We start from the raw sequence: 66022 nt of genomic DNA on the forward strand, positions 1-66022 counted from the left end.
TTGCCGAAAATTGTAAAATGACACCTGAAAAAACTTTAAGTAGTTTAATAAATGTCACACAGATGTTTAAAAAAATAGTTATTGTTGTTATCGTTGAAGATATTAAACAGTAACAGAGAGATTATAATTGTTTTGTCCTTTTTCATAGATACATAATATGTACAATTATTTGGTTAAATTGTAATATATTTATATTTGTGCGTACAAAATATAGACAGCCTAGTTTATTGTAAACATATAGATATTTTGGTTTTTTAGTGGAACCATAGAGAAAGTACAGTTTTTAATTGAGTAAACATTGCATGCAAAATTTGAAGCGATAAGGATTTTATTTGTTATAGATCAAAATTTTTTATCATAATTTCTGTACGAATCAATTCATACGATCCTTTTTAGATTAATTATGCTATCTAGCTGTAATGTACTTTTGGAATTTTTTTTATTTTTCAACGATAATTGTTAGAATTATATAATTTAATTTACTGTAATATTAATTATGCTGTATATTATTAATTATTTGTATTTAAGATTATAGTTGGTTTTGGTTTCTTGTAACAATGGTGTTATATGATTTTTTGAATAAGGTGAAAATTACAAAACCAGTGTGGATATGATAACACGAAGATAAGATAAGCGCTGTCTTTGTTTTATGACATTGCATAAAGTTGTCGCGAATATATCCATACATCACGTATTTCTGCTGTTTGGTAATATGTGAATAACATTGTACTGATAGTAGTATTTTATAAAACAAGATGTGCGATATGAAGAAATGACATGATATGAGAAAAACACCAAGTCGTTTTCTCTCCTGTTTGTCGTTTGTATAGTAGGATTAATTTAAAACTAAAATTTCAAAATATCAAAATAAGATTTTGGAACAAAAATAAAATAAAATGACAAGATAATCATTCACTTATTAAAAGAAAACTAGTACGAGAAATGTAATAGTAATTTTATAACATTTCATATTTTTTACGCATTTCACTTAAACTATAGAACATGTTTTAAAGTTTAATACAAAAGATACAGTTAATAAAAGTTTGAGATTTATATTTTTTGAGCTGAAACCAACTCAAAATATCAAATATTTATAGTTTAGAAGCAATAAAGTTTGTTTTATATGCTTTTAGTTTTAAAATTGACAATTTCTTCGTAAAATGTTCAAATTAAAATATTTATACTTTATTTTAATGCACTATGTTGAAACATATCTTAGGATATGGAGTGACAAAACTATCTGGTCCTTCAAAACTGCAATATATGTAAAACAAAGCACACAGTAAGATAAACGCATTCGGAACCTCATTTGTTACTAATGGCTTGCAAACTGAGAAAGCATATTTTGTATGGTTAAATTGGAAAAATATTTTTTCTTGTTTTAAAACCGAATTTGTTTTCAATATATTATGGTAAGGATTAACTAAACCTTGCACGCTATCAAAAGGCATAAAAGGTACCGAGTCCCAAAAAAAGGCAAAAAGTTTGATATAATACAATTGATTGGAAAATAATACCAAGAAAAACAGATCATTAATTAATTGTGTATAGCAGTGTTTAGCTGAATGCATAATAGATGATGATAATGATTATATAGATAATCTGATAATGATTATATAGATTTCTATATAATAGATTATGATTTTCAAGCTACTGTTATGTAAAACGTTAGGTTCTACTTTATCCGAAGTCAAAATATCTACAAGGTGACTAGATTATTCGTAACATTTCTGTATAAAGTTGTGATCAATATTAAAATTACTTTAATTTGCAAGGCAGTTCAAAGCACTCATACTAGTTTGCTTATTAAATTTTGATTAATTATAGTTCTAATAATGACATGAGGCTTTTACATTAAATAACATTAACGTAAATTTCAGTTTTGTTTTAATAAATTGAATGACAACCTAATTTATCAGGATTAAGAGAAAAGTCTTAAATTACTTCTCTGTTGTTATTGGTCAAATTTCTCTCTTTAGGTACAGAATATTTAATATAAAAATAAGGTTTTGGAATATTTAATATAAAAATTGAACATGTTTTGAAACGTATTCACTTTTTACTACAAAATCTTATATTACTTTTAAAAACTTTGTCTATGGAATATTTCATACAATTTCATAAACCACAATCATATCTAAAAATACGATCATGGTGTGATCTTCCAATTTTTTTGTTTTAAAGAAAAAGTTTCAAAAATAACATAAGAATACATGTGCAGTATTTGTATTAAAGATAAATTTAGACTTTGCTTTATTCAATAACTTTGGCTTCCTTCAGAACGTATGCACCGTACAAGGATACACACAGTTTTGGAGAAGTCAGAGAGTTTGATATTTTGGGTTTTGCGAGTAAAACCATAAATTAAAATAGTGCCTATATTCATGTGTACTTTCTCCCTCGCAATGTACTGGATCGTTCATTTATTTAATTTTTATTAATTAAATACATAATATAACCTACCCAAATAAAAAATAATTTTAATCTCCCTCCGTATCTATTGCACAGCATCTTTCTTTACATGAAGGAACAACATTCTTGAGCTGGTGTTCCAGGATCTGGACAAGTACCTGAATGAGTCCACAGAGGGTGCTATCCTGTTCTCGATGGGTTCGGTGATCCAGTCCTCCTCCTTTCCTCCCGCCAAGAGACAGGCTATCATGGACGTCTTCGCAGAGTTGCCAGTCCGTGTCGTCATGAAGTGGGAGGACGACACCCTGCTGGGGAAACCTGACAATGTACGGCTCAGCAAATGGTTGCCCCAACGAGACATCCTGGGTAAGGCAAGACATTACAGAGGTACGTTCAAATAATAAGCATATAGGATAATACAGATTTCCAGTAGGCCTACTAGGTTGTGATTATAGATTGCGACTGTATCACAGACAAAGAGGTAAAAAATTCCTGTGACCACGTGGCCTAAAACCCCAAAATATGTCTGTATGTGTTTTTATAATACGTAATACATTTTATAGCATCATATGTTTCAACTACACAATTGGCATATGATGACTAATAGGACCTACTTATTAGTCCTAAGAAATTATACTAATACGTACAAAGTATTTTTTGTGGAGTGTTAATACCATACTACCTCAAAATTGTGGTTTTAAAAAAATTCTTCATATTTTTAAATTGTTTCAATTAAAATTTGATTAACTGGATTAAAAAAAAAATAACTGTAAGCAAATATTATTGTTACCATTGAAAATTAGTAATATTTTAAAAGTTCACAAAAAATATCCAAAACCTGAATGCTTTTCTGTTAAATATACAAATATGTAACCAAAGTACACAGAAGTCAAATATAAAATTGGTGTTGTAATTTTTCTACCTTTTAATTTGTTACCTACTATAGTCACAATATTCTGAAATATTGTTTCGTGTTGTCCGTTCCCGAGTTCGTGCTTAGATTGCTATCAGGATCTAATAATACTTAAAATACAGAGTTAGATAATAGATAAAGGGTAACAAGATGTAAAATCTGATTTTTATCTCAATATAAAAGCATTTTTACAATTCTGCCATTAGTCCTACAATAACGAATACGTCACAAAATGCATTCAGTGTTTGCATTTCAACAATACCGCACACACTTGTACACGAACGACGCCATTCCGCAGCACTGCCGGATAATGTACTATGATTATCACTGTGCCATAGACCGATTGTTTCATCACAATTAATTACTGCGCATATCAAATCCAACACAAATCAGCAGGAAACGGATGGTAAGCCAATGATCACTGGTTGTACGTTTACCACGTAATTCTGTTTAGCGCGAACCAAACTCACTAGACTACAGGTTCAGGATCAACATTTCAAGTAACGAAAACCGCAAACCGGGATTGGTAGTTGTTACGGTAAGCACTTCAATGGGCGGTGTTGCCACAGCGAGTGTACAAGAGGGTTTACAAGAGCGACTGATGAGAAATCCACTTCGAACCACTAAACCTTGCAGAACGAACAGATCTGTTTTTTGCTTTAAGGATTGCTTTTAAAATAACTTCTGCGCGGGTAGCAAATTATGACTTAACATTAGAAATGACCAGTAACTTGTATAAGATAATTTAATAGTGTTTTTTATGTCAAAAAAGTAATTAAATTCTAAAAGAATACTCGTATACGGCAATATTCAAAATCTTTAAATTAAAATTATTGGTATAATTTTGTTATGATTGCAAATAGAACATCTAATGAAACGAATAAAAATAGTGAAACTAGGCCATGGTAAACTTAACAGCATAAGATGGCTCAGCCTGTAAATCTAGATTTTTATACATAACAAATTCCACTTTTGAATTTTGAAATAATCTTAGAAAAGGGCAATACAACACGATGTACTACCGTGGGGGGAGCATTCCCTTATTATAAAACATAAGATATTAGAAACAAACTAAACAATTTAAAAATATATATATATATATATATACATACATATATATATATATATATTTTAGATTTTTTAATATATATATATATATATATATATAAAGTCTAAAATAATTAAAATTGTATTCTCAAACCTATGACCTAAGACTATTTTGAATGGAAGATTATTTTTTTACGATCCAGGAACTAATTTAAATTGCACAAACATACAGCCTAATTCTTTATGAAATCGATCGAAGAATACGCACTATTAACTACAACTGACACAACACTCTGCAAAATATCTAACAATAGGTTAATGGTTTCTCAGATCAATATTTGTCTAAATTGACAGATGATAAATCAAACATCACATATGTTCACCGGCTTCAGACAACGAGGTAAAGAGATTTGGAGTCGTCACGTCACGTTCAGTCAAAAAGTACGTCTTTATATGGTTTGCTAATACCGATTAAGGGCATCGAGCTAAAAAATATAATCAGAGAAAAAGAATGATCCATTCATGTTTTAGAGCTTTCGACCCCCCCCCCCCAACTACGACCCCCGTCAAAAACTATTGCGGTTTACAATCGATACTTTTTCATAGGGGAAATTAGTCTACCAATTTCACGAAAAACTGTTGTTTATTTATTTATACAATGCTAATTGGCTCTCAGCACTTCAGCTAATAGTATCAAACAATTTAACTAGTTCATGATGATGAAAAAATTTCACGAAATATCGGATTTGTAAACGTACTAAAAGAAACCAACTCGTGATTAGAGATGCGAGAGGCTTGCACTTAAATAGAGCTTAATCTGCAATAAGTGGACAGTTTGAATGTAATAGTTGAGGGATATGAGGGAACGATATCCCGAATTTACTTTCCACTTAAAATGAATATAAATTATACAAATTTACATCAAGTTTCATTCCTTTACACGGTTTGACTAATACGTAGTAAACTTGTTTTACACTGTTTTATTAAAAAAATGAAATTAAAGAATATCGACATTGATGCAAAACAATTATGCACATACACTCTGTAGTTTTAAACATAATCCCTAAATTTTTGTTCTAAATCTATTAATTATACAACAAAAATCCGTTTAAACTTCCTTCCTAACCAGGGATCTATTTAAATAAAAAAACCTAATTAGGGACTCAATATGAAAGAAAATGTTAGAATATTATTATTAATAGGTAACAAACTAATGAAAAATCGTAATCTGATAATGCGCAGTGTTAACCTTCGATTTGACTTTAAAAGTCTTGATAGCCTAAGAGTCCAATTGGAATTATAATTTATCCTTGTTTAAACAGAACGCGATTGGGACAAATTGCTATTTTGGCACATCAAGTCATTTAATTTGAGACATCAAGTTTATTTTGGGAAAGCGTGCGTAAGAGGTGGGAGAGTAAATTTGATAAAATAGAAACATCATCCTCTGCGTATATTATTACATACTGTATAACTAACCATGATTTGTCTCATCATTAAAAATTTTAGTTTTAGTTGAGGGGGTTTTACTTTTGAGTTCTCTGGCATAATTTTCTTATCTTATCTTGAGACATAATTGAAGCAATGAATAATTTTTACTTAGCTTATTAAATTGATTATTATTGTAAATTCTGAAGTTTACATATATATATATATATATATAATTTCAATAAACATTGAATCACAAAAAGTAATGGTAGCACATTCACCCGGCAAGTGAGAGATCCGGGTTCGACTCCCGGCGGAGCAAGTACTTTTTGTGATTCAATGTTTATTGAAATTAAATAAGGCTATTGCCCATTTATACAATTTAACGTATTATATATATATATATTAAAATATATATATATATATATATATATATATATATTATAAACACTTTTGGCGCAGCTCATCCGAAAATCGTTGCATTCATGGGACACGGCGGCCTGCTGTCCACCAGTGAGGCGGTGTACTGCGGGATCCCCATGGTGTTGATCCCCATGTTCGGCGACCAGCCCAATAACGTGGCCCAACTCGCTGCCTCTGGGGTAGCCGTGAAGCTGGCATATAACGAGATTACGAAGGAAACAGTGTTGAAGGCTCTGCGTGCAGTTTTGTATGATTCAAGGTTTGCTTGGTTTTCCATATGTTTTTGTTTGCTCACTTTGTATTCACGAGAAACCGCAGGCTCGTTAATCCAGACTCTTGCAAATCCAAATTATCTAATGATGGTCTTAAACTGATTTGGTACATTCTGATATGTATCACCAATAAAGTTTCAACAATAGACGACATTTCCATAATCATTTTGATAGAATAAATTTGATTTTCAGTGACTTGAAATAACTATACAATTGATTTAATCCACTAATCATTGTACTGAATAAGTACATGTCTATACTAAAATAAAACTTAACAGATGTATTTATAAACACTTCTATTATCTTTTGCTTTATGGACTAACGTTTGACATGAATATAATTTTAGCTATTAAATGCAGACAGTTGCTAAAAAGGAACGATATCACTAAGTAATAAAACAATCTCAGTATCAGTTTAGTCTTTGCAAAAACTCGGCCTTTTGACAGACGCAAAGACAGAGTTGTTTTTATTTCATCTTTTTTGCGTGTTACTAGGCAATCTTGTTCACCGTGTGTAATTATTAATCGTTAGATAATTGTTCACTTTAAATTGTTCAATTAAAGTTAAACCAGTTTAAAGAGTTGTAAAGAGATCTCAGTTTTGTCAGTGTGTTTATTATTAACATTTAAATATCTTTCGTGAAAGGTTTCATGTTTAAAAAAATGCTCGATAAGCATTTTACAATCCCGCCTCGCAATACTTCTCTTTCGAGACTAGTAATGAACTACACTTTCATCACGATGCAAAAAGCATAAGAATCCATTAAAATATGATCTGATATTTAATAATCTAGTATTTATTCTTCCATAAGTAAACGAGACACTATTTTATAGGTAGTTAATTTTGATGTTAAAATCAGATGTTTAAACATAGGACTGTATACCAAATAACAGAATCACACTGATATGTTTCACATTTACAACAAAAATCATTAGTTCTCCTGTTGGCTAAACTGGAATTTCAATTGTGTACACAAGAAAGAGATGTTTCTATAGGGAAAAGAGATGTTTGGGAGAAAATCAGCTGACCTAGCTACGAGGAAAACGACTTTTTTCAAATCTCAGCTGTATTGGAAATTACCTCATTACCATTCAGAGTGATAAAAAATACATTATAGCAGAAAAACGATAAAACAAAGAAGCAGATTCTGTCTCAGTCACTAGTTTACGTAAGACGTAGTATTGCATACGTTAGTACCTGTTAGAAAATTTAGAAAATTTACATACTTATTATAGGATATTGATTTGAGTGAGAATGAGATGAGTTTACGATGTACTGAGAATTGTGCTAATGCCTTGACACAGGTCTAGTGTCCTAGCCTTGATCTGTCTTTTAGAACACAATGACAACCACATTATGGAATTTAAATTTGTATTTTTGTATAGGTACAGAGAAAGTGTAAAACTTCTGTCAGAGCGATTCAGGGGCAGACCAATGTCTCCACTGGACACGGCGGTTTAGTGGACAGAGTATGTTCTGAGACACAAGGGTACCCGCCATCTCCGCTCTGCAGGTTTGTTTGTAATAGAATCTTATTCTGGTGCTACAATATAACCAGGTCCGGGAATGTATAGATGCAATATTTCCACTTTAAGCCAAATTGTAATATCCCTCTAACAAAGTATAACTTTTCACTCTAAACCCTTCAACTTGAGGTTTTAACCACATAGCTTTAGAGCCAATGTGTTTTTCATTTGCTCCCAATGTTTTGATGTTGAAAACTACTCAGTTCGGATGAGAAAAAAATATTGAAATATTTTATAGTATATGTTATATTTATATAATAAGGTAAAATCCATGGACACCCAAAAAGCATTGTTATAACATTTCAACATTCATTCTTGGAGTATAGATCTATGAAACTCTGCACGAAAGTAGACGAAAAGTAGATTGGGACACAGTGTCCACGAAACCCCATGGATGAATAGACGCTCCATCTCGTCATCATCGCTTGTAGGCTAAAGAGTCTGTAGCAAAGGACTTGATGTGTACTGTTTAGGTGTGATAGTTAACTTTAGAAACATTTTAGAATCAAAGCTCTGATTTTGTCCTAACGACAAAAGGAATGATAAGTATTTTAATTTTAACATCACACCTAAAAAAGTGTGATATATATATATATATATATATATATATATATGCGATATGAATGAATGATACACATTAAAATTAGTTATAACTTAATAAAGTTAGATGTTAAATATTATATATATCTTAAGCAAGAACATTATTTTTAATGTTAAAACTTTTAATGTATGAAATTAAATATTATATCAGTGAATGTTGTTCTACTAGCTGTGGACATGCCATGGTACCAACTTTGGCTGCTAGATGTCGCGTTAGTGCTGTTGGCTGGCCTAGCCTCTGTACTGTTTTTGGTGTTCTGGCTCGCTCGCCGAGTCGCAAAATTTCATCAGCCGTCGGCTCTACCCACACCAGCCTCGACAGAAGCCGAAGAGAGAGTAGCTATAGCGATAGACATGTTGTAATATGTATTCACTATAAATATTGTTTATATTTTATAAACATGCTCTTGTGTTTTATAAAACCTATTGCCCCAAGATCCAATACGACTTATTACAAAATTGTTGTTTTGTTTCTCGAAATGGCCTGCTCCTCCACAACGGTGCAGTTTATTAACACTGTCTCAATAGGTCAACTTGTGTAAATTTATCGAATATAATTTCTCTCAATTTAAAGCATATTATAAACAGCTTGTTACATAAAAAATTGTTGTATTAATTTGTTTTATATGTTGTAAACACTGCATTGTGCTGGTCAAATCATAGGAAGAATTACAAGTATGTGAAACAGGATCTACCAATGCGGCGAAACATAGTTTATAATGTACGTTAATTTTGGTGTGTAATCACTCATTAGATATTTTTTATTTCTATTTCTATATAAACTTTAAACTTAATTATTTTTTGAGATTAGGGAAAACAAAATTTGGAGATAGGAATAATGTTGATTGAAAATTGTTAGTTTCTGAGAATAAGCCTTTCAGTCTGAATTGCTATATTTTAAAACGAGCTAATTATGAACTTTATATCTCAAAATAAAACGGAGGATACTTTTGTTATCTTTTAGAACAGGAGTTTTTTCCGAGAATAGACCTTTTAAACCAAATACACATACACGCTGAAGAAAAATGCTGTTTTATTAGGTCCCTTCAAAATATGAAATGCTTGTACCGGTCGTTGCTGACTGTTATTTGCTGTCCAGTAATAGCAGGCGGTGAGTTCTTGGCCCATCAGTGAATGGATATCGGAGACGTGTCGGCAAGAAGGATGATAAACCATTTTGTTGTAATAATAATATGTTATGTAGATAGTATTGATTTATTAAGAAAAAAAGTAATCTTAATATACGGTAATCATATTTAATCCACAAACGTATATGCAAGAGATACATAAAAACCGAATTTAAACTGTGTAAGCGACATTTTTCGTTACGGAACAGCGAGGGAGGAAAATATATTTACCTTGATGGGGTAATTTACCGTGATAGATTTTCTCTACATGTGACAACACCGATCAGATGTTAAGGGTCAAGTTCCGGAATCCTGTTTATGAAAGTTTTTTGCAGTTAGAGTTGTTTTGTCATCATATTTAACAATGAGAAATGGGCGTTTTATCATATTATAGCCTGCACTGTTATCCAGACTTGGAACAGTGCTGTGGTTTTGGGCAGTGTTTTTAAACAAACGTTTAAATCAAAGTTAAGTAATAAAAATATAATACAAAGGGAGTACGTTATTTAGGTTAAAATGATTCGGAAATAAAAAATATATAATTTTCTAGCAGTATAGCCACGGAATAGGTCATTATTTGCCAAAATATGTATATATTTTTTGTTTTATGATAATAATATTTGTTGAATAAAACATTTATTACAATTTTAAAACATTTTGGATGTATACATTTTTGATAACCAAACAATAATCACTATTCCTTTAGCTATACATCTAAAAAAAAGAATACTGTCTTTATTTTTACTGCACGTGTGAAGAAAAAAAAAAAGGCATGTTCACACTTCCTTTCAAGTGGAATGCGTCATCGGTCATCGGTTTATATGTATCCTGTCGATATTAGGTTTTAATAGGAGAGAAACAATAATGTCAATATTAGTTCTATACAATAAACGTCAAATTATAAATTTAATTCTTTCATCATCTTTTAACAAACAATCATACAATTCCTTTGAAACTTTACTCGAATTCTTGGATTTATTCATTACACACTGTGCTGTTAAGTGTATTTTCCATTCTTGAAGGCGTTCTTTAGCGTTGATTTTCCTACAGAAGAGTAACCATTAGTCACAACCCATCGATTATAATGTGCATTTTTTTATTAGTGTGTTTTGTAGAATATAGTGACATAAAAAACTGATTCAACAGTGTCGAAGCCACCACCAGAATGTAATATATGGGGTCTTACCAACCAATCCAACAATGTATTGTGTTGTGTTACATGATATAATGTCGTATGCCTATACTCTGTTTACTAATTTCTTTATTGGATGTATAATTTTTTTATCATTGTTACTCATAAGACGAGCATAAAAATGTTTTCGGAAATGCATTTTATTTTATATGCAATTTTTCCTTTATGTGCATAATTAATAGTTTTTTCTTATAACACTTATAACAAGAGGAATCTATGTACCAAGTTTCAAATCTGTAGGACATTTATATAAAGAGTGATCTCACAGACAGACAGACATATGTACATAGAACGTCACGATTTAAAGAATTACATGTTGGGTCATAATAATGGGTAAGAATAATTATTAATGATACCGACCGACCATATGTATATGTATATACAAATAAAAATGCATATCTTTGTGCGTGCGTTTTTATTATATATAGTGTGATTTCTAAAATTTGAGTGAAAATGCTTTTATTATGCATTACAGTTTTAGCTCTAGTTCATTGAATCTCCATTTCACAAGTTTTTTTAACTCTAACCAATAGTGGCCAAACGATGCTCAACATTTTCTTCATTTCTATTATCAAACACTTCGTGCTCATACCTCATCAAAAAATTACCTACACAATGGACTTTATCAGATACTTTGGATTCCCTGTGGACAAATTGTTAAACCGAAACTGCCAATCCACAGCGGGGCCGCAGTATCTGTAGAAGATAATTGTGTAAGCATACTTTTGACGCGGTACTTTTTAAACTAGCATACAGGAATGTCCATAAATTATTATATCAATTCCATAACTTGATTTTCAGCCCTATCTTATTTTATGATTAAACCCCAGAGTAATTTAAGGGCACCCTGTATATTTAGTGTGAATAGGTATTACAAATAACAGGTTTTATTACAATCTGATTATTGTGTTTATCAATACTCAGAATCTAAAAAAAAAAAAATACATTCCAGGATAGTCGCAATAAAGGGAGGTTTTACTTGCAGCTGTCATTTCCATGTTGTCAACACACAGAAAAATATATGAAAAACTTTCAATAACAAAATTCTGAAAGAAATATGGAACACATTGTTTTGTACAAAGTTATTCTTATCTATCCTCTACTGTAAATAAACACTTTTCATCTTTTTTAAACCTCTCAAAAATAAAATATAGTATTACAGAAGTAACCGAATCCATATGGATTCCATAGGACATTAATTCTTTAAAAATGGAAGTCAGTAAAACGTGAATATTACCACTATCACCCTGCATTTTTCACATAATTCACTATTTAAAATTATAACAGCAATTCTTCAGATCCATAATTGTTAAAAACTATACAGTTCTGCATGTAGAGAAACTCCTCGTTAGATACGTAACTACTTTGGTGTAAGTAACCACACCAAATCATATCACTCGTACTACTGAGTTTGGGGGTAAACCCTTTCCTCGTACTACCGTATCATCTTGATAATCAATTTGAAAACATATGAGCATAATACAGTACTTGTCATAACAGCATACGAGTAGATTTGGTTGTGGAGAATTAAAATATTGAGTCTGTAATTAGTTTAGAAAAAATTTGAACTATGCAAAGATTGAAAAAAAACTATGATAGATCAGGAGCTACAAAATGATCAATATAGCATATGTTAAATGACTTATTCTGAATAAAATGAATGAACCATACCTGTGATAATGTAATTAACGCTAAGATAATTTCCCAAAACAACAGCAATAAATCTCATTTGTGAAAACCTCCAATTTAGTTTGGTTGCAGCAGCTGTGAATTCCCAACAGAGTTTGAATGGCGATCAAAACATTTATTTCTTATCAAGAATAGACAGGGCTACCAACATGGAAAAATATAATTACCTTCCAAAATAAACCTTTTTTACCCGCCCATAGAGAATAAAATCAGTTAGACGGTAAACCTCAACACTGTAAAATCAGAAAATTACAAATGGAGCTTGTGAAAATAATTAAAACTATTGCTTTATATAACTTTAATAAAAATTGGTTTGCTAGTTTGTTAACAAACAATTTTAAAAAACCATCACCGTGCAAACATAAGATATACTGTATATGGTTTCATGGACAAAAGTAAACTTCTAAAAAGGTAGTAATTTACCCTATTTATAAAAATAACTCTGAAATGGGTTTTTCATCACTACACGTTTGTTCTACATAGGGTCATAAAATAAAGAAATATCCTGTAACTATACACACTCCCATTTTTAATAATATGGCTGAATAACCTATTTTATAAATTGAAATAAGGAGCTGCACAGTCTTTTAGCCTGAATTAGGTCATGTTTTGATGGCTGGAATTCTTATGCTATACCGACTTATATAGAAATACAAAGCTTTATAATTATGACAAGGATGCGGCACTAAATTGAACAGATTTTGTTGGTCATAAACATAAGAGGATGGGTACAACACGGGAGACTAAATGTAGGAAATATAATTGGAGGGTACCAAAATATACAACTGATAAAACTATTAACACCAATACCCAAGAGGAATGAACCAAGGCTTTACGGTCATGTAGGCATAAAGTATACGCGTAATGCTCACAGTCTTAGACCCTACGGTAGATCCTAGAATGTTTCCGTCAGGTAGCGTCCAAACAAGCTCATAGTTATATACTATAATTAGCCAATTTCATAAACAAGGGGAATAAGTGTTTGGATGTAAGTTTTCAACGTTAATGCTTTTAACATGGCGCTATTGTGTGATCAGTACTTTGTGAAAATGTTCGGGGAAATCCCCACGGTGAATCGTTCGCAAGAATAAGTAACCAATTGTTACGGTTTCTGATTATTAACTAAAAAAAAAAGAAATTCTAGCTAGGAATAGTAAGAGAGAATGAAACAGTTGTGTTACTTTGAAAATTTATATAAGTGTTACTTATATAAATATCATGTAGTAATGGCTACAACGATTTTCTCTATGTAATAGAAAATGTTTTTAACTTATGAGTACTCATCTAAATTAAATATGAAATTGGACAGTGAAGCATACCTATCGTATCTAATAACCAGAAGTAACTGTCCACTCATTGTTGTCTCATTTGTTCTTCAGGATAAGTATGTGTAAATACAGTCCTGAGAACATAATAAGTGGAGGATTCTTTACACGGATAGATCTACTACATGTTATATTTTTAGTAAGAAATAGGTTGTTTCTAATTACTCTCTAATATATTAAAACAAAATATTATTACTGTATATAATTTTCTCCGCAATAAGATTTAAATGATTACACCACACAGTTTAAAATCTGTATACCTGCCAGGTATCTATTTCGTGTTTCACTTACACTTGAGTTTTTTCCTCCATGTGGGTAAAAATGTCCAGTGATTATTGTCATACAGCTAAAAGAAACTGAAAAAGTCTTAAATTGTAAAAGTTCAACAGGTCAATAAAGTTATATGATACGATTGAGATTTTGACGTTTTTTCTAACAATATTTTCAAAAATGTTAGTTGATGCCTCACGTTACACTACACTCAATGCAATATTAGTTGTACCTGTTGACTTTACTTTATTAGCCACGCATATATTTTCCATAAAAATAATGTCTTGTATCTCTAACTTATCATGGATTTATGTGCTGTAATATTTTACACGTGGCACGTGAACAGACTAAGGTCGTTCTCAAACCTGTTTTCAAGGCCCACTTCTACACGTCTTCCTCGGGTGTGCAAAGTGCAATTAAAACTTTTATTTTTCCTTTAACCTCGTTTTATTACTATATTTATCTGTTTCAGAAACCTTCCAAGAACACAAATTGTAGCTGATTTTGAATAATCAAAATAAAATTCCGTAACTTATAATATTGTAAACGAAGATATTGCTGTTACTTTATCGACCAACATAATACTCTTAATACTTACTCTTAATACTCTTAATAATCGTAATACTCTTAATGGCCTTATTAAGATTATTAGTGATAAATATCTGTTATATCAAAATTTAGGTTTTCCTTATACAACGTGTAACTAATACCACAAAATTTATTCTATGGTTTTGTTTTAGTGTTTAAATAAGGAGATACAACAACTAATTTTACGCCAGACACGCCAGTTAGTTGGTTTAACCAGTTTACATGCTTAAAAACGAATAAGTTATCTAGCTGTAAACAAGAGCATTGGCGTACATGCAGGAGCAATCGTATTATATCCAAATAAGAATTCAAGTCTATAGAATTAATACAAAAACTGTCAATCAAAGGTAGGCAGTATATTGTTCTTAATAGTGATGGTACAAGTAATTATCGGTTTCCCTAATAATTCAAACGCGATACTTTATAATACTTAATATTTGCTTGAGAATTTATTAGGGTTTTAACAAGATAAACTTGATACATTTTCAATTTAACAACTTATAATTACATTATAATGTTTTATCAATAATCCTCTGTGAAATGCAATCGTGCATAACAATAAAAAAGTATTAGTCAAAATTATATTAACGAGAAAGTTAGACACCTCCGTGCCAAGCTAATCTATCAACAATGTAACACCAGTGTGGTTTGAAGCCAGTGCAGTCAGCTCCAAGGTCTGATAAAAAAAATTAAAAGTCGGTGCTTACATTAGAAATGTATTCTTAGGAAAATTTTTAAAATTTTAAGTTTTACGGAACTTTTAATTTAAAATTCTTGAAATAAATGTTAACCAGAAACTTGTTAGATATTTAAAATCTATTTGTTCTCTATTACGACAAAGTAAAATTTCAACTAAAATTGGTTTTTTTCTCTTTTACGATAACTAAAACTTAATTAAAGTGCAAGAAATGCAAAGAATTGAATTTTTGTTAATTCCTTTAGAGACTTATTGCCCTAACGGGAATTTGCCAAATAGAATTATTTCAGATAATTGAGAACATAAGATTTTGCTAAAACAAAATCGTGGAGAAAAAAAAGAGTGTGTACATACTTGTGTGTAAGTATCTATATACATTATCGTATACGAATTGCTGTATAAGAATGCGCTCATGTAAGAAATAAAATTCCTTACCTTAATTAAAAATTACCTTAAATATTGTGTTTATACTTTTTTCAATACTTATTTGCTTATAAATTAACTTACTTTTTCGTTACCGCGCTGTATAAATTTCTAACACGTACACAGTATAAACGTATATAATTATTATGTTTTGAAGTTAACTACTCTGTAAACATTTATATTTAAATATTCAAATTACAAGCGTTAGGTTCTTATGTTTACTTTTAAAGATTTTAAAACATTTATTTACATTCATTTAGTACATAAGTTTAAGCAAAAATAACACTGAAATACTGATATAGATGAAACTGTCCCATAGTACCTTTAAAATCTATAAATATCACGTTTAATTAAGAAACAGTTTAATTAAAATTTAATAAAATTATATTATTAAGTAGTACATACGTATATCGGAAATATACGCATTCGAGATATTTAAACTATTACTTTCACTTGAACAGTATTCATTTTACCTCTAGATATTTGCAATTGTTATTAATTCATTTGCGTTTATTACGTGTTGCAAACAACATCTTCTTCATTGTTTTCCATAACTATTTCCAGAATGCACCCCTAAAGTTATATATTGATGAAGCCCTCCCACAAGGAAAAACTGAATGCCAATCTTGTACAACTGTATAAGAGAGTGTGGAGACCGGTTCCGCATCAGTCAGTCTCAGCAGGACTGGGCGGCACATCGCGACGTGAGACCTGCCGTACCTTAGTAGCTTGTCGTAGTTCATCCCAACATTGTCATATATAGTGGGAGAATTTGGCGAGTGTTTCCCAACACTGATGTTACTATCGGAGATTACACATTGATCGCAGTCAAGTTCTATTAAAAACAATGTATTCCTTCCTAGTTTTCGGTTGCTTCTTGGGTTCCGCTCTGTCTGCGAATATCCTCGCTGTGTTCCCCCATCCCGGCAAGAGCCACTTCGATGTCTTCGAGCCTCTCGTCCTGGAGCTGGCCGCCAGAGGACATCAAATGACCGTCATGAGTTTCTACCCCCAGAAGACCCCGGTGGCCAACTACACCGACATCAGTTTGGTGGGGACCTCTCCCTTGAGGCTGAACAGGGTTAAGATCGGAGGAGGGGATGATACGGTGCCAGACACCTTCTCTGTGTCCAACGTCGGGCTTCACCTGTGTTCTAAGATCTTTAAGTCTAAACCTGTCCTCGATCTGCTGGAGTCGGACGCCCGCTTTGATCTGATCATTTTAGAAATGTTTGACTCGGACTGTTTCCTTGGCCTCGTGCATAAGTATAAAGTGCCCCATATAGGGTTCAACTCCGCCAAGACGAGCCCGGATCAGGACAGGACTGTCGGGACGCCGAATTATCCCGCGTACGTGTCCCACATCAACCTGCCATTTACTAACCGCATGGGCCTCTTCCACAGAGTGATCAATGTCGCCTACACACTCATGATTGCTGTTGAGAGGTTCTTCGTGCTCCTGTGGGAACAAAGAGGGTTCTATCAGTTGATGGGTGAGGGGGTTCCGCCTCTGGAGCAGTTGGTACACAACGCTAGTTTAATACTCGTCAACACTCACTTCTCACTGCTGGGGAGCCGCCCTCTTGTTCCCGCGCACATCGAGGTTGGAGGGATACACATAAAACCCGTCAAACCTCTCAGTAAGGTAAGCCTTTTTGTGGTACAAGCCAAATCCTTAAATTAATCACTTATAAAATAACAATATTACACGTCCGTGCCAAAACATTTAAAACATAGAATATATCTTTATATCTTACATTCTATTCAAGCAAAGTGTTCTGTAATATATTCTACAAATTGTCGATAAGTCACATTAGGATCCTTTAATACCACCTCTTTCTTTTTGAACAAATATGATTTATAGTGGTTGTGATTTTTATGGTTACCTTATACGCGTGTTTTTAAGAAAGCAAACCTAGTATTAGGTGGATTTGCTCATATTTGCCACTCACTTTTACTAATCTTCTAACACAATAAAAACCTAGTTTATATTCTGAAAACTTAAAACAATATCGATCATAGTATAGTATACCTGTACATGAGTGCTTGTATGTATGTAAGTATAGGTATTGACAAATATAACGACCGAGTACATCTGTTAGATATTTATTTAGCGTGCAATTGTATTAGGTAAATGTCTAAATATATATTAAAAATATTATTTTTCAGGTCCTTAGCTTCAAAAAATTGATTTTTATTAAACAAAAAATAATTTAGAGACCACTATAAAAAGCTTGATTTCATTTGTACTGCCACTATTGCATCCCATTCAGTGCTTAACAAAATCACAGACACTACACATTTGAAAACATAACATACAATGAAAGAAGTAATAATTAGATTTTATTAATTTAAAACTCAATAAATACCAATTTCAATATTGATAAGTTGGGAGTTTTGATTTAAATTTTGTAAACTGTAGGCCATAAATATATCCATAAAATAGTTTTATTTTAACAATTTTTGACGTTTGGGATTATAAATTACAGTAACTAATATTTTTGGCAATGAAGCTACACTTTTGCTACAAGAAAGCTTTTTTCAAAAGTTCTCTGGATTTTGATTATGTTTTAACTATTTATAGCTCATTAAATAATGAAAAATGTACTAACCATGTTTGCATACAAATTAATTTACATTAATATACAACTACAAGTTTCAAACTAGACATTCCTGAATTAACGTATTCCAATTAATTGTGAATGAAGTATGTAGTGACAAGGAAACAGGCGTTTTGCCATTTTCTGATATGATTTATTTTACTGCAAAGAAAAGAACCTTTTTATTTCAACATTATTTAGTTTTTTAAAGTTTCCAGACAATTTATAGTACCGTTTATTCCATATTTTAATAATTTCGGTCGGTTAATTTTGTCTCCAGTACTTGTCAGAATATTGTCTTGAAACCACCTGGAGCCATGCAAAAACTGTGAACAGATAAGTCGTGTTTCTAATACTTTTTTCTGTAAACAACTTAAAAAATTTAACATAACGAAATTAAGTACAATTTGTAAATAAAGCGTCTCGAGTTGGTTGTATAAAATTACGCCAGCTGGTTTATAACAGTGCTGACCGTTAGTGAAGGTCATCATTTATAATGATTGCTGTGATTATGGAGAAACCTTGAAATTCCAACCTGAGCTTAAGTTTCTGTTTCTAAACTGCTCCTTATTCCACTTTCCGGTAGTCAATTCGTATTGCATATATCTAATTTACTGTCATAAAGAATTTAGTTAAGATTATGTTCCAATCGAAATTTTAATGAAGCTTAGGAACACATAAATTTAAAATAAAATAAAATAAAAATAAATTGAAATAAATATATTTAACATGCTGAAAAGATAATGGATGAGATCTCTTCTCTGTCTGTATACATTAGGCAAGACATATTTGAATTATATATATATATATATATATATATATATATATAATATATATATATATACATACATACATAATTGGACACAATACAAACTAAACGTTGGACTTTTTCATCTTTATACGATACAATAACGAAATAGGCCAATAATGCCGTATTTCAGTAGTTTTTAATTTAATTTAAATATTATTTGACAAAATAGAAAAAAACCTTGCAATTGTCGTATTAAGTTTGCATTATGGGTTTAATCAATTTCACAGCAGTATTAAAGGAAAACAAATGAAAAAAATCCAAATAGGTACAAGATCAAAATTGTATCAGGTTAAAATTATCTCCATTTGAATAGCAGTTCAGTTTGGTAAGTTGTTATACTACATATTGTATGTCACTTTTTAAAAGGTCCATTATAAACACACAAGTCCATTTTTAGGGCCGTAACGAGAACTTTTGAGCCCCCGATGTACCAATAGTAAATAGTTTGGTGAAACTGTGATAGATTTATAAATTTTAATAATAAACCCTAATAAATTTGATACAAAAATAATTCTTGATAAATGTTATTTAGATTTGTTCTATTTACAAAATTAAGACGGCAGGAAAGAATAGGACGAATAGCAATATTTTAACCAAGTTATAGTCTGAAGAAATTATCCTTAACCTCTTTATACGCTTACCTCTGAATTATGTTCTGAGCCTAAGCGCGGGTCTCGGATATTTGACTAGCGGATATTAACTATTCCCCTTACTTCTTACAGGACTTGAACAACTTTCTAAACGAGTCACCGGAAGGGGCCATCATCTTTTCCATGGGATCGGTGCTAAAGTCATCTTCATTTCCGGTGAACAAAAGACAGGCCATCATGGAGGCTTTCGCCGAGTTACCGGTCCGTGTTGTCATGAAGTGGGAGAACGACAGTCTGCCTGGCAAACCTGACAACGTGATGATCAGCAACTGGTTGCCTCAGCGAGACGTGCTGGGTAAGTTTTAAACAATCAACACGTTTCACAGTGTTTCCAGTAAATTATACGGAATCTTTTTGTTGGTTTGCTTTCAAAACTTTGAATGGTATTAGACTCTGATACACGACTGTACCATGACGGAATGGAATGACGGAGCAGTGAATCGACAAAAAGCAGTAGTAAATGTCACAATGACGCTGCCTACCTTCGTTAACCAGACGTGATCCCGCAGTAAGCAGTGTCATGTTTGTCTATTGTTCATTATTATAATAAAGAGTAGATTTTTATTCATCAAAATAAGAGAGATTCCTACCGTTTCAGTTTATTTCTAAATTCTGTACTGTTAATTGCTTCTTCTTACTATGAAATGGTTCCATAAAGAGCTAGTTGTAGTTCTGTCATATAAGATCAGTGTTGAATTTCAAGAACTTTAGCGCACTTATATATTACGTTTTTTATTGTTAGGAGTATACTTTTTAATTATTCAAACAATAAAGTGTAGAAGTTATCGATTTTTCAGAATCACCGATAAAAAAAAAAAAAATAGATGAGAGTTAGTGATATCTTTAAAACGAGACATCTACCATAATTCTATCACTAGTTTACGATCTTAAAAGTGTCTGAAGTTTAACATTGTTTTTATCGGGTAACATCCAGAAGATGTATTGCAGTCGGCTGTACATTGGCCCCTAAACCTCCACTATAAGGTTTAAAGTCTGTTATAAAAGCCATATCAGTAAAGTTGTCTTGACAGTAGGCATTTCAGATCTGAGTACGTCAAAACAATGAAAAATCAACTATGAACAAAAAAATACCGAACCGGAGTAAAGGCCATAAATATACACTTTGGACATTGGCTATTGATCGTAGCAACAAGACAAACTAACGTTGGCGTCGGAAATACAATTCACTCGAACCTGAAGTGCCATACACGTCCAAAACCTACGTGATTGCGCTCGAAGCCGCTATTATAGTAAGTCTAGTAAGTTTATACGCTAAATTTGTACACAATATATCAACATAAGATGCTTCTCAAAACAAGATTAACAGCAAGGCAACTCAAAATTGAAGGTAGCAAAGCCCCATATATACGATGCAGACCTTACCTGCGGTTTGTTATCTGCCATTTCATACAGTAGTGCCTTGACACGGCCTCTGCAACCGTCTACTAAAACGTTAGCAATAACATCAAAGGGCACTTTTTAATCACGTTACCAATGATTACCATAAGTTTGTGGCCTTTAAAATGCAGAGTGTAGCTAATGTAGCTTCAACCATGCTTATTACAAGAAAGCACTTAGTATTCGCTCACTTTCATGTAGACTCATCACAGCAACTATTACAAAAGTCAGGTGTAGCAGAGTGTTAGTTATTTTCCATTCGAATAGTCTTACAGAAAACACATTTCCAGTGAAAGCTCTAAAGCTAAGAATGAGGGTGAATAAAAGTGCAGCAATGAAATACACGAACTACATGAAAAATATGTTTAGTACATAACTGCCAATCTTCGTCCTCCGTAAATACTCCTGACAATTTTCTCTCTATATTTTAACTGGTTCGCCGATGTATCATCATACACTATCAGAAAGTCATTCTTACAATTAATAACAAGTAAGCAAATACATTGAAGTATAACCATATTGAGATTATTTTTGTACTTAATCAAATTTGAAATTTTTTTCTCTCTAATTAACATTGAGTCGTACATACTACGCTCCTATACGAATTGTCGATATACGTTAATAATGTGGCTTTTCATTTCATTCCTTTTAAAGTCAAAACTTTCACTACACTATTCAGTATGGAATGTTTTAAACATTCGCTTGTAAGCATAGATGCTTCTGAAATAGTTGAAATTTGAAACATGTTTTGAAATTTCAGTAATATGTTGTAGGAAGGATGGTGGTTATGTATACTATATATCAATTCCACGTAGTCATTTGATTGCGATATAAATAAATCATAAACCACTACTCAGTGGTAAATACCACTCCTAGGTATGTTAAGATATTAATTATTACAATTATTTACTCGTTAAATTAAGATTATAATTTTAAAATTATCGTGTGAATATGAAGAAGGGATGAAAGGCAAATTACTTTATAACTATTGTAATTAGTCTGATAGTTCCTCCTTAGTGCGTATAAACTATTATTACTTTTACAGTGGTCGGGTATTAAGATTGTACGATACATGAATATACAATTACCTCTAATTGGACAGTTAACATTTTACTGCTTGCTTGATGATGAGAAATAGTTTTAATATCCCAGTAAAAAAATACACGGAATACTTTCATATTAACCAGAAATGAAAAAATTTAAAACAAGTCAAAGTACCATAATTTCAAAAATTGTTTAGTTGCGTTACTGTTGATTTAAAAACCGCATCAATTTCTACCAACTCCAATGCGATAAGTAGCTTACTGGACACGATGTCAAGCCGATTGATCGCAACATGCGTCATGAATCAGTTGGAAAAGGTCTCTTTGGTTTCCTCATAAACCGTTGAAACCTTTGATGCATTGGACGGTCAATTGTGTATCAATCTGTTCAGTTACCAAAGTCAGTTAAGGGAGATGTCTTTTTATTATTATTAATAGTCGTAATGATAGCAAAGAAGTTTTTTATAATACATAATATGATATATATATATATATATATAAGTAGATATGAATATGCCGATTCTGGCGCACTTTTGGGACAGTCAGAAAATCAATGTAAAATACTGTCCATTGAACCATAAACAAATCTAAGAAATCTAACAGGAAACCACGAATGTAAAATACTGTCCATTGAACCATAAACAAATCTAAGAAATCTAACAGGAAACCACGAATGTTAAATAACCGAATCTATAGCTGTTTTACTGTTCATTGTAGGCTTCTAATTTCTTAAGCTGTTTTAATGAAAAAAATCCAGAAATCTTCGAAATATTTATTCCACGAAGTTAATTGTAACACAGTCTTTATCTTTAATAGTCTTCTTTCCAGTAACAACCAAGTGTAATTTTTCATTTTTGTTCAATTCTTTAATCTTTTTTTCATCCAAAACAGTCAAAAATCTGTTCGGTAAGTGTACTTTATAATCTTCCAACTCGGCAATTATTGTAAACCCGAATTTATCTTTCATTTTCTCCAGATTCAAAATTTTGTATTTCTTATTTTCTTCTAATTCTATTAATTTCTTGTATTCTTTGAATGTTAAATCACCAACCTTATTCAACTCTTGTAACAGTGCCATTTACATAGAAAAAAATTAATACTTCTACACTTTTAAGGTGAAAAATCAACACTATACTTCCAAAATACACAAAAAAACCGGGGTTTTGACCCTAAAAACGTGTTTTTAGGGTCAAAACCACAGCTCTTAAGGTGCATACATACTAGAGTTTTTTGAAAAATCCTGAAAATCTACTGAATTTCTCTAATTATTGCGAATTTTTAGCTTTAAAGTTGATAATGTGAACGATATTTCTCGAAAAATTCTGTTGTAAATATATTAAAATCTTAATGAAAAATCTTGGAAAAGTTAAAGAAAAAAATATTGAAAAAATAGTATTATAGAATTTAAATTACCCCCTACAAACCAATATAGTAATAAAAGTACTTTTATTACTATAACTATACTATTTTTTCAATAATTTTAAGTCTTAGTTTACAGATTTTTCTATAATAAATAGAAGAATCTACAGCTGTTTTACTACAATTTGTGCTGATTTGTGTAAAATTCTCCACTTTTCAAAGTGTTAGTTAAACAAATTTTTCTTCTTTAAATAGAAGAATCAAAGGCTGTTTAACCATAAATTGTGCTGATTTTTATCAAATTTTGATAAAAATCCTTAGAAATCTACTGAATTATTGCTATTTTTCAGCTTAATAAAAAGATATTTTACTAAATAGTAAAACTTGGCACATTCAAATTTTCCCTATTTAAATGGAGCGGAAAAAGATAGAGTGCCCGTACTGCAAAAAAGACATTTTCGAACATCATTTTACCCGACATTATAAGTCAAAGAATCATCTGAAAAATAAAGATATTTATGAAAAAGAATTAAATTATTTGAAGACTTGGGCTAAAGAAAATCAAATTGCCGATCACCAAAACATGTATAATATAGAAAAATTGCGTGAACTAAAGAAAAATTTTAAGGAAAGTAAAAAAGATCTCAATCTATTTAAAGATGAAAAAATTCAATCAATCGCTGAGAAATTGTCCATTGAAACAAACGATAAAACTAAGTCTGAAATGATCGAAGAAATTGACAAAACTCTTAATGAGAAACCTGAAAATATCATTGATGTAGAAGTTTTATCCTCAATACACGGTCTTTTCAAGCAATACATTTTAACAAATTTAAATGAAAATTTCATGTCAATTTACAAATATTTTTCTATTTTGCGTCCAGAAATTAAAAGTTTAATCGAAAAATTTCAAGAAACCGTTAAAAATATGAAGGGCTATCTCTCTTTAGAATGCGAATACGAACGTACTTTAGTGAACGGTGAAACACAAACTTGCCCAATGTATTTTACTATAAAAGCAGACGAGATCTTTGACATAAACGACTTTATTACTAAGCAATTTAATAAATTAACACATCGAGAACAAACGAATCATCCAAATAAAGGTTCTGGATGGACATTAAAACGCTGCAAACAACTAGTTTTGAGCCTTAATAAACACGAATTTATGAACGCAGGATCATATATCGATTTACCAAAGAAAATCAAAGATAAAAAAGCTTGTATAAATATCAAAAATAAAGATGATTATTGCTTTATTTATTCTATCCGATGCGCTATTGAAAAAACCCGAAAGAGACTGCGAAAGATCAAAACAATATGAAAAATTTGTAAATGACGAGATATTTTCAGGTTTCGAGTATCCAATGTCCTTAAAAGATATACAATTATTTGAAAAACGAAGTTACAATTCCAAGTACAAATATCCAAAAATGTCTATCAATGTCTACAGTTTTGATGAAAGTATTAAGGTTGTTCCGTTACAAATTTCTGAAAAATATGATGCAGAATTAAATATTGATCTACTGTATGTAAAACAAGAAGACAAATCTCATTTTGTTTTGATAACCGATTTAAGTAGGTTAGTGAGTTCTCAAACATCCAAACATGGACATAAAAATTTTCTATGTAGGAGATGTTTAAGCCATTTCTACAAATCTAGAGATTTAGCAGACCATTTAGAAATTTGTAAAAATCACGAAGTTTGTAAGCCAATTATGCCGTTTCCGGGTCAAACAACTAAATTTACTAATTATCAAAAGAAGTTTAGCCATCCGTACGTAATTTATATGGACTTTGAAAGCATATTAGAGAAGATTCCCACATGCAAAAACAATCCGCAAAAATCGACTACAACCAAGATTCAGAAGCACATTCCATATGGTTTTACTCTATACTTAGTGTCTAATGTGACCAATCGTATGTACAAGCCGATATGTTATCGAGCCAAAAATGAAGAAGATTTGCCAAATGTTCCTGCAAAATTGTTTGAAGAACTTAATAAATTATCGAAATACATAGCTAAAAAGTATAATTCTAAGAATAAAATACCTATGAAATTGACCGAAGAAGAAGAAATTGCATATCAAAATTCAAATCTTTGCCATATTTGTGAATGTGAGGGTTTTGATAATCAAACAAGAAAAAAAGTACGAGATCATTGTCATTTAACAGGTAAATTTAGAGGTTCAGCTCATTTATCTTGTAACTTGAATCTCAAATTTCCTCAGAATATTCCAGTTTTCTGTCACAATATGTCATGTTACGACACTCATTTGTACATAAAAGAATTGGCTAAACAATATGGAAACGTTGATTTGATCGCAAACACCGATGAAAAATACATAAATTATTCAGTAAATTCAGGATATGGGTATGAGTTTGAAGATGATAAACCAAGAAAGTTCATCAAGTTTTCTTTCGTAGACACGTTCAGATTTATGGCATCGTCTATAGAAAAGTTAGCTAAAAATCTAAAGAGAGAAGACTTCAAACATACAAATCATTTTATACAAGATGGTCTGAACGCAATTCTAGATAGAACAACCAAATGACGAAGAAGAAATCTTTAAAATTCTATCTGGAAAAGGCATATTTCCTTACGAATTTATCGACAGTATTGAAAAACTTGATTACACAGAAGAATTGAGAATTCAAGATTTCTATTCACTTTTGACAGACGAGAGCATATCTGAGAAAGATTTTCAACACTACTTAAATGTATGGAAACAAATTAAAAGTAAAAAATCTAGGAAATTACTCCGATCTCTATAACATTCAAGATGTTCTATTGCTCGCTGATATCTTTGAAAATTTCAGAAACATTTGTTTGAATTGCTATAAACTTGATCCAGCACACTATCTAACAGCTCCCAGTCTTGCATGGGATGCTATGTTAAAATTAACGAATATAGAATTACAATTAATTAGTGATTATAATATGTATTTGATGATCGAAAAAGGTATTCGCGGAGGCATTTCTCAATGTATTAAACGATATGTGAAAGCAAATAACAAATATTTAAAAGATTTTGATAAGACAAAGCCTGAAAACTATTTGTTGTACGTCGATGCAAATAACCTTTATGGGTATGGCCTAATGCAAAATTTACCATATAACGAAATCAAGTGGATGGATCCAAAAACTTACACAACTGCAGAATGGAAAGAAACAATTTTGGAACTCACTGGCGACGAAGATTATGGCTATATATTCTCGAAGTCGATCTAGAATATCCGAAGAATTTACATGAAAATCATAAAGATTTTCCTCTTGCTCCAGAACATTATAACAACAAACTTTGCACAACTCTACTGGATAAAACTGAATATGTTGTTCATTCGAGAAATTTGAAATTCTATCTGGAACAAGGAATGGTGTTAAAACATGTGAATAGAGTTATTGCATTCGATCAGAAGCCTTTTATGAAAGATTACATTGATTTTAACACAAACATGAGAACCAAAGCTACAAGTGACTTTGAGAAGGACTTTTACAAGTTAATGAACAACTCAGTTTTTTGGAAAATCTATGGAAAATGTGAGAAACAGATGTGATATTAGACTAGGAAATGAAGAATTTTCAATGAAACAAGCTAAGAAAACAAATTTCAAATGCTTTAACATCTTTGACGACAACTGTATAGCGAGTCACATGTACAAGCAGAAAGTTAAATTTAACAAGCCAATCTACATAGGTTTTTCAGTTCTTGACCTTTCAAAATTGTTAATGTACGAGTTTTATTACAACAAATTAAAGAAGTTTGATCCAGATTTGAATCTGTGTTACATGGACACAGACAGTTACTTCCTAGAATTGAAACGTGATCCTTACAAAATTATTAAAGAAAATATAGATGACTTTGATACAAGTGATTATCCAAAAGATCATGAATGTTTCACTACTAAAAACAAGAAGGTAATAGGGAAATTCAAAGACGAACTAAATGGGGAAATCTTAGAAGAATTTTGTGGTTTGAGGTCAAAGATGTACTCGTACAAATATCTAGACAAAAATCCAGTTAGGTGTAAAGGAATTAAGAGAAGCGTTGTAAATAAAACAATAAATATCGAAAACTTGAAGAGATGTTTGTTCGAAGATAAAGAAGAATTTAGGGAGATGACTGTAATAAAAAGCTATAAACATGAATTGTATACCATCACCATAAACAAGCTGGCACTGAACGCTAAAGATGATAAGAGAAATGTCCTAGAAAATAAGATCGATACAGTACCGTATGGATATAAAGGCGAAGCAAAATCTAATATATTAGATGAGTTAAATAAACTTGGAAACTTTGACATGTAAATGGAAGATGATTTGATTCACTGCCACAAATGCAAGAAAAAAAACGAAAAATATAGATTCTAAAATCGTTCAAACTCAAAAACGGGTTGTATAGAATTGCTGCAAAATGTTCCAAATGTAAGACAAATAAGAGTCAATTTATAAAGAATCCAAATGAAAAACAAGTAAAGAAAGAATTAAAGAATAAAGAAGAAATAGAGATTGAAGCTAGAGAAATTCATGCACCAGTACGAAAAAAGTTTAAAAAGAGAAAAATTATAACACTAGGAATTGACGATTTATGGGCAGCAGATTTAGTTATAATGTCTAATTATTCAGATCAAAATTATGGATTCAAGTATATGTTAAATGTTATTGATACTTTCTCAAAACATGCTTGGTCAAGAGCTATCAAAAGAAAAAACGGCAAGGATATTTTCAAAAGCTTTCGAAGATATAGTAAAAGATGCCATAAGGATCAATCACAAACCTCCAAACCTACTTCATACAGATAAGGGTTTAGAGCTCAAAAATAAAGAATTTAACGAAGTTTTGAGGAAATACAACATTAAGATTTATCATACTGAAAACGAAGAGAAATCAAGTATCGTAGAGAGATATAACAGTACTCAAAATGAGAGAATGAAAGTTCTTTTTGAGGTTAATAAAAACTTTAAATGGATCGATATTCTTCAAAAAATAGTCACAAATTATAATGATACGGTTCACAGCACAATCAAAATGAAGCCCAAAGACGTAGGTAAGGATGCAGAAAAGGAGTTATTAGAGACAGTTTTCGAGTATGTTCCACCTGAAATTCACACGAAAACTAAATTTAAAGTCAATGATCATGTAAGAATTGTTAGTAAAAAACAAACATTTTCGAACAAATATAAGAACAACTGGTCAAGAGAAAATCTTTGTGATTTATCAAATTAATAACACAGATCCTGTAACTTATAGTATAAAAGATTTAAATAATGAAGAAATAACCGGAAAGTTTTATGAATATGAATTGAGAAAGTCAAAGAATTTTTCTATATAAATGGAGGCTCAAAAGAAATGTTCAATGTGCAAAGAAATAAAAGGTTTTGAAGCTTTTTATAAAGATAAAAGTAGAAAAGATGGAATTATTTATAATTGTAAAGATTGTTATAGGAAGTATCATAAAGAGCTGTATGATAAAATAGAAAAATTAACTTTGGAAGAGAAAGAATGTCTTAAATGTAAAGAAACTAAAAAAATTTCAGAGTTTAATAGTGATCACTATAGTAGAGATAAGAAAGACTCATATTGTAAAGATTGTGTAAAGAAGAATCACCATAGATTATATTATGAAGATACTCAATGTGAATGTGGAAGAACTATAAAATGGTTAAATAATTATCAAAAACATTTACAAACAAAATATCATAATTCGAGAGTTTAATAAAATTTATTAACATTTTCATCGTGTAATTTAGATATTCTATAAATCAGTCGAGATTCTGCCATATTTGTAGTAAAATGATTTCCGTTGTATAAAATATTCAAAGATTCTTTCATTTGGTTATATAGATTGATAGAATTTGGTTCGTCATCAATGAACAAAATCTCTAATTCAGGATAATTTATTTTTAGATGTTTTAATCGGTTTGGTATTTCTCGTTTCTGAGCTCTGATAACATAATAAGGCCATTCCCACATGTGATTCTTCTTAATTAACACAAAAACATGGTGTTTTTTCTTATCAAAATCTTTACAAACAAGATCTGGTTTCATTAACTCCATTCGCAATTCTTGATTCTCTATTTTCAATGATTTCATTTCATCTTTAATTTGTAACTGTTTTATTTCATCTTTTAACTGCTTATTTTCGTTTTTGAGTTTGTACTCACCATATTTTCTAATGGAAGGTAATACTTCTTTTCGTAACCCAATTTTTAAAACAATTTCGCTTCTGGTTTATGCGATCTCAAAATTAAAGAATAAAGTCCAGATTCATTAACGAAAACAGTGTTATTTTGGAAGTTTGAAGGTAAGCTATTTATAGCCCCCCTTATATTTAGATTAAAATAGAAGTTTTTATCATCTTCGTCAACGTTTATTCTGATCGTTTGCATAGTATTTTCATATTCTAGAATTTTTGCTACGTCTTTAGCCTTAAACCAGATCACATTGTTTTCGTCAACAATCGTAAAGATATGTTTGTTATTGAATATAAGTTGATTATTGAGTAGGTCTACAACTGACTCCATTTAGATAGAAAAAATTTAACAAGCAATTTTTTATTTTGAGTATAAAGTCCAGATTCATTAACGAAAACAGTGTTATTTTGAAAGTTTAAAGGTAGTCTATTCAATAGACCCCCTTGATTTATGTCTTTAAACATTGATTTATCATCATCAACGTTTAATATTATTGCTTGTCTCGTGTTTTCATATTCTAAAATTTTTGTAAGAGCGTCGAATCGACGCCCTTGTCAGAATCTATGTTTTTCAAAGCTTTTTTTGTATTTTTCTTTAACATTGTCTTTATTCGTATTTTTTGTGAATATTTGTGAGGTGGCCCTCGAGGGCTACCTTATCTTTTAGATAAAAGTATTGGTATTTATCATCATTATCAACTCGTTTTGAAAGTTTGAAGGTAAGAACGATTCGTTCCCCCTTGATTCATCATTCTTTCGACAATCTTAAATATATTGTTGTTTTACTCTCATTATTTATTAAATTTCCCTCAGAGTCTTGTATAGTTAGAACGATTTTTTGAATTCTTTTAATATTTTTTCTAATTGGAATATAATCGATTTCATTCGGTTTTTCACTGATTTTTGATCCATAAGCAACATTTGGGAAAAAAGTGTACAAAAATTTCAGATTCTTTGTGTAAATATTCGGTATGATTTTCAAAACTAGGTTCAACGAGATTGCAGTGCACTTCAATTACATCGAAAGGTCTAAATTTTGGCGTTTTATTTCCTAAATATACCTGATTTGGCTCAATAGTTTCTTGAACAAACCCTAACGAATCTACAATAATTGCTGAAAACATTATTCTTACTGGTGATTTTATTTGAATTTTATTAGAGAGATATTTTTTTTGCATTTCAAACTTGTTTTCGTCAAAGTTTAAAGATTTATCTGATTGTTTGAATGTTTTCAGATAATTTTTAAGGGAATTTTTAATTTGATCGAAAGTATAATATCCTTTGTTTAAACCATAATATTTTGTTATGTTCTTCTCACTAAATCCTATACAATGAGGAGAACTTTCACTAATATTTATTACAAAATTGTCAGAATAAAACCGCTTAAACCGATAAAATAATTTGATTCTTCCTCTAAGTGTATAGGATGTTCCAAGTTTAAAACTAATTTAGAGCTTTCTGAAGTCAACTTGAACAGCTTCATTTTAGCTATTTAAATGGAGAAATTTTTAAATCAAAAAGATCAGATAAAACTTCAAACGTTTGAAGAAAATAAGAAAGATCAACCAATCAGATTGTTAATTGTTGGTTCAAGTGGATGTGGAAAAAACAACTTTATTATTGAATTTTATATCTACAATAGGTTGATTCCTTATTCCAATTTGTATGTTTTTAGTAAATCTTTAGAACAAGACGCTTATAAAAAATTGCAAGAAAGATTTGAAAATATTGAGAAAAACTTAAGCAAAAAGGTATCACATTTTTATAATGCCTCTGAGGACATAGTTCCATTAAGCGAGTGTAAACCCAATTCGTTAATCGTTTTCGATGACTGTATTTTTAGAAAATCAAGACGTTATTAAGGAATATTTCGTAATGTCTCGTCACAAAAATATCTCTTGTATCTATCTTTCCCAATGCTTTTCAAAGGTTGATAAACAAGTTATTAGAAATAATTTGAATATGCTGTGTGTTTTTAAGCAAGACGATCACTATTCGAGAAAGATTTACAACAATTATGTGGGATCTGATATGAGTTTTAACCACTTTAATGAATTATGTGATAAAATTTGGAAAGAAGACTATGGATTTTTAACTATTAATTTAACTTTGAAGCCTAAAAATGGTAAATATTTGAATAAATTTTCTAATATAAATGCTGCTCAGTGGTCTGGCAAATCTACTTGATAAAATATTTGTTACAATTATTTTTACATTATCTTTACTTTTTATTTACATTATGAAAACAACTGAAAAACGGTAAATCTGTTCACGTTTTTACGTTCCACGTTCACGTTTTTTACGTTCCACGTTCACGTTCACGTTTTACGTTCCACGTTCACGTTTTTACGTTCCACGTTTCGTGTTCCACGTTTCAAAATTTTCCTAAATAAATGGTGAACGTAACTTCTGAAGAAGCGAAAAAACTTGATCAAATCGAAAAGAAATTAATCAAAGAATTTAAAGAACAGATTCGAATTGATGAAGAAGAACAAGAACTTATTCAAAAAATTAATCAACCTGTAACTTCTGCAATAAAAAATGTTGAGGGCAAAATTGAAAATGTTTTAAGCGATAATCAAAATTTAATGAATTTGGTTCCAGTTGTACGACAATTTGCCGATATTTCGATTCCAGAATCTGAGTTTGAATTGCTAAAATTACCATCTTCAACACCATTTAGACCTCGAATCATTGAAGACTCTACCATAGTTGAACCAATAAGTCCTGGAACAACGGATATAATAATTGGTGAAATTGGTAAAAAATTCCTTCCTAGAGCGAAGGATGATAAATTTGGTTTGTATTGGGATAGAAAAAAGAAAAGTTTTATGATTGGAAATTCACCCGTTAATTTTGAACAAAATGATATAATTATTAATGAAAAAATGTACGAAGGTACTCAAGGTTTTATGGAGATTATTAACAGACAATGACGTTCCAAAAGATAATTTATATTCTGAAGAAGATTTGAAAAAGTATACAGAAATTTTATGGGAATCTGACTCAATTTACAAAAATAATGATCCATCTACTAAGAAGCCTAAGTCAAGTAGAGGTAAAAAATATATCAATTTGATTAAACCAATTTGGGGAAAAAACGAATCGAAGGATCAGGTGTAAGAAAATTACAATGATAATAAGATTGAGTACAGATATATCGACGATTTGACAAAACTCGATGGAATTATAAATTATATTTATGCTCAAGAGAAGGCTGGAAACAACAATTTTTTGAATGAAAAGAAAGCTATTAAAGATTTTATTTCGAACAAACTTGACGAAATGATTGAAAAACCTGATGGAATTAAATATTTAAAGCGAGTTTTTGCCAGCAATAAGTTCATCTATGATTGAAGGTAGCGGACTTTTGAATGATTTTATCAACAATTTACCTTTTGAATTACACGTACCAACTTATCAGTATCTGGGGCCTGGCACAAAACTCGAAAAAAGACTACAAAGAGGAGATCCTGGTATAAATAAATTAGATCAAGCTGCTATGGAACACGATATTTTTTATGCAAAACATAGTGACACAAATTCCAGACATATAGCAGATAAAGTTTTGCAAGATAAGGCAATGGATCGATTTTTATCAAAAGATGCTAGTTTAGGTGAAAGATTTGTTGCACTTTCCATCCAACAGTTGGAGCAATGTTTTTGAAGAGAAAACTAGGAATGGGAATTGAAATTTTAACTATATAAATGGAGGTGAACGTAAATTTCAGCAAAAATCAGAAAGAAAAAATAAAATCCGCTTTTAAGAAAAAAATATACCCGTTAGTATTCAATTTAAAATAGATCAACTAAAAAATGGCGAAGATAAGATATTTTTTAACAAATAGACAATACAATAAACTCGAAAAACATAAGAAAAACAATAAAGGAACCAGAATAGAATTTTCTTATAATCAGTTGAAAGAACTCAAAAATGGTGGACTTTTGAAAGATTTATTAGATTTTGGAGAAAATATTCCAGTTGTTAAAAATGTTGTTCCCTTATGTTCGTAAAGCTGCTCCAATCGTTAAAAAAGATGTGATTCCTATTGTTCGAAACATTTTAAATTGGTTAGATAAAGAGTTGGAAGATGTTACAGGATCTGGATTAGATGAAAAAAACTTTGAATTACGTGAAAACAAACATTAAAAAAAATTTGAAATCAAACCATTAACATTCGGTGAATTGGAAGAACTCTGCAAAAACATTAAACATTTTAGAGGAATTTTCATGAGAGATACATTACCTGAAAAAGTTAAGAAATTCGAATGTGGAATTGTGAATTTAGACTCGATTATGGGAAGTGGAACGCATTGGATTTGTTATTATAAAAAATGATAAGAATGCATGTTATTTTGATTCGTATGGAAGAATTGAGGACAAACCACCTATAGAATTGATTAAATATTTGAAAAAATCAAGCGTCTACTACAATGACTCTCAGATTCAAGACTATAAAGATCCCCCAATTTGTGGACATTTGTGTATTTTTGTTTTGAATGAACTGAGTAATGGTAAAGATTTTAAAGAAGTTGTTAACAAATTATTGCTTAATAAATATGGATTCACAAAATATTTTTGACGTATTTGGAACACAAATTATTCAAAATGTAGATAATAGTTTGAATTTTGATAGTTTGAGAAATGAGTTTGATAACAAGTTAGAAAATTTATTACAAAACCTTCCAGATTCAGATATGTTTGCTGTCGAGATTGAAGATTTTAAAGCAGAATATGATAACAAACTTGCAAATTTCATGAGTTCAAATGAAGTTGCTGATAAAATAAAAACATTGGAAAAAGAAGTTGATGATGGTGTAAAAAAATTATTTACCAATTTAATGTCTCATATCGAAAAAAGCTGATGGAAATTACTGAAGCGATCAAAGTTGAAAAGAATTATGTTAGTTTGGCTAATAAGAAAAGAATTGTCGGTGTTCGACCTGGTATTGACAAACATGATGTTGTTGTTAAAGAACAAATTTTAAAACCTCTAAAATTATCAGAAAACATCGATATTGTTGATTTACATGATCCGAATGTTAAAAATGCCTTAGATTTTAAAGGAAAAAGAATTAGCGGTGTTAGTAAAGGAATTAATCCATTTGATGTTGTTGTAATGATTCAATTAGAAGATCCTATTAAAATGTTTAATGAACTAAAACAAAATTACGAGAATCATAAACAGCATGTTAAAGATTTTACAACAGAAGTCTATGACAAGTTAGAAGCCAGAAATAGAAGTCAGTAGACGATGTTGGTGAAATTAATGAAAAACTTACTAATTTTAAAGAGTCTTTTGATAAGTTTAGTTTAGATGCTACGAAAACTTTTGAGAATATTGGTCATAAATTTGTTGAATACAATGATTCTTATGCTGTCAAATTTCAAAAATTAGAAAAAAAACTTAATAATATGGAGGAAGATCTTACTGAAATAGGTATTCGTGTAGGGTTTTTACGCATGATAAAATTTCCTTATATAAATGGCGCTCATATACTGTGTGAGGTGTAAGGCAAAAACTGAAACAAATGATATAAAATACTATGCAAATATCAATGGAGTTAAGAGAATTTCTGGAAAATGTGCTGAATGTAACGCAAAAAAGAGTCAATTTATAAAAACTTGAAATTTTTTCTTAATAAATAGAGATGGCGGGACATTACAGTGCTTTCGATCTTTTTATAATGCAACACGAAAGAGATTTGAAAAAAGAACATTGGGATGACATTTCTCAAAAATATGAATTATCCGAAGATATGATGAGATTATACGTAAACAAATTGAATTGGTATAACATTGCAAAAATATCAAACTTTATCATCAGAGTTCATTCAAGAAAATATACATTATCAATTAAAAGATCATATGTCTGTTCTTTGTCTCTATCAACACTTGAGTATAAAATTTTTGGATGAAAAATAAAGATACAGTTGATTGGAACAATATTATAGATAGCGGTTTACTATCCTGTGCAAATTTTATTGAAATATGTGACCGAGATCGCAAAATTTAAGGAAGAGAATCCCGAATATGACGAAGTAGATCATTAAAAATGACTAATCTTTTTAATTATTTACTAAAATTTATATCTTTTCTTATAAAAACGTACATTAGATCGATGAAAAAATGATATCTTTCTTATACATGATGTTTAAATTTTCTCTTATTAAATGGTGGACTACAGAAAGTATGCTAGTGATATTGAAAGGGCGGAGTTTAAAAATTTCTATCCAATTAGTAAACAACATTTGAATGAACCGAATAAAAGAACTGAGTTTAATATTGATTTTGGAGATAACTTTTGCTCGTCTAACTTCCAGTTTTATATTTCTGGAACTTTAACAAAACAAGATGGTCAAGCATATCTTGGAACTGATAATGTTAGATTAATCGATAATTTTATACCGTTTTTATTTTCTAAGATTGAAGTAAGAAAACACAATAAATTGATAGAAGAAGTCGAAAACTGTGGTCAATTAAGCACTATTAAAGGAACCATTTGTTATTCCAAAAGTGATGTATTTTCAAACAGTTTTGAATCAACTTTTAAATTTGGACAATTTGAAGCGGTCGGTGATTTAGCACATTTCGGCTTAGGATTTTTTGAAAATGTTACTATTCCGATCTATAAAGGAGGATTTTATCTAAGTTTTATAAGAGCAGAAGACGATGATGTGATTTCTGAAGACTGCAACTGGAAATGTTATGCCTGTTGATGGCAAAATTACAATTAACGAGTTTTTCATTAGAGTTCCGATGATTGATTACAAAACCACGAGTAAAATTCAGTTGATTGATGAAATTATAAAATCTCAAAACATCACGTTTAATTTTTCTAGATTGGCAATGTATTGAGCAAAAAGGTATTTCCGGAACAACTTATTCGTTCGATATCACAAATATTTATAGAAATATCTTCAATCCCAAGTTCGTTATCATAGGTTTTCAAACAGATAGACAGAATAATCAAGAGAAAAATCCTTCAAAGTTCGATAGTTTGAATGTAAAAAATATCAGAGTAAAATTGAACGGTTCTTATTATCCAGATGAATTACAAAATTTAAACATTTCAGGAGGTCTTTTCAGAATCATGTATCAGATGTATCAAGATTTTAAGAAAGTTTACTACAAAAATATGGAAATGTATTACAACCCCAAAGAATTTATAGCAAATAGACCCATTTATGTCATTGATACAACAAAGAGTTTGACAAATATTTCTAGTTCAAAGAACGATATAATTATCAATATGGATTTTCAAAATGCTGTTTACAAACGCGATTTGTTATGTGGTTGTGGTTTCTGAGAAAATTTTTAGCCTATGATGTGATTAAGAACGATATTAGAGAAATTCAGTAGTTAATGATGTTCATATTGTTCTCTTTCATTCCTTCTAAAACTTCAAAAATATACTCTTTCGCTGATGAAAAATCTCAATTTCTTCCGGAATAATCTTTGTAATCATAAACAAAATATCCTAAATAGTTGTACAATAGAATGAAATTATTTCTTTTTATCTCGGTAGTTTGAAATATAAACATAAACATTTGCGCTGAAAAATTTATATCTCGGCAGACTTAGTTCCATAGCTTCCATTTATTCTTTTTGTAAAATGGAAGAGTATAATGCCAACTGTTACAAGTGTTATAATAGAGGAGAAATTATTGATAAAAGATTAGTTTGTAGAGATTGTAATTTAATTTTGTACGAAAGACCTAAGCCTAGGAAATTTCGAAATAAATTAACATATTTGAATAACCTGCTTATGAAATTACAATATGGAGACAAGAAGCAAACACATTTTGTTACAGAATTTAGAAAACAGAATAAAAATTTTTACTTATCTCTTGGAACCGTTGACAAAATTATTTTCCTTTTCAAAGAATACATTAGGTTTGTAGGTTTAAATACACACGTTTATTATGAGAAGATTTTACCTATAATCTTTCACTATTTGGACATTGAATTTGACTACGATTTTAAACCTGAAATCTTTGATGATTTTATAGTACATTTGGAGAAAGTAAATGAAGAAACCTCGTGAAAAGAATGCGGTTTTACTCACATTCTCCCCGACTTCTCGAGTGATTGTTAGCAAATTTCATTATTTCCGTTTATAGATTTTTCATTGAGATTTCTGGATTTTTTCATTAAAATAGCTTAAGAAATTAGAAGCCTACAATGAACAGTAAAACAGCTATAGATTCGGTTATTTAACATTCGTGGTTTCCTGTTAGATTTCTTAGATTTGTTTTATGGTTCAATGGACAGTATTTTACATTCGTGGTTTCCTGTTAGATTTCTTAGATTTGTTTATGGTTCAATGGACAGTATTTTACATTGATTTTCTGACTGTCCCAAAAGTGCGCCAGAATCGGCATATTCATATCTACTTATATATATATATAATATATATATATATATATAAATAAAATAAAAAATTTTCAATATTTCTGTAGTAGAATACCAGGACGTAGGATTACGTAAACCTACGTGATGACAGGCTTCTCAATGTATGCATGCAAAAATTCAAATATAAATCACATTTTTTTCTTAAAATCCTGAGGACAGACAGACAGACGAATAATTATTTAGAAAGTAGATTTCTACATTTCCCGGCAGGCAAAATGGAAATTGTGTCATTTAAATTTTGCTCGAGAGATCTTGGGGATAGTTTGCCTTGTTTCCATCCAGTTTACACGTCATAAGATCAATATTATTAACGTTCAGCCAAATACCATGAAGTAATCTTCACCATATCTGCATTCAAAATTTAAAGTCAAAGGTTAGTTCGGTTTGAGATATCGTGGGGACAGAGTCACAGATAGCCAGAGAGACAGAATGAAATGTTTTCAGTCCTATGATTGATAGGCTTCGCTAACGATCAGCTCTTATAAGTTCCTATGTTTTTGAAATATTATTACGAATACTGAAATTAGATTTATTTAAATATTGTGGACAGTATATGTCCAATATTCTCTTTATTCTCAATGATAAGTTTTAAAAATATGGAAATAAACAATATATTTTTAATACACATTATTTTCAATTACTGGTACGACAAGAATCTGAATGATTAATTTGAACAGGATGTTTGATAGAGTCGAGATGGTACTAAAACAAAATCTGCCTGTCCTATGACAGAGGGGTAGCATTAAATGGGATAGAATAGGGAGTTAAGGGTAGAGAGCTGTATCATAGGGAAGGAATATGAGCATAGTTTTGCAATGATGTAAATTCTGCATATTGCATAAACACGAAACGTTTTCCAAGTACTAAAGAATCTTCGATTAAATTCTAGATATAAAATAGATTCATCATTATTGCAAAACGTATAAAATGCAATTATTTCGAATTGTCTTTCGTGTTGCAATCACATACAAATAGACAGACAAACAGACTGAAATGCATTTTTTCCAGCCCTTTAGAATGATAGATTTCTCAGCCAATTAGAAAAGCTTACAATACTCATATACCGTATATAAAACCAAAGCGCAGTTTAATATGCAATACCATGTTTCAAATGTAATGCATTTTTAAATGTTAAGTTAACAACGCCCGTCTATGTATTTGTTTCTAAACCATGCAGAGTTAATGAGTTGGATCAAACAGGTGTTCAGTGAAGCGATTCAGTGAAAAATATTTGGTTAAACTTTAGATGAATTCGATTGTATGCTACCTTTCACTTGCTTAAGAACTGCTGATTTTAATTATACTTAATTTATATGTGATTTACTCTAATACTGTCTTTGGAAAATGTTGTAAATATTTGATGATTGCCTGCTATTACGTAAAAAGTCTTTTAGATCAGTAAAACAAACAAGTTTTCGTGGGATCTTAAACATGAAAACTTAAATATAAATACATATAGAATTTCAATAGAAAGCAATACATTGTATTAAATATTACATCCTGACACAGGTTAGTCAGATCTGTCTGCTAACACAAAAGCCCGTGTAGGATAAATATGAGAGTGATATTACCAGAAAGCTTTAGGTCTGCCATGTCAAATGCAAATAAACAGACAATTTTAGTGCTGTTTTAATTAGTTACTTTTTTTACTATACATTCTTTTAAGTGGAATGAGAAGAGTTCATTATAAATATAGCAAGGTGGGATAAAACCTTAGGAGAGTAATCTTTACTTTAAACGTTATATGGATTGTGTAGGACAATTTACTGAATATTATGATAATTTGACTTTTTAGGAGTATATTGAGATTTTGCCTCATCCTGAAGACTATATATCTTTCGAGATGGTCATTAATTGATATCCAAAAGATAAATCAATATTATAGAGCTCATATTGTGTTATGTGGGTATGTTGTACAAACATAATTACAATACAGATATATTAAAATAATATACAATATTATACAGGTAATTCTCCCAAATACCTAATTACAGTTGAGTGTGTAACAACCATCTTTCTGTAAATGTTCAGCCCACCCCAAAAATAAGGGCGTTCATGGGACACGGTGGGTTGTTGTCGACCGGGGAGGCGATAACCTCCGGGGTCCCCATGGTGCTCATCCCCATGTTCGGTGACCAGGGGAACAACGTGGCCCATCTGACTTCTCTGGGAGCCGCCGTCAAGCTGGATTATGACTACATCTCCAAGGAGACAGTGCTTGAGGCGCTCCGAGCTGTCTTATTCGATTCCAGGTATCACAATAATTACAATAATCCACTACTAAACAATATAATAATTACTATATACTCACAAGCAACACTCAAAGATACTTGTGAGTACAGTATTTAATAAAATCAAACAAAGACAAGTATATTTAAATTTAAAAATAATTTAGAGACCTCAATATAAAACAAAGATAACATTGAGTTATGCAGTCAGCAAAAAAGTGAATAAATTTGGTTTGTTTACAATTATGTTAATTGAAGATGTATTTTAGGAAATTTACTAATGAAACCGTATTATAATTATGAACCTTGAAGTACATAAATATTTTGTTGTAATCACACATAAGTTTAAACAAATCTTCAAACTCTAAAATAAATATAGGTACGCTTACAACGATAGTATAACTTTCCATGTTAAAATAGCCCTTATCTGCACACATACAATTAATTGATAGCATCACAAGTGGTCAAACAGTCAAAAGTACATGTTACTATTATTTAGTTATAAAAGAAATGTTTTGAGTTAACTCTAGTTGTTTTTGCACATTTCCACTCACGTTTCTTTGTAATAAACAATAAATCCAAATAGTCAAAAAGTCTAATGCAAAATTGTACAAAATTATTATGTATGAAAAATTAAATCTGTAAAAATTAAAATGTAATATTTCTATACGTAAATATGAAACCAATTTAGCACTAACTTGCAAATCCAACTCGATAATCTTGATTGAAATATTTTAAAACATATTGACAAGGGATCAACAACACAAATCACATCGCCACAGTTAATCTGCAAACTATGTCGTAGTCAAACTGGAATTTCATTTGGAACAAACCTGCTTTGACTGGGATGAAAGGAAAGATAATTAATTTGCTAAATGATAGCACGAGCGTTTAGCTTTTGTATGAATCGATGCAACATGCTTTGTGGAGAAACAATTAACTTTAGACAAAACTATATGTGATTGAACACTGATTGAATAGTGTTGGAAATATAATAATTATATTTTTTAACTTACAAAAAACTGAAAAGCTAGTTTATGTAATGTAAATAAATATATAGTAAATTGGCGTTTTGACACTTGAAACACATATCTAGGGAAAAATAGGGGTGAATAGTATTACAAGAGTACAACCTCAAATTTTAGACAGCATCTTAAAATATTTTAAGAAATTATCATTCCTATCAAAATATTCTTAAAAATCAAATAGGTTTTATAACCCAATGTATGTTTTTCACTGATAAACCTGGATATTCTATTTGAAAACTTGGTACAAATAGCCTAAACATTATTCATAAAAAAACATAACAATATCTTTTTTGTTTGAGAAAGATTTAAAGGGCCATAGATAAGTAAGGGGTACGTTAAAACAATATTCTTAGAAAAAAACGTTCTCATCGTCGCGTTGGTCCATGCATACTCTGTTTAATTCAGTATCTATTCTTGAAAATTGTTACAATATTAACGAATTTGTCTAATTTTCCTCTATATTTTCAGTTATCGAGAGAAGGCCAAAGATTTGTCAGAACGGTTCACGGACAGGCCAATGTCTCCACTGGACACGGCGGTCTACTGGACTGAGTATGTCCTGAGGCACAAAGGTGCCCGCCATCTTCGCTCACCAGGTTTGTAATATACTCAAACATCATAGATATATTATTATTTCATCAATATTTTACAACAAAATTTTAAAATGTTCAGTTAAAAGGTTTCTTTTCTGGGTACGGTATCTCAATCTAAGAAGAATAAAAACCCCCTTTTCTCCTTTACATTCGCAAATAGTGGGTCAAAAGCTAGCCTACTCATATATTCAAACAAAGGCTCCTTGTCTATTAATGTATTTATGAGAAGTACAGATAATTCTAATTTTCTTTGTTAATATCTTTAAAAACTTGTTACGAGTCCACAGTTAACTCTGCCAATTAATGATACGCCCATCATTTTGGACTTTTAAAACGTTGTATCAGTAATCTACAAGCTTTTAAGACATCATGATTTTTGAGTAAGAATATTGCTATTGGTGTGCAGCTGTGGATATGCCGTGGTACCCAGCTTTGGCTGCTAGATGTCGCTGTGGTGCTGTTGGTCTGTCTCGCTGGTCTCCTGCTAGTGATGTACTGGCTTGCTCGACGTTATAACTTGAAAAATTCCACACTTTCTTTCAACTTGGCTCATCGAGGAAGAAGATACAGTAATCTTTCTATGATTCATGAAATAAATTTATACTTTTTATAATAATGAGTTTTTATTTCCTGTCCTTCAGCTAACAAAGAAAATAATAATTCAAATATTCCATCGGTACGACGTATGAACAATTATTCAAACTTCTCTAAAACCATAATTACGTCATCCTTGCATAAGACTTATAAATTCCAAGTGAATGTGTTTTGACATTTTACAAGTAAGAAACGAAATGATTTCGAAATACGCATTTAAATCGGTTGTCAGACTTATTTTTACTATATATTAATTTCTTTTCTTGCCCTACCAACCGTGTAAAAGAATTATTGAGTTTACTGGACAAGACATCTTTTCAGTATTTAGTAGACCACAGCCTGTTAACTGTTAACTTCTCATGAAAAGACTGAAATATATTATATATATATATATATATATATATAATATATATATATTTATGTATATACTAATTTACTTTTGGTTCGCCTATTTTGTACCTTAGTATACCGTTGCAGCAACCATTTTAAGGTAAATAAATCTTGCTCTTGGGTAGAAGAATATTACAATCTTTGAAAAGAAGAGGTATTATCACCAAGAAAAGGTTCAATAAAGACAATATATGCAGCATCATACTCAGTGTATAGTCAACAAGCTAAAACATGAGGTATAGCCAAGTCAGAGCTTAAGGATGTTACAAAGGACAAGAAAAATTCATCCATAGCATTGCAATCAAACAGTTGCTAACCGCTACTTTTTACTTAGACTACTTTTACCCATAGCCTAACTAATACTGATGAGATTTCCTGGAGGGTTCATACTTAGTGTTTCATAAGTATAAACCCAAGCATAAAAGATTATTATTTCTTAATTACTGGTCACGGTAAATATAAAAAATTGTATGAAGTTGTAGCAAAAGTGGGCGTTATCGCTTATTTTCAATGCATAATAGATTTTGGGGCGTTATTTCATATGTAAGCGATTCAACATCATGTTTGAGCAATATGTAATAATAATTCTTTTACATTTATGGATGTTTTTTGGTATGATAATTTGGCAATGGTTGACAAATGTAGACAGCCAACGTATAAAAACATTTTGAACAACTTATTTACAACTGTGCATCACGTTAAACTGAAAGTACATGTTTTTCATCAGAAGGTAAAACTTATTGTCTTACATGATTATAGCAAAATTTAATATATAGTAGTTTTTCTTCATTTTTTTAATATATCTACGAATAATAATCTTTTGTATAAATTTTCCACAGTTTAAACTTTAGTTACGCAACACCCATAATTATTGCTTATCAATCAGCAGTACATTAGTATAGCAAAAAACAGATTTGTTAACTACAGTGATTCCACGCAAGAATATAACACAATTTATTGTCAAGCAAAAGGCTTTATCTCAATAATTACCAATGGAAGTACGGTTTGAAGCTGGTGATTATCGTTTGTTTCAGAGATATATACAGTCGGTGGTTTGATGTGCGTTTAGACTGAACACGTCGATTTGTTTGTTTTACTTTATTAAACCGAAATTGCGCAGTTCAATTAAGGAGATAGATATGTCGAGCCCGACCATTAACACTGAAACAAACACTCGGTTTATTCTCTTCGTTGATATATCAAGAAAATAAAAAATTGTTTAATGAATGAATTCTTTTTTTATGATACAGTACCACACATTAGGCACAGTTTGATTCACTTATATCTTTTTCAAAAGTATGTTCATAAATTATTAAATGGTTATTTTTATATTTTAAAATAATAAGAGACAAGCAATTCTTTAAAACAAAATTTCTATTTTCTATTAATTTTATACATATTTGTGTAATATTTTTTACATCTCATATATTACAATGGACCACTGATTTCTAAATATTAGAGTAATAAATATTTATAACATTTTTATTATTATCGTTTGTAATAGTTTCTATAATTTAGTCAGTATTCATTTCATTACAATCTTGTATTTCTGAAATAATTACTTCATTTTCATTGTCATTATATTCTGAAAATAAAATAATGGGTTTATAATAATTATTATAAAAAAATAAAAACTGTGGAATCAAATCTTGCTAGATATCTTGTAATCACAGCATCTATCGTTTTTCCTTATCGTTCCATCGTTTTGATATTGTTTAAATTTAATTTATATTTTTAAAAGTCAATTAATTATTTCAATGTTTCTTCTGCAAAATTTGTTTTAAAATATGTCTTTTCGTAATTTATTTTTTAAGCGAATTTAAGGTAAAGCTCAATGTAATTGAGTAAAGGTTATAATTATAACAAACTGAAATAACAATAATTCCAAAATTAAATTACACTACGGCTTTGTAAGGTTAGAAAAGATAAAAACAATTTATTTTATTTTTTTTATTTTTATTTTATTTATATCGTCAGAACGAAAGTAGAATGTGTAAATTAATTTCTGTGTGTAAACCAGAATAGAAATTAATATTAGCCGTGGTGAAATTCAATTTAGAATCCGATGAACTTCAATTAATGCTACTAAATGATGAAGTAAATTAATTAATTTTACGTTGGATTGGTTTTTACTAATACTATAAATAAATTACAGTAGTAGTTCGTAGATTTTATATGTCATTCATAGTATTTTACCGTGTATTTTAGTCTCTTTGCAATAAATGTTTCGCGTAGGAAGTTTTTTTGTGTGTTACAGTTAACATAGCTACTAATAGTAGAATATGAATTGTTTTTTTTTTAAATTTGACAGCTTTTAAATTGGACTTTAAGTAACCTAACCCGAACAATTCCACAACCAAGAAAAGTCTGCAATAGATCCAGCAGATGTGATATTTTGGACAAAATTTACGTCAACAATAATATGAGTGAACTGACCGAATATATAGAAAGCAAATCATTGTAAAACACTACTAGATTAGAGAAAGGGTTTCGTTCCCTAAAATATATAATGTTGTATGTTATTGTGGTTTATATTTCAATTTTTAATCTCTCCTAATAAATTTTTCATTAACGTCAACTATTACTAGTTTCAGAGCAGATGTTTATATAACGGTTTGTTTACGTTTCGATTCTACTTCGTCATTCTACTTTAAAAGCATGTGGAAAACATACACATGCGTAACACGAAACGAATGTTTTAAGGTGCGAAACATACATCCATAGCCCACCAAAAGAAGTAGTAACTTCATCAATGAGTGACAGTATCCTCAAGCTCGCACGCCTGAATAGCAACTGAACGGAGAAACGTGTTGACATCAACATGGCCACGATAGTCCCGCTCCTAGCAGCTACAGAGCGAACAAACCGTGACGTTCCGTGACTCGAAACAAAAGTTTCCCCCGTGGAATACATAGATACGTAGCCCGCCCAAAAAAGTAGTCACCGACATGCAATATACAGACTACAATTTAAGAAGTTCTCCATTGAATTTATCGAGTTCATAACAAAATAACCACATTAATAGCTAAAAATCAAAGGCTATTAAATAACGAGCATTCAAAAAGTATGCTTTGGTGTGTAGAACATAAAATCATCAGCCAGTGTACATTTAGCACTGCAAAGAAGAAACTACAGGACTGCTGGTGTATTCTGCGCGGCAAGCAAGGTAGAATAATAAGGACTGTATACAAGGCTTCAGTAGGATACTTAAATGAAAATGTAATAATATAAGTATGTAAAAACACATTACACTATTAAAACATTAAATGTGCTATAAGAAGACACACATACACCACACACACACTCTCCTCTCTCTCTCTCTCTCTCTCTCTCTCTCTCTTTCTCTCTTTCTGTTTCTCTTTTGATGTATATGTATATAAGTAGATAATAATATGGGGTTCCTGGCGCACTTTCGGAGCCGACCGAAAAGCAATGTAAAATACTGTTCAATGTACCATAAAGGAAGCTGAAAAAAATAACACAGCAAATTCTCAATGAAAAATTAACCGAATCTACAGTCGTTTCGTCTCCAAAAGCGATCCAGGATCGGCACATTACTATCTACTCTGATGAATGAAAAATTAACCAAATCTATAGCTGTTTGCTTCTACTTTCTTTAAGCTGTTGGAAACTAATCTGATTTGTAAAAATGTTGTCAAATCTGCTACGAATAAAGGATTTATCTTAATAAAATTTAATCAATTTAAAACATTTTTACTAAAAACATACTTTAATAAAAAACTTTTCTACTAAATAGTCACCAAAACAACATGAACTCACCAAAGTCTCTACAATTTCTAGCATTTAAAACAGTGTTGCAACAAAGATGAATTCAGTGAATTGCCCGGTTATTTTCAACAACAGGTTGATACCGTCCTTCGATACTTTCCTTAAATGAAACAGAATTAAAAGATCTTGTAGAGTCTTTTGCAGAAAAGAACGAAAACTGCACACGTGTACACACACAAAAACGAAAAAAATAAGGGATTATATATTTAATATAATTACGACAGATATTGAAAAGAAAGTAAAAAAAAATAAACAAAACAGAGAGTTTTTCATCGTTTTTTTTATGAAATTTTTCCCATATTATACGTCCTTTCAAGATAATCAAGACTTAATTTGATGAATTTCTTAGGAATTTTTGTAAGTATCAAGATTTATCCAACACAATTCATTAAAGAGCATTATAGAATTGTTTTCTTATAGAATATAGCCACATTTTGTGTGAAACAAAAGGTATTAACTGTAGATAATATTCCATGTGATTCCTATGAAGAAAGACACCAACTAATGGTTATCAAAACAGTACTATGACGTGGGGAGGGACTGCAAGTTTTAGAGCACAACTAAAAAGACTTTATTCTACAAAGTTAATTGTTATAATTATCTTTATCTTTTTATAGTCTTCTTTCCAGTAACAATCAAGTGTAATTTTTCATTTTTGTTTAATTCTTTAATCTTTTTTTCATCCAAAACAGTCAAAAATCTGTTCGGCAAGTGTACTTTACAATCTTCCAACTCGGCAATTATTGTAAACCCGAATTTATCTTTCATTTTTCTCCAAATTCAAGATTCTATGTTTCTTCCTTTCTTCCAATTCATTTAACTTCTTATACTCTTTTAAACTTACATTCTCCAATATCATTTAAACTCTTTCAAGAACTCCATTTAAATAGAAAAAATTTAAAGACGGAAAAAAAATGAAATTTGCTAACAATCACTCGAGAAGTCGGGGAGAAATGTGAGTAAAACCGCATTTCTTTTCACGAGGTTCTTCGTTTACTTTTCTCCAAATGTACTATAAAATCATCAAAGATTTCAGGCCTTAAAATCGTAATCAAATTCAATATCCAAATAGTGAAAGATTATAGGTAAATCTTTTCATAATAAACGTGTGTATCGATACCTACAAACCTAATGTATTCTTTGAAAAGGAAAAATATTTTTTTCAACGGTTCCAAGAGGATAAGTAAAAATTTTTTATTCTGTTTTCTAAATTCTGTAACAAATTTGTTTTTTTCTCACCTCCGTATTGTAATTTCATAAGCAGATTATTCAAATGTGTTAGTTTATTTCGAAAATTTCTTAAGGTTAGGTCTTTCATACAAAATTAAATTACAATCTCTACAAACTTAAATATTTTTTAATCAATAATTTCTCCTCTATTTATAACACTTGTAACAGTTTGGGCATTGTACTCTTCCATTTAAAAACAAAAAAAGATTTTTTTTATAAATGGAGATTATGGAACTAAGTCCTACCGAGAATATAAATTGTTTCAGCAATAAATTTTTCAGCACAGAGAATAAATAAAAAAAATGTTTATGTTTACATTTCTACAACAGAGATAAATAGAAATAATTTCATTTAGGATATTTTGTCTATGATTACAAAGATTATTACGGAAGAAATCGAGATTTTTTCAGTGGCGAAAGAGTATAATTTTTGAAGTAGTATTAGAAGGAATGAAAGAGAAATAACATGAATTTAATCAATTATTGAAGCTGGCTTTTCCAAAGTCAAAAAAGTGCAAAACCATTTCTCAGTCATCCAATCGAGAAAGTAAAAATTTAGGAAAATTGACACGAGGCCCGATAATCGCTTCGCCCCGGCGTCGTAATCCGTTAGTGATATCACGCCCGTAAGAGGCGCAATCGTTGGTTTACAAGCACCATTTAGTTAAATAAATTTTTCTATATAAATGGAGCGCCGAAAAAATATCATGTCCGTTCTGCAAAAGAGAAATTTTAAGAAAAAACTATGATCGCCATTATAATTCTAAAAGTCACGAAAAAAACAAGCAAATTTACGATAATGAACTAAATTATTTAAGACAATGGGCTAGAGAAAATAAAATTGCCGATCACGAAAACATTGTTTAATATTGAGAAATTACGTGAATTAAAAGAGAAATTTCAAAGTTGAAAAGAAAAATCTCGACCTATATTAATGATGAAAATACTTCATTCAATAGCTGAAAAAGTTGGCTATCGGTACTAACGATAAAACCAAGTCTGAAATCATTGAAAACATTGATAAAACTCTTCACGAAAAACCTGAAAATAACTCATAAGATGTTGAAGTTTTATGCTCCTGGTGAAAGGTCTTCTTCAAGCAATACATTTTAACGAATTTGAGCGATAATTTTATGTCAATTTACAAATATCTTTCAATTATGGCGCCCAGAAATTAAAGATTTAATAGAAAAATTTCAAGAAAATGTTAAAAATATGAAGGGCTATCTCTCTTTGGAATGTGAATACGAACGAACTTTAGTGAATGGTGAACCGCAAACATGTCAAATGTAATTTTACTATCAAAGCAGGACGAAATCTTTGACGTAAAAACGACTTTATTACTAAGCAATTTAATAAATTAACAACATCGAGAACAAACGAATAATCCAAATAAATGTTCCGGAGCATGGACATTTTAAAAGTTGTAAACAACTAGTTTTGAGCCTTAACAAACACGAAATGATGAATGCAGGATCATACATCGATTTACCCAAAGAATATCCAAACGATAAAAAAGCTTGTATAAATTATAAAAATAGAGAGATGATTTTTGCTTTATTTTACTCAATAAGATGTGCTATTGAAAAACCAGAAAGAGACTGTGAACGTGTAAAGCATACGAAAAATTTCGTGAATGACGAAATATTTTCAGGTTTTGAGTAATCCAATGTCTCTGAAAGATATACAAATATTTGAAAAACGAAGCTACAATTCCAAGTATAAGTATCCAACAATGTCTATCAATGTCTACCAGTATTTGATGAAAAATATTAACATTGTTCCGTTACAAAATTTCTGAAAAATATGACGCTGAAACAAACATTGATTTATTGTATGTTAAACAAGATGATAAATCTCATTATGTTTTGATATACCGATTTTAAAATAAGCTTGTTTCTTCGCAGTTGTCTAAACATAAAGAAAAGAAAATTTTTGTGTAGAAGATGTTTTAAGCCATTTTTACAAATCTGGAGATTTAACAGATCACTTAGAAATTTGTAAAAATCATGAAGTTTGTAAGGCCAATTATGCCATTTCCAGGTCAAACAACTAAATTTACTAATTATCAAAAGAAATTTAACCATCCGTACGTAATTTATTATGGACTTTGAGAGCATATTGGAAAAGATTCCGACATGTAAGAACAATCCAGAAAGATCAACTACAACCAAGATTCAGAAGCATATTCCTTATGGTTTTACTCTATATTTATAGTGTCGAATGTGACCAATCGCATGTACAAACCGATATGTTTATCGTGCCAAAAATGAAGAAGATTTGAAAAACGTCCCTACCGACAAATTGTTTGAAGAACTCGATAAATTATCACAAAACATAGCCAAAAAAATATAATTCAAAGAATACGAAGCCTATGAAATTGACAGAAGAAGGAAGAAATTTCATATCAAAATTCAAAACGTTTGTCATATCTGGTGAATGGTCTGCTTATGATATTGGTCAGTTCAGTATGGTTTTACTCCTGATAGTTGGAAAGATAAGAGTTATAATAAAGTAAGAGATCATTGTCATTTAACCGGCCAAGTTTCGAGGCGCAGCTCATGCATGTTGCATATCTGAATTTGAAATTTTCCACAAAAACATTTCCAGTTTTTCTGTCCACAATATGAGTAACTATGAACACACATTTGTACATAAAAAGAATTAGCTAAGAAATATGGAAACGTTGATTTGATCGCAAACTCAGAAGAAAAATATATAAATATATTCAGTAAAATTTGGATATGGCTATGAGTTCGACAATTATAAGCCAAGAAAGTTTGTAAAGTTTTCGTTTGTAGATACATTCAGATTTATGGCCTCATCTATTGAAAAATTAGCGAAAAATTTAAAGAAAGAAGACTTCAAACATACAAATCATTTTATACAGGATGGATTGAATGAAATTATAGAAAGACCAAGCCAAATGACGACGACGAGATTTTTAAAATATTGTCTGGAAATGGAATATTTCCCTATGAATTTATCGATAATATTGATAAAAACTTGATTACAAAGAAGAGCTGAAAATTCAAGATTTCTATTCACTTTTGACAGACGATGAGCATATCTGAGAAAGATTAACAACACTACTTAAATGTATGGAACAAATTAAAAGAGAAAAATTCTAGGGAATGTACGTCTGATTTGTACAACATTCAAGATGTTTTAATTGCTTGCTGATATATTCGATAATTTCAGAAAACATTTTGCCTTAATTAATTGTTATACAACTCGATCCGGCAACACTATCTAACAGCTCCCAGTCTCGCATGGGACGCAATGTTGAAACAATTAACGAAAATTATGAGCTTCAGCTAATTAACGATTATAATATGTAAATTTGATGATTGAAAAAGGCAATTCGCGGGGGCATTTCTCTCAGTGTAAAATTTAAAGCGATATGGTTAAAGCAAATAACAAATATTTTTGAAAGATTTCGATAAGACAAAGCCCGAAAACTATTTGTTATACGTTGATGGCTAATAACCTTTATGGGTATGTGCCTAATGCAAAAACTGCCGTTTAGTGATATCAAGTGGATGGAATCCAAAAACTTACAACAACTGCAGAATGGAAAGAAACAATTTTGGAACTCACTGGCGACGAAGATTATGGCAATATTCTCGAAGTTGATCTTTGGATATCCAACGAATTTACACGAACATCACAAGGATTTACCTCTTGCTCCAGAACATTTTTAAAAACAAACTTTGTCACAACTCTACTGGATAAAACTGAATACGTTGTTCATTCGAGAAATTTGAAGTTCTATTTGGAACAGGTAATGATTTTGAAACATGTGAATAGAGTTATTGCATTCGATCAGAAGCCTTTTATGAAAGAGTACATTGATTTTTAATACTAATATGAGGAACCAAAGCTACAAGTGACTTTGAGAAGGATTTTTATAAGCTGATGAACAACTCAGTTTTTGGAAAAAGTATGGAAAATGTGCGAAATAGATGCGATATTAGACTAGGAAATGAAGAATTTTTCAATGAAAAACAGGCCAAGAAAACGAACTTCAAAAGCCTTCACTATCTTTGACGACAACTGTATAGCGAGTCACATGTACAAACAGAAGTAAAATTTAACAAGCCGATTTACATAGGGTTTTCAGTACTTGATTTGTCAAAGTTGTTAATGAATAAATTTTATTATGAAAAATTTAAAAGAGTTTTGATCCAGATTTGAATCTGTGTTACCATGGATACAGACAGTTATTTTCTAGAATTGGAAACGTGATCCTTACAAAATTATTAAAGAAAATATAGATGACTTTGATTACAAGGCAGATTTTCCAAAAGATCACGACTGTTTCGCTACTAAAAACAAGAAAGTTATTGGAAAATTTAAAGACGAGCTAAATGGGCGAAATCTTAGAAGAATTTTGTGGATTGAGATCGAAAATGTACTCGTACAAATATCTAGACAAAAATCCAGTAAGATGCAAAGGGATTAAGAAGAAGCGTTGTAAAATAAAACAATAAATATCGAAAACTTGAAGAAATGTTTGTTCGAAGATAAAGAAGAATTTTAGGGAGATGACAGTAATCAAAAGCTACAAACATGAGTTGTACACCGTCACTATAAACAAGTTAGCACTAAACGCTAAAGATGATAAGAGAATTGTCCTAGAAAATAATATCGATACAGTCAGTACCGTATGGATATAAAGGCGAAATTAAAACAGATATTTTAGAAGAGTTTAAACAAACTTGGAAACTTTGATATGTAAATGGTAAGATGATTTAATTCACTGTCACAAGTGTAAAAAGAAAAACGAAAAATATAGATTCTAAGATTGTTCAAACTCAAAACGGATTGTATAGAATTGCAGCAAAAATGTTCAAAAATGTAAGACAAAAAAGAGTAAAATTTTATAAAGAATCCTTATGAAAAACAAGTAAAGGAAAGAATTGAAGAATAAAGAAGAAATAGAGATTGAAGCTAGAGAAATTCATTGCACCAGTACGAAAAAAGTTTAAAAAGAGAAAAAATATAACTTTAGGAATTGACGATTTATGGGCAGCAGATTTAGTAATAATGTCTAACTATTCGGATCAAATGATGGATTCAAGTATATGTTAAATGTTATTGATACTTTCTCAAAATATGCTTGGTCAAGAGCTATCAAAAGAAAAAAACGGTAAAGATGTTTCAAAAGCCTTCGAAGATATAGTAAAAGACGCGATAAAGATCAATCACAAACCACTCCAAATCTACTTTCATACAGATAAGGGTTTAGAGTTTAAAAATAAAGAATTTAACGAAGTTTTGAGAAAATACAACATTAAGATTTATCATACTGAAAACGAGAGGAAATCAAGTATTGTAGAGAGATATAACAGAACTCAAAATGAAAGAATGAAGGTTCTTTTTTGAGATTAATAAAAACTTTAAATGGATCGATATTCTTCAAGAAATCGTAAAGAAATATAACGATACTGTTTCATAGCACAATCAAAATGAAGCCTAAAGACGTAGATAAAGATGCAGAAAAAGAGTTATTAGAGTCGGTTTTTAAGTATGGTTCCACCAGAAATTCACACGAAAACTAAATTTGAAGTCATGATCATGTAAGAATTGTTTAGTAAAAAACACAAACATTTTCGAACAAATATAAGAACAATTGGTCAAGAGAATCTTTGTAATTTATCAAATTAATAACCACAGATCCTGTAACTTATAGTATAAAAGTCTTTAAATAATGAAGAAATAACCGAAATGTCTATGAATATGAATTGAGAAAGTCAAAGGTAATTTTTTCTATATAAATGGAGTCTCAAAGAAATGTACACAGTGTCAAGAATTTAAAGATTTTTGAAGCTTTTTAAAAAAATAAGAATAATAAAAGAAGGATTAGAGGTCTATGTGTAAGGATTGCCGTAGTAAAAATATGAGAGAGAATTATACGAAAAAATAGAAAAAAATTAACGTTAGAAGAGAAAAAATGTTGCGTTTGTAAAGAAATTAAGAATATTTCAAAATTTCACAACTGGCATTATAGTAAGATAAAAACAAGCTTTTTGTAAGGATTGTGCTATAAGAATTTTTCCGAGAAAGTCAAAATAAACCGACTCATTGCGAATTGTGGAAGAGTTCTTCAATGGTTACCTAGTTATGCTAAACATTTACAAACAAATTATCATAAGTCAGAGTTTTTAATAAAATTTAGTAACATTTTCATCGTGTAATAATTTTTTCTATATAAATGGAGTCTCAAAAGAATGTACAAGTGTCAGAAATTTTATAAGGAAAAGAAATAGAAAAAGACTGTTATTGTAAGGAATTATATGATAAAATGAACAAATTAACTTTAGAAGAGAAAAAGTGTTACTTTTTGTAAAGAAATTAAAAATATTTCTGGAATATTAATAACTGGCAGTATAGTAAAGATAGAAAAGATGCTTTTTGCAAAGATTGTGCTAAAAAAATTTTCAGCGAAAGTTATAAAAAACGAAATGCCTTGTGAATATGAAAAAAAAATTCTACGATGGTTACCTAGTTATGCTAAACATTTACAAACAAAAATATAATAAATCGAGAGTTTTAGTAAAATTTAGAAACATTTTCATCGTGTATTTTATATATTCTATAAATCAGTCGAGGATTCTGCCATATTTGTAGTAAAATGATTTCCGTTGTATAAAATATTCAAAGATTCTTTCTCCATTTGGTTGTAGAGATTTATACTATTTGGATCTCCTTGTCTTAATAAAATTTCCATTTCTGGGTAATCAATTTCAAGTTCTTTCAATCTTTTCGGTAATTCACGTCTTTGAGCTCTGATAACGTAATAAGGATATTCCCACATGTGATTCTTCTTAATTAATACAAAAACATGGTGTGTTTTCTTAGCAAAATCTTTTAAAACACAAGGTCTGGTTTCATTAAGTCATTTTTTACACTACTTTGTTTTGCGATTATTTTCCGTTTTTATTTCATCTTTAATTTGCAAGTGTTTTAAACTTCGTCCTCTAAATATTTAATCTTGTTTTCAAGTTTGTACTCACCAAAATTTACGAATACTTGGCAAAACTTCTTTTTGTAACCACTTTTTAAACAATTTCGATTCTGCTTATTAGATCTCAAAATTAAAAGGAATATAAACACCAGATTCATTAACGAAAATAGTAATGTTTTGAATTATTTCTCGGGGTCTATGGGATAGACTCCTCTGTAATTTATACATTCAAAAGTTGTTTTATCGTCATTATCGACATTATTTATGATAGCTTGTCTCGTATTTTCATATTCTAATACTTCTGCAACATCTTTAGCCTTAAACCAGATCTCATTATTTTCGTCAACAATCGTTACAATGTCTTTATTATTGAATGTAAGGTTGATTATTGAGTAGGTCTACAACTGATACTCCATTTTAATAGAAAGAAATTTAACTAGTTACTTGCAATCTTAAATAAATATGGTTGTTTTACTCTCATTTTTCATAGATTTTCCTCTTCAGAGTCTTGAATATGTCTGAATGATTTTTTTGAATTTCTTGTAATATTTTTCTAATAGGAATATAATCGATTTCATTTGTGTTTTTCACTGATTTTTGAATCCATAAGTCAACATTTGGGAAAAAAAGTGTACAAAATTTCAGAATTCTTTGTGTAAATGTTCGGTATGATTTTCAAACTAGGTTCAACGAGATTGCAGTGCACTTCAATTACATCGAAAGGTCTAAATTTTGGCGTTTATTTCTAAATTATATCTGATTTGGCTCAATAGTTTTCTTGAACAAACCCTAATAAATCTACCAATAATATTGCTGAAAACATTATTCTTACTGGTGATTTTATTTGAATTTTATTAGAGAGATACTTTTTTTGCATTTCAAACTTGTTTTCGTCAAAGTTTAATAAAGATTTATCTGATTGTTTGAATGTTTTTTAGATAATTTTTAAGGGAATTTTTTATTTGATCGAAGGTATAATATCTTTTGTTTAAAACCATAATATTTTGTTATGTTCTTCTCACTAAATCCTAAACAATAAGGAGAACTTTCACTAATATTTTATTACAAAATTGTCAGAATAAAAACCGCTTAAACCGATAAAATAATTTGATTCTTCCTCTAAGTGTATAGGATGTTCCAAGTTTAAAAATAAATTGAGAAGCTTTCTGAAGTCAACTTGAACAGCTTCATTTTCGCTATTTAAATGAGAAATTTTTAAAGCAAAAAGATCAGATAAAACTTCAAACGTTTGAAGAAAATAAGAAAGATCAACCAATCAGATTGTTTAATTGTTTGTTTCAGTGGATGTGGAAAAACAACTTTATTATTGAATTTTATCTACAATAGGTTAGATTCCTTATTCCAATTTATACGTCTTTAGCAAGTCTTTGGACAAGACGCATATAAAAAATTACAAGAAAGATTGAAAATATTGAGAAGAACTTAAGTAAGAAAATATCATATTTTTATAATGCTTCCTAGGACATAGTTCCATTAAGCGAATGTAAACCGAATTCTTTTAATCGTTTTTGATGATTGTATTTTGGAAAATCAAGACGTTATCAAGGAATATTTCGTAATGTCTCGTCACAAAAATAAATCCTGTATCTATCTTTCTCAATGCTTTTCAAAGGTTGATAAACAAGTTATAAGAAATAATCTGAATTATGTTGTGTAATTTTTAAGCAAGATGATCCTACTATTCGAGAAAGATTTATAACAATATATGTGGGATCTGATATGAGTTTTAACCAATTTAATGAGCTATGTGATAAAATTTGAAGGAAGACTACGGATTTTTAACTATTAAATCAACTTTGAAGCCTAAAAATGGTAAATATTTGAATAAATTTTTTAATATAAATGCGGCTCAGTGGTCTACATGATATAATATTTGTTATAATTATTTTTACATTATCTTTACTTTTTATTTTACATTATGAAAACAGCTGAAAAACGGTAAATCTGTTCACGTTCCACGTTCACGTTCATGTTTCACACGTTCGTGTTTTTACGTTTCGTGTTCAGTTTTTACGTTTATCCACGTTCACGTTTTAACGTTTCGTGTTCAGCGTTTTTACGTTCCACGTTTTACGTTCCCACGTTCACGATTTTACGTTTCGTGTTCACGTTTTTACGTTCCACGTTCACGTTTTACGTTTCGTGTTCACGTTTTACGTTTCGTGTTCACGTTTTTTACGTTCCACGTTCACGTTTTACGTTTCGTGGTTCACGTTTTACGTTTCGGCGTGTTCACGTTTTTACGTTCCAACGTTCACGTTTTACGTTTTCGTGTTCACGTTTTACATTCCACGTTCACGTTTCAAAATTTTTTCTAATTAAATGGTGAACGTAACTTCTGAAGAAGCGAAAAAAAACTTGATCAAATCGAAAAGAAATTAATCAAAGAATTTAAAGAACAGATTCGAATTGATGAAAAAGAAACAAGAATTTATTCCAAAAAATCAATCAACCTGTAACTTCTGCAATTAAAAATGTTGAAGGTTAAAATTGAAAACGTTTTAAGCGATAATCCAAAATTTGATGAATTTGGTTCTGTTGTACGACAAATTTGACGATATTTCAATTCCAGAATCTGAAGTGGAAGAAGTTTTGAATTGCCAAAATTTCCATCTTCTTCAACACCATTTAGGACCTCGAATCATTGAAGATTACATAGTAGTTGATCCAATAAGTCCTGGAACAATGGATATAATAATTGGTGAAATTGGTAAAAAATTCCTTCCTAGAGTAAAAGATGATAAATTTGGTTTGTATTGGGATAAAAAAAGAAAAGTTTTATGATTGGAAATTTACCCGTTAATTTTGAGCATAATGATATCATTATTAATGAAAAAAACATATGAAGGTAACTCAAGGTTATGGAGATTATTAACAGACTATGAAAGCTCCAAAAGATAATTTATATTTTCTGAAGAAGATTTTGAAAAAGTTATACAGAAATTTTATGGGAATCTGACTCAATTTACAAAAAACAATGATCCCATCTACTAAGAAGCTAAGTCAAGTAGAGGTAAAAAATATATTAAATTAATTAAACCAATTTGGGAAAAACGAATCGAAGGATCTGGTATAAGAAAATACAGTGATAATAAGATAGAGTACAGATATACTCGACGAGATTATGTGACAAAACTCGATGGAATTAATAAATTATATTTATGCTCAAGAAAAGGCTGGAAACAACCAATTTTTTGAACGAAAAGAAAGCGATTAAGGATTTTATTTCGAACAAACTTGATGAAATGATTGGAAAACTGATGGAATTAAATATTTAAAACGAGTTTTGCCGGCAATAAGTTCATCTATGATTGAAGGTAGCGGCCTTTTGAAATGTATTTTATTCAACAATTTACCTTTTGAATTACACGTAACCAACTTATCAGTAATCTGGGGCCTGGCACAAAACTCGCAAAAGACTAAAAAGAGGAGATACTGGTATAAATAAATTAGATCAAGCTGCTATTGGAACACGATATTTTTTAATGCAAACATAGAGACACAAATTCCAGACATATCGCAGATAAAGTTTTGCAAGATAAGGCAATGGATAGATTTTTATCAAAAGATGCTAGTTTAGGTGAAAGATTTGTTGCGCTTCCAACAGCTGGAGCAATGTTTTTGAAGAGAAAACTAGGAATGGGAATCGAAGAGAACTTGAAATTTTAACTATATAAATGGAGGTGAACGTAAATTTCAGCAAAAATCAGAAAGAAAAAATAAAATCCGCTTTTAAGAAGAAAATACCCGTTAGTATTCAATTTAAAATAGATCAACTAAAAAATGGCGAAGATAAGATATTTTTAACAAATAGACAATACAATAAACTCGAAAAACATAAGAAAAAACGATAAAGGAACCAGAATAAATTTTCGTATAATCAGTTGAAAGAACTCAAAAATGGTGGACTTTCTATTGAAAGATTTATTAGATTTTTGGAGAAAATATTCCAGTTGTTAAAAATGTTGTTCCTTATGTTCTCGTAAAGCTGCTTCCAATCGTTAAAAAAGATGTGATTCCTATTGTTCGAAACATTTAAATTGGTTAGATAAGAGTTGGAAGATGTTACAGGATCTGGATTAGAATGAAAAAAACTTTGAATTACGTGAAATCAAACATTGAAAAAAAATTTAAACCTTTAACATTCGGGGAATTGGAAGAAATCTGCAAAAATATTAAACATTTTAGAGGAATCTTCATGAGAGATACATTACCTGAAAAAGTTAAGAAATTTGAATGTGGAATTGTGAATTTAGACTCGATTATGGGAAGTGGAACACATTGGATTTGTTATTAATAAAATTGATAAGAATGCATATTATTTTTGATTCGTATGGAAGAATTGAGGACAAACTCAAACCACCGAGAAATTGATCCAATATTTAAAAAAATCAAACGTTTATTATATACGATTCTCAAATTCAAGACTACAAAGATCCCCCAATTTGTGGTCATTTATGTGTTTTTGTTTTGAATGAACTGAGTAATGGTAAAGATTTTAAAGAAGTTGTTAACAAATTAATTGCTTAATAAATATGGATTCACAAAATTATTTTTGACGTATTTTGGTACACAAATTATTCAAAATGTAGAATAATAGTTTCAATTTTGATAGTTTGAGAAATGAGTTTGATAACAAGTTAGAAAATTTATTACAAAACCCTTCCAGATTCCAGATATGTTTGCTGTCGAGATTGAAGAATTTAAAGCAGAATATGATAACAAAACTTGCAAATTTCATGAGTTCAAATGAAGTTGCTGATAAATAAAAACATTGGAAAAAGAAGTTGATGATGGTGTAAAAAAATTTTTTACCAATTTAAATGTCTCATATCGAAAAAGATGATAAAATTACTGAAGCGATCAAAGTTGAAAAGAATTAAGTTAGTTTGGCTAATAAGAAAAGATTTTGTCGGTGTTCGACCTGGTATTGACAAACATGATTTGATGTTGTTGTTAAAGAGAAATTTTTTGAAACCTCTAAAATTATCAGAAAACATCAATATTGTTGATTACATGATCCGAATGTTAAAAATGCCTTAGATTTTAAAGGAAAAAAGACTTAGCAGCGTTGAAAAGGAATTCTATACCGTTTGATTTTTATCGTAAAAGATCAATTCGAAGATCATATTAAAATGTTTAAAATGAACTAAAACAAAATTATGAGAATCATAAACAGCATGTTAAAGATTTTACAACAGAAGTCTATGACAAGTTAGAAGCCAGAAATAGAAGATCAGTAGACGATGTTGGTGAATTACTTGATAAAGTAAATAAAACTAGAAGAAAACTCTTTAAATACATATAAAAATAATGTTAATGAATTATTTAGTGAAGCAGTTACAAAAATTCTGGAAAATTTTGATACACGTTTCAATGAGAAAGTAAACTTTATTTTGAAAATTTTTGGTACACGTTTCAATGAGAAAGTAACACATATAATGAACTTACTTAAAAGAATAGATGATAATACTCTTTATATCTCGATAAAGTAAATAAACTAGAAAAAAACTTTAATAAAATTTTAAAGAAGATGTTAATAAAACTTTTGAAAACATTGATAACAGATTTAATAGATTAGGCGGTTATGATTGATTCATTTTAAATTTTCCCTAAAAAAATGGCGCTCATATATTTGTGTGAGATGTAAAGAAAAAACAGCAACAAATGATTCTAAAAATACTATGCAAACATCAATGAGTTAAGAAAATTTTGGAAAATGTGCTGAATGTAAACTCAAGAAAGAGCCAATTAAAAAAACCTTGATTTTTGAAAATTTTTTTTTCCTTAATAAATAGAGATGGCGGGACATACAGTGCTTTCGATCTTTTTATCAATGCAACACGAAAGAGATTTTGAAAAAAGAACATTGGGATGACATTCTCAAAAATATGAATTATCCGAAGATATGATGAGATTATACGTAAACAAATTGAATTGGTATAACATTGCAAAATATCAAACTTTATCATCAGAGTTTCATTCAAGAAAATATAACATTATCAATAAAAGATCATATGTCTGTTCTTTGTCTCTATCAACACTTGAGTAAAAGTTTTTGGATGAAAATAAAGATACAGTTGATTGGAAACAATATTATAGATAGCGGTTACTATCCCTGTTGCAGATTTTATTGAAATATGTGACCGAGATCGCAAAATTTAAGAAGAGAATCCTGAATATGACGAAGTAGGATCATTAAAAAATACTCTAATATCTTTTTTAATTATTTTACTAAAATTTTATCTTTTCTTATAAAAACGTACATTAGATCGATGAAAAAAGATATCTTTCTTTATTACATGATGTTTAAAATTTCTAAATTTTCTCTTTATATAAATGGCGGACTACAGGAAAAATATGTAGTGATATTGGAATGGGCGGCAGTTGAAAAAATTTCTATCCAATTAGTAAACAACATTTGAATGAACCGAATAAAAGAACTGAGTTTAATATTGATTTTGGAGATAACTTTTGCTCGTCTAACTTCCAGTTTTATATTTCTTGAACTTTTAACCAAAAACCAAAGATGGTCAAGCATATCTTGGAACTGATAATGTTAGATTAATCGATAATTTTATACGCTTTTTATTTTCTAAGATTGAAGTAAGAAAACACCAATAAATTGATAGAAGAAGTCGAAAACTGTGGCCAATTTAAGCACGATTAAAGGGAAATCTATTTCGTATTTCAAAAGTGATGTTATTTCTTATAAAACTTCTAATGGCTTTGAATCAGTTTGTAAATTTGGTTTGTTTTGAAGCAGCTGGTAATTTATCTCATTTTGGATTAGGATTTTTTGAAAATGTTACTATTCCGATCTTTAAAGGAAAAGGATTTTATCTAAGTTTTATAAAGCAGAAGACGATGATGTGATTCTGAAGACTGCAACTGAAATGTTATGTATCGGAGGTTGTTCGGAAATAAAAAAATAACAATTACAGATTTTTTTAATTAGAGTTCTCAATGATTGATTATAAAACCACGAGTAAAATTAGGTTGATTGATGAACATAACAAAAGTCAAAACATTATGTCTTAATTTTCTAGATTGGCAATAGGTATTGAACAAAAAGGTTTATTTTCCGCCCGGAATACACTTATTCGTTCGGATATCACAAATATTTATAGAAATATCTTCAATCCCAAGTTCGTTATCATAGGTTTTCATAACCGTATAGACAGAATAATCAAGAATAAAATATCCTTTCAAGTTGTGATAGTTTGGATGTAAAAATATCAGAGTAACAATTGAACGGTTTTCTTATTATCCAGAATGAATTACAAAACTTAAACATTATTCAGGAGGTCTTTTCACGAATCTTGTATCAGATGTATCAAGCATTTTAAGAAGTTTACCTGTAAAAATAAGGGAAAATGTATTACAATCCTAAAGAATGTTTAGCGAATAGACCTTTTTATGTCATTGATACAACAAAGGAGTATGACAATTATTTCTGGTTCAAAGAACGATATAATATCAATTATGGATTTTCAAAAAGCGCTGTTAAACCAACGCGATTTGTTATGTTGTTGTGGTTTCTGAGAAAATTATTAGCCTATGATTGTGATTATAGAAACGATATTAGCAAGAAATTCAGTAAATTTTTGAAAAAATCATCGCTTATTGTCTGTATATAATTCACTTGGAATTATTTTACAACTTAAGAATTGGTAAAAGACACTTTGTATAAAGTAATACATTTTTAAATTACATAACAAAATTCATATTAAACCACTATGCGGGATAATATTAGAGACAAAAAACTATTCAATGGTATATTCCAAAGGGTCATGGACCGGTAGTTATGGAGGTTTGGTATTTCTAAAAATACATGTTAATATTTACTGATCCCTCATAAACCAAATTTCATAGCAAAAAAGGCTTCCAATAGCTTTCTCGAGATTATAGAGATAAGTTTTAAGAATAAGGGGCATGATTGGGGTAGATTTTGGAATAAATTATTTAGTTATTTTGCAAGAAATGTTTACAGTGTGATAGAACCTCGCCCCCCCACCCCCCCCCCCACCCCCCCCCCTTGTTTTTTGATGTTTTCCAAGATTCTTTCCGATAAAATGTTTTTTCATTTTAATCTTATTGAATATTAAGAACTTAGGGCGCTGATTTTACCCCCTTATGGATAAGTTAAGTTCTCGAAAGAGTTAAGCATATATGCTAATATGTTTACCCAGAATTTCATCAAAATCATAGTTGTAAGTAGTTTTTTGAGATACAATGTTTGGAAAGGATGTTGCTCATTTCAATATTACATTCACAAGTATAATACTGTTTATAAATATACATTGTTAAAACAATCAACATATTGACTTGTCTATTATTTAATGGGAAATTTCTTTTAGCATGTTGGTTACTGACTGGCTTGTAATATTATAACCGTAATTTTTCCTTGTATAAGATGAAACAGCAATAGCTGGGCATTGGCTATCTGAGTGATGAAGTGTATGTATTATTGTTTACCACATAACCATTGTATTATTGGAATTCAGAAGGTGAAATCCAGAAGAGAGCTCAAATAGTGGTATGAAGGAGTAAAAGAATTTCTAGCAAACAATTGAAGGATTCCCGCTGACTAAAAAGTTATCATGAAGGAAATCCGTTGAAAATAATTAATGTACATTGAGAACAAAATCACTACAAGAAGTTGAAAGGGTTTGAAGGTTAGTATTACTTTACCTAGAAAAACCGAAATGGGACCTAAAGAGATAAATTTTAAACTTCAAATTAAATTGAAAGAAAAACCAATAAAATAATCAAACGACACAAAATACATCATTTCACTAATTGAAACTTTTGGGTCTCCCAATGAAAAAATAACAAAATTTAAATTTTTGGCCGAATGCAAAAAAACATGTTGGGGAGATTCTACTTTTTTTGTCCTAGCTATAGAATATAACAATTAAAAACGACATTCCTGAAGAACTTTTTCATGAAGATAACTGAATTTGGTTATTTTTTACAAATTTACTTTTAATAATTCTTACAAAAGGGAACCCAAAGAACCATGGGAAAACAAATTTTATCAAGAAAAATTTTGGTAATAAAACGAAGGATAAGGTAAGGAGAATACGAATAATTGGAAAGCTAGGTGAAAATCAAATATCCTAAATTTAAAAAATTGCTATCCCAATTTTCAACCTGTACGTTTTTGGAGAATTCATAAGGAAGTTACAAATATGTTGTAAAGAAATCTGAGAGCTATGAAAGAACTTTGGAAGAAAAAAGGAGTTGATGAACATTTGTGAGAGTTTGTTCACTTTAACTATGACCGAAGGCGTTACCAACTAGGAACGCGTGTGACCTCGAACCTGTTTTGTTTCACTAACCTATGACGTAGGCGTTAACCACCTAGGAACGCGGTTTGACCTCGACTAACTTTCATAATAAATTTCATGACGTATGCGTTACCGACTAGGAACGCTGAGACCTTGAAGTTTTGTTACCTAAAACTGAAATAAATCAATATTCTTCCCCATATTGGGGGAGAGTTTTTTTTTTACTTTTTTTCTCCCCATTCCCATATGATTTTTTTTTCAGCTTTGATCATCAGCAGGCTGTTTGGAAAGAAGAACAACAATGTTAGTTCAGTAATTGTGTGGTTTAACTTTTTTTTGTCCAGAGTGTTTCTTTTCAGTTGTGCTGCCTTTAAAACTTGCCAGTTTTCCCTCCCCAACGATCCATGTTTTACTGATTTGAAAACAAACCCCCGTTTTTGGAGTCTCTTTCTCATTATGGAAATCACATGGAATAAATATCTACAAAAGTTTTAATTACCTTTTGTTTCCACACAAAATGGGGGGTTGCTATATCTATATAGAACAAATTCTATATTTGCTCCTTTTATAAAGAATTGTGTTGAATTAAAATCTTTGGATACTTACAAAAATTTTTCCTAAGAAATTCATCAATTTTTAAAGTCTTTGATTATCTTTGAAAAAGGACGTATAAATGGGGGAAAAAAATTTCATAAAAAAACGATGAAAAACTCTCCTGTTGCGTTTATTTTTTTTACTTTCTTTTCAATATCTTTCGAGTAATTATATTTAAATCTATAATTTCCCATAATTTTTTTTCGTTATTATGTGTGTACGAACGTGTGCCCAGATTATCGTTCTTTCTGCAAAAGAACCCTCTACAAGTTCTTTTAATTCTGTTTCAAATTTTAAAAGGGAAAGTAATTCGAAAGGGGAGACAGTATCAACTTGGGTTTGTTGAAAAAAAACCGCAATTCACTGAATCATTCCCCTTTGTTTGCACAGTTTTAATGCCTAGAAATTGTAGAGAGCATTGGTGAGTTCAAGTTGGTTTGTGACTTATATAGTAGAAAAAGTTTTTTATTACAGTATGTTTTTAAGTAAAAAAATGTTTTAAATTTGATTAATTTTTTATTAAGATAAATCCTTTTATTATTCGTAGCCGATTTGACCAACATTTTTACAAATCAGATTAGTTTTTTCCCAACAGCTTAAGAAAAGTAGAAGCAAAAAGACTAATAGATTTGGGTTTAAATTTTTCATTCCTCCATAGTAGATAGTAATGTGCCGAATTTCCTGTGATCGCTTTTTGGAGACGAACGCTGTATATTCGGTTTTAATTTTTTCATTGAGATTTGCAGTGTGTTATTACTCAGCTTTTCCCTTTATTGGTACAATTGAAACCAGTATTTTACATTGCTTTTTCGGTCGGCTCCGAAAGTTGCGCCAGGAAACCCCATATTATTATCTACTTATATATACCAGATTGAACAGGGGGAATAAAA

At 30.2% G+C, this 66022-nt stretch overlaps 2 protein-coding genes across 2 annotated transcripts; both read left to right on the forward strand.

The window, feature by feature from the left end:
- Window positions 1-2527: 2527 nt before the first annotated feature.
- Window positions 2528-8919, forward strand: LOC124372158 (UDP-glycosyltransferase UGT5-like; the record flags this gene model as incomplete). The annotated part of the gene is made up of 4 exons (XM_046830524.1): window positions 2528-2778; window positions 6263-6482; window positions 7881-8008; window positions 8791-8919. Coding segments are annotated over 3 exons (547 nt in total), but the record flags the coding sequence as incomplete, so codon positions are not given.
- A 7655-nt stretch (window positions 8920-16574) lies between these two features.
- LOC124372159 (UDP-glycosyltransferase UGT5-like) lies at window positions 16575-42821 on the forward strand (the record flags this gene model as incomplete). The annotated part of the gene is given in 7 exon segments (XM_046830525.1): window positions 16575-17577; window positions 20066-20288; window positions 22827-22834; window positions 40435-40655; window positions 42128-42255; window positions 42659-42675; window positions 42677-42821. Coding segments are annotated over 7 exon segments (1540 nt in total), but the record flags the coding sequence as incomplete, so codon positions are not given.
- Between the last annotated feature and the right edge of the window lie 23201 nt (window positions 42822-66022).

The sequence above is a fragment of the Homalodisca vitripennis genome, unplaced genomic scaffold, assembly GCF_021130785.1.
Source record: "Homalodisca vitripennis isolate AUS2020 unplaced genomic scaffold, UT_GWSS_2.1 ScUCBcl_2660;HRSCAF=7645, whole genome shotgun sequence".
Classification (NCBI taxonomy): domain Eukaryota; kingdom Metazoa; phylum Arthropoda; class Insecta; order Hemiptera; family Cicadellidae; genus Homalodisca; species Homalodisca vitripennis.